This window comes from Phaenicophaeus curvirostris, chromosome 1 (genome assembly GCF_032191515.1).
Source record: "Phaenicophaeus curvirostris isolate KB17595 chromosome 1, BPBGC_Pcur_1.0, whole genome shotgun sequence".
In the NCBI taxonomy this organism is placed as follows: domain Eukaryota; kingdom Metazoa; phylum Chordata; class Aves; order Cuculiformes; family Cuculidae; genus Phaenicophaeus; species Phaenicophaeus curvirostris.
This window is the reverse complement of record NC_091392.1, coordinates 32,906,339-32,978,427: the sequence shown is the minus strand read 5'-3', so window position 1 is coordinate 32,978,427 and position 72,089 is coordinate 32,906,339.

The following is a 72,089-nucleotide window of genomic DNA, read 5'->3' as shown; positions in this document are numbered from 1 at the left end:
TATTTCAAACGAATCACGGAAACTTTAAGCAGGACAAGAAGCCGTCTATGTTAGAGAGTGCTTTGATACCCTCAAGCTGGATTATGGTGATGACGGGATTGAGCGCCTGTGGGTTAAAATCAGAGAAGCCCACAAGAAGGCAGATATTGTGATGGGAATCTGTGAAAGACAACACAAAAATCTTTCTATAAATACATTAACAATAAAAGGAGGACCAGGGACAATATTCAGTCCCTATTGGGTGCAAATGGAACAACTGTGACAAAGCAAGCAAGTTTGTGGACGACACTAAGCTGGGTGGAAGTGTCGATCTGCTGGAGGGTAGAGAAGCTCTGCAAAGGGATCTGAACAGGCTGAACCACTGGGCTGAGTCCAGTGGGATGAGGTTTAACAAGGCCAAATGCCGGGTCCTGCACTTGGGGCACAACAACCCTATGCAGTGCTACAGACTAGGAGAAGTCTGTCTAGAAAGCTGCCTGGAGGAGAGGGACCTGGGGGTGTTGGTTGACAGCCGACTGAATATGAGCCAGCAGTGTGCCCAGGTGGCCAAGAAGGCCAATGGCATCTTGGCTTGTATCAGAAACGGCGTGACCAGCAGGTCCAGGGAGGTTATTCTCCCTCTGTACTCGGCACTGGTGAGACCGCTCCTCGAATCCTGTGTTCAGTTCTGGGCCCCTCACCACAAGAAGGATGTTGAGGCTCTGGAGTGAGTCCAGAGAAGAGCAACGAAGCTGGTGAAGGGGCTGGAGAACAGGTCTTATGAGGAACGGCTGATGGACCTGGGGTTGTTTAGCCTGGAGAAGAGGAGGCTGAGGGGAGACCTTATTGCTCACTAAAACTACCTGAAAGCAGGTTGTGGAGAGGAGGGTGCTGGCCTCTTCTCCCAAGTGCCAGGGGACAGGAAGAGAGGGAATGGCCTCAAGCTCCACCAGGGGAGGATTCAGGCTGGACATCAGAAAAAAAAAATGGTCATTGGGCACTGGAACAGGCAGCCCAGGGATGTGGTTGAGTCACGATCCTTGGAGGCGTTTAAAAGATGGGTGGGTGAGGTGCTGAGGGGCATGGATTGATAGGAACGATTGGACTCAATGACCCTCGGGGTCTTTTCCAATCTAGTAATTCTGTGATTCATTAGCCCCTCTGTTAGACTGATATAGAAGTCATAGCTAAAGGTACTGTAAGCATAAGATTTCCATCACTGCATCCCATGAATTTTTTAAACACAGTCAAATTCACAGGAGTTTCTACACACTCTTCCAAACCGGAATATAAAAGGGTCTTGAATCTCCATACCGAACCTGAATAGTTGAGAATTATGATGGTTTTCCCTGTGGCCTGCCTCATTTCACAACAACAAATAAGCCTGTCCTGCAACTAACTCATTATTTCCAAATCTGATTTTCCAAAACCAAGTTTTCCTTATAAAATGGAGGTTTGGTATTGATCTGATCTGGAAGGGTCTACTAGTGTCTAGCAAAAAATAGATTAAAATAGATTATGTATATTTAATTGCAGAGATTTATAGGGATTTTGTGGTGAGATATTGTCAGTCCTTATCACATCTACCTGATTCAGCACATTGAAGGCTAATCAGTATGCCTTTTATTATTATTTCTTTCCTCCTGTTTTAAAGGTACAACAAAGTTGCACCTAGAGGTGTGTCTGCAGTCTGGTAGGCAGAAGATAATGCCTCTTTCTTATTGAGCTTTCTTTTGTCTGAAATAGAGAGCAGTACATGGATTGAACAACCACTAGTCAAAAACTAAAAACATTAGTCATGAGAACATCCACCATGGAGATCACTGGCCACATCACTGAAAACAGTGATCCCCTCCCTTTCTATGCTGCAAAAATCTTTGAACCAATATTGACAAATTACCCACAACTACATTAAGGAGATTATTAAAAACTGATGAAAAGGCAGTTAAATAGAACTCTCACATAAAAGAAAAGTCTAAAAAACCCTATTTTTTCAACAGTGGAAATTGGAATATTTTAAATATTTATGGTGTTTATTCATTCATTCATTCTTGCCTATATTCTGTGGTGAAGATTTTGTTGCAATAGCCTATGTCTTTTAACCACAGAGGATTGCAAACGGCACTATTCATTTTCAGACAAGGAAGAAAATATAAATATTTCATAGAATCATAGATTTCTTAAATGGAAACACAGTTCTGCTCTTTCTTGATGGATTTATACATTTAAAAATTTCATTTCACCAGGTGAACCATGAATCCTTGTTTCATTAAATTTATTCCATTCAAACATGAAGATATTTTGATGGATAAGTGCTTGACATGTCAGTGCAAGAAGATGATTAAGACTCAACTTACAAGAATGCCTATAGAAGAATAAATTCATTATCTACACAAATAAATGCCAGTTAGAGAGTTCAATAAAGATTTTTTAAAAAATTCACTTTAAATATAAATTTTAGCACCTTAAAAAAAACCAAACCACAAAAAAACCCAACAACAAACAACCTTAGGCATACTGACATTTGCATGTGTCTTTCTGAGAGAGTTTAAAATGCTTTTGGTTGTCCCTTGACATAACTATCTCAATAGCTGGGAAAACTAGCATGCAATGCTAATACTTCTCGGGAATTAAATGAAGGACTTCAAAAACAAGAAATAAAGAAAGCAAAAGTATTCACAAACCAAGACCTGTGTCATGAAAAATTTAGAAGCAAAAGTGACAGAATAATGAAAGGAACATAATTATAACATTATCAGTCACAGAAATTAGGATCAAACCTCACAGTAAGAACATCTAGACTGAACACTTGTGTCCATTGTCTGTGACTTCTTGGGAGTGCGAATTTTCATTTGCGCTTTTTGAAACATAATGCTATTAGACTGCAACTGTGACAGTACTTACCCTCTTCTAAGACCTCACCATGCCTCATCTCATATTTTGCACATTCAGAATAAAAAATTTTCCACAGCACTTACAAGAGTCCCTGTGGGGTTCTTGTTTATTTTTTTCATTAGCGGAGCACTCCTGTTTGCTCTTTGTGAAGATTACTACAGTGGCTTGAAAGATAATCAATTTCTTTCAGAAACTTTTGAATTTAGCACTTTTCTGATGCAATTTACCCATGACTTTTTCATGCCTAAAGGACTTCTGCCTTCATTCAGTAGCTCACCATAGTTTCTGACTATTTTTTTTCTGATTGTTAAGATTGAAATCACAGGCTGCCCTTTTTCCTCTACCTATTTGTAACCTCAGAGAGAGACTGGCCACAATGGAACTGCCATTATTCCTACTTGGATAGAGGTAATTTGGCAACAGTGAAAGTAGGTGCCACTTTTGTTCTCTACCTGTGAACACAGACAAGAAATTGATGGCATGAAAAAAACTCTCACCAGAATGGATTATGAATTGAAAAGCACACAGAAAACAGGAAGAAGTAAGGTGGAGGCTTGGAAAGCTGGAAGCAATGATAAATGAATGTGAAAAGCTGAAGAAAATGGCAAAGACTGAAGAATCAAGAAGCAATAGCAAGGAGAATAGCAGATTTCATAGGAACTTCTTTCCCTTAAGAACTACCAGCAGCCATTTCAAGACACAGTGCGAATAATAGCTACTCCAGTTCTTGGTTTTGATCACAAAGCTCTTTCAATGTTAACTCCCAGGATCATCTGCCAACATTAAAAAAGTGATGGCATTACATGAAAAGTTTTTTCAACACAAAGCAACATTTGATAGTATAGGAATTTACTGAGAACATCCAATTATTTTTCCTTGTCTACTGAGAAAAGAATCAGAGATGATTAGCAGTTCAGGTGTTTGTTCGCTTTTCTAGAATATGTCCTGTTTACTTTTCATTAGTTTTGGAACGAAAAGGCCATTTTTTCCCTTAAAAACAGAATGTCCTCACAGAGGGTTGTTGGTTTTTTTTATTATTATGCTTTTATCAAACAGAAAAATCTGTTTTATGAGGTATTCATGAGGTAGTGCTTGTCTAGATGTACAAGCACTTTAGATTACTCAATGATCAGTACTAGTCTTTTATTTTAATAGTGCTACAGACTACCTGAAGAATCCAAAGTGCCCTGATGCAAAGCCTTTGATTGGAGATACACGGTTAAAGTGCTGTAATCTGCATTAATGAGGCACATTGTTACTTGTGCACATAATGCCAATGTTATTCTTCAGAGTATAGATAACCCGTTTACCAAAATCTCCTACTGGGAATGGAGTAAATAGAAAGCTTCCCTCCTTTAAGTTATAAGTTTATTGACAGACAGGAAAGCTGATAGAAGAATATGGTTAAAACTAGGCAATTGGAAACTTGTAATGGATTTTTTGCAGTGGGAAGATGCTGTTTTGCCTAAATAACAATATTTTTAAGAAATACATTGGTTTTTCCTGGTTTGTTTTCTAATGGGGAAAAGGCTCAAGACAAATCAAATGCTCTCTGCCTAGTTGAACTCATATCCTCCACTTGTTATAGTTGATGCTTTGTATACAGAACTTTGACTTCATAGAAGTGGGGGGCATATTGTGTCCTTACTCTACACAGGGCACTACTCAGGAGAGTCTCCGGGAAAGAGAAGAATGTAGCGGATACGTGGGCAGGACAAGGACAGATGCTACCATACCACATTGAAACTGGGAGCAGGCAGTTATGGATCACAAGAGGAAGACTGTGAGAGCAACTCTTAATATTACAGCTGATAGTGAGGATAGTCATTAGCATGAGAATGGTTGAAGCGGTCTTCGAAATAAAGAGGATACAGGGATAAATGAGAGCAAGAACTGAAAAAAGAAGGAAATTTCTTGTGTTTGCAGGAGTCTTAGTTCTTATGGTTTAGTACTTTACCACTTCCTGTGGTTTAGTAACAGCTGGGAAGCACCTGAAACTTAATATATTCCACATTTCAAAGTAAGAAACACAAAAAATAAACCCAAATAAAATAACACATATTCTTGATCCTAATGTGGTTCAGAATCGTATTCCTGCTCCATGTAATTTATGGACCTTACTCTCATTCTCATGCACAACTTCCATGAAGGCTCATACACAGCAATGTATCATGTCAGTCGGTCATTTAATTGGAAGGATGAAATCTATATTGTATGGAAACGGGAAAATCTCAAAGAAAAAATTTACTTTATGCCAAGAAAGGCCCTAATTTCTATTCCTCTCTTGTCAACTAAGACATGGATACATCTTAGTAATTAGTGTCCATAAGTGCATACATAAAAGCAGTCAAAGCTAAAGGCTGGTGAGTAAAATTACTTCTGCCATTTACTTTTGAAGTCTTAACTTTTTTTAGCTGTATGTCAAATGCTTGTTTTTCTATTCTAATGCAGTCACAGCAATTAATTTTGTGATGGACCCTACAAGCAAGTTGACTTAGCAGAATAATCATCAGAGCAAGTTTCAGATGTGACACATAATATTCTTCCTTTCCCCAGCACTGGCACTTGCCCTAGTGTGCATGTTCCTCGTATTAAATAACCTTGTGGCATTAGACACCAATGCATACAGCGCTTATGTACCTGGGCAGCTCAGAATGTTGAATAGCACTTCAGGAAAAAGGTACTTACACACATGCTGACAGTTCATTTTCAGGTAGGAGCTTCTCAGCTGATCTGTACACAGCAGCCTCAATCTCCAGTCTTCCCACTGTGAAATTTTAGACAGTTCATCTGTTGATCCCTTACCAGAACCATTAATATTTATACATTCCCTACACATTCCAGTCAGAGCATATACGGTAAAGATCTCTCTGATTTAGAAGCTATTAAGATTCATGACCCCTTTTGCTATTTAATCTATAGTCTTGAAGCTTTTGCAATCAGCTTACACTTGAAGAAAAAAGGACAAATCATTACTGCTCAAATATTGTCCTGCATTGTGTCCATTTGTAGTCCATCAAAGAATAGTTAAGGGCTTCAATGCATTCATTTATCACAGAGACACAGGTTATTATAGGAGGCATTCTTTCCTTGGAAGAAGAGAGAATAGGAATGTTATTTACTCAGTTGCATTTAATTTTGGATTAATGATTTTTTTTCCTGTAGCTACTTCTCTGCATAAGAAACAAAATCTAATTCATTTTTTCTGTTCTCATATCTGGTCATTGATTTGGGTACCTCGTGCAAGGGTACCTTGATGCATTGCCAAGGACACCCATGAAGAATAAGCACAGTCTGTCTTCTGGAATGCAGTGGTGATTCCACCTAAAGAGAGGTTCAGCATCCTTCCCTTCTTAAGGTTTATATACGTCTTCTTAGAATGGTATGACTTCTTATCCAGGATCCGTGAGAAACCTCAAAAGTAATTTTTTCTTAAATTCATATTAGTTTTTCTTCTGCGACATATGGTTCATGAGTGACTTCAAGTGCCCACAGCTCTCAGTGAGTGCAATGGATGGTGGGAATCCAGCATCTCTCAAGACTTAGGTCTGAAGTCTGTAAAGGAATTCATCTTAGTCTGCAGCAGAAAGCAAAGGGGCTAAAATAAAGGCAAAATAAAGTAAGTCGGCGAAATCTTGAGATACTCAGATTTTACAAAACAACTTGTAATTGTGATCTTAAGAGCTTCTGTTCTTTGCATCCCTCCTTTGCACTGGTTTTTTTTTTCACCTTGGGATGTAAATGATTATCATCCAAAAATTAGTATCACCAGCAGATTGCTACAATTTTGTGATACTTTATTGGAAATAGCACATATTATACACTAATAATGTCTGAAAAAAGTAATCACATTTTTCAGAAATTTCAGGGGAAGTTTTGGGGAGATTTTTGCTTGAAAAAAATGGAAAATGTTGAAATGTTTTACTGGCATTCTTGTGCAGAAAAAAAGTATGATTTCTCTCAAAGCTGTTGTCAATTATAGGTTTTTATTTTGCCTTGTTTTGTTTTAGGTTTAGAAAGGTAATTCTGTTGATTAAACCTGGACTGTGCTAACAGAAAACAGTGTTTCCACATCTTGTATATAAAGATTGGAAAATATAACGATGCTTGAAATTTTGAAATGGCATTAAAGTTCATAGTTAGAGATTCTTTCCCGAGGAACCTGAGTATATACTGCAGGAAAATTCATGGAAATCTTCAACATTGACTTCAACAGGAAGAAGATACACAGTGTTTACTGCATGTACAGTCCATTACATATATTTTACACTGTTTCGTGTAACTTTTTATCTTTAGAAACACTCAAGTTAAAAGACAATCTTTCCTTTAAATTATTTGCTCTCTGCTGTTGCCATCCTACAGGAAGCCATAAAGTTTCTGTCTGCAATATTATTGTTTTCTGTGTGTTGAAATGGTGTGTTTGGTAGTGATTTATGTCATAGTTTATCTAAAAGTTCAATTTACAAGCCATTTGTAAAAAGTTTAGGCTTACCAATGTGCTTTTGTAGTATACATTAAACAACTGTTGGCCTGTTAGTGTGAGACAGGCCAATTTTTTGCTCAGATCTTGCAGTACACAACCTGATGACTTTAGAGCACACACATCTTCAGTACTCTCACAATATCTCACATCAGTTTACCCTTTAGACAAAGTGTAAAGAGACACACTAGTTTACAAACTGTGACAGAAATATTTCTTGAGGGGCTGACACACTTGAAAATCTATTGTCAACAGTGGTAAGGTCAGTTTCATAATGGAGATGCCCTGAAAACATAACATCCATTTTGCTGGAAATTTTGAAATTGTGAATTATTTCCATCTTGCCTTTGTCAGAATGGCCAGGGCTGAAAAAATAGTTTTCAGAAGAAAGTGAATTTGAGACAGGCAGTTTAGCTGCTGAGCAAATATCTGGCAAAAGTTGGGTTTAGAAAAGGCAGGACCTGCTTCACTCACCTGATCACCATCTATGATAAGGTGACCTGATTAGTAGATGAGGGAAAGCCTGAGTACGTTAGGCAGGTGTTGGTCTCTTCTCCCAAGTAACAAGTGATAGGATAAAGGGAAATGACCTCGAGTTGTACCAAGGGAGGTTTAAACTAGATATTAGGAAATACTACTTCACCGAAAGGAAATAGTATTAGTAGCATTATGAAATACTACTGGTAGCATTAGGAAATACTACTTCAAGCACTGGAACAGGTTTCCCAGGGAAGTAGTTCAGTTCCCACCCTCCCTCCTTATGCCCGTATGTTAAGGGGGAAAAAAAAACATTTTTTCAAATTCCTACAGACTATAAAGGTAACCATAAAAGCCTGGAAATTAAAATGAAATTGCCTGGAAATTAAAATGAAATTAAGTGTCTGAAGAGGATTATACTGAGTCCAGGGACAGGGTAAGACATGGTCTTAACTCTAGGACTGGATTGGAAATCAGTGGTGTCCAGGTTTTTTTGAGACTCCCACTGTTTTCATGGCAGCAGTGCAGAACCTTCTAGATGAAACTTGAGACAGCTGTCAACAGGCTTATCTTAGTTGATGACTTTTCACTTCAGCTGCAGAAGTAGTCCTCTAAAATCTCAGGAACCTGTGGCTCTCCTTTTCAAAAGCACTACTGGAAGAAACTCTGTCTCTCAGGGACTAATAGGTGTTTCTAATTTTAATTTCTTTTTTGTGTAAAGCAGTTTACCTCTTTGGATAGGAGCAAGTAAATTTTGTGGCAAAGAATTTAGCCTTTTATCAGCATTGGCAAAGCCATGTCCTGAGAACTGAGGGAAGAGATGACAAGCCATCTACTGTATGTACACTATAGTAGTGTGAATTTTTTTAACATTTGAAGTATAGTCATTAAATGAAAATAATTCATTACTGCATGGAATATTCTGATTACCAGTCTTAATGTGTAGCAAACACATTTTCTGGTGTCTTTTGAGCAGATGTCAGATAAATATAAATTTGCTCTCTGTAACAGACGGATTTGATGCTTTTACTGCTGATGAGAATTACGCATCCCTGGCAAAGTGAAAAATCCTTCCATCCAGGACTAGGCTGGCACCCTAGTGCTTTCGAGCCACTGTGCAGTGGGCAGCTGCCAGCTGTGAACCTTCCTGTGATTATGCACAAGACACGCTACTATCTGGAACTAATTTATACTGTAAAATGGGGGAACATAAAAGAACGTCCTCTGGAGATCTAAAGGGCACAAAATAAGGAGCTTAATCGATGGAAGGCTGTGACATCTGACCCACCCTCTTTCAACCTCCTTGTGGTGCAATGTATAATTCACACACAGAAAAGCACAGGTGCAGATGTGCCCAGTATCAAAAATGCACAAAATGACTCGATGAGGATATCTGCAAGAGTCTGATTCATGCTGTCTCTTTTAAATGTCAATTCCACAGTCCCTTCTTTCATTTTCTTTACCTCCCACTATACCCCTGACAGCACGGTGTTCTGTTGCAACCAAACATTTTCTTTGGTAACAAGCCTGAGTAGTACCTCAAGGAGGGCTTGCAGAATGTCATTAACTATTTTGGTTGGATGACATAGCAGGTCAGCATTGTAATTAGGTTAATTTGCTGTAATTGTTGCCATAATTAGTGTGTTTCATTTTAAAGTCTAAATAAGCTCCAAATATATTCGGAAATGCTAAGGAGGAAGGGGAAAGAGTGAAAGTAATATACACACACAGTGCTGTGCTGTTGTCTTTGAAAAACTCTTATTTCATGGTAATTCACATGATAATTGAGCTAGAAAATGTTTATGAAGATATGCAGCTGATATTCAACAAGTGGTAATAAGACGAATTTATATTACTGCAGCACAAACTGCAAATGTAATTCTCTGGGTGTCTCAAGGACATATTCTATGAGACAAACATCTATATATTTTTGCAAAAGGTGCCAATAGAGAGGTTTTTTTCTGCTAGTCATCTTAAGAAATATTTGTATTTGGAACAGATCCATTTAATTTTAAAACACCCCATATGCCTATTTTGTGTTTTAAGGCCCCCAAGCACAAACCCCTATATAAGATAAGCCATCTGGAGATGTATCATTAGGAAATCATTACTGGAAGCTGTCCCTGATCCAGTTCACAGGTGTATAACTCAGTTAATTTCAGTGGCATTTTAAACAGTGGCAGGTTTGATACTTAACTCACTCTTTATAATAGGAACATTTGTCTTGATAACAGGAATATGGTGTTGCCATTTTCTCTAAGTCACAGGAATGTAGCAATTTGAGTATTTGCATGATACAAAACTAATTTTTGCTTAAAACTTTTCAGTCGACAAGTTGTATTTCTAGCAGATATATTTGTGTGAGCAAGTTACTGAAGACACTGTTCTTGTAAGTACATAACTAAGAAGTATGTTTAGATTTTCTGACACGGTTAGTGATTGTCATGGCTTCAGCTGGGATAGGGTTAATTTTCTTCCCAGCAGCTACTGTGTTTTGGATTTAATGTGCGAATAATGTTGAGAACACATAAGGTTTCAATTGTTGCTGGGTAATGTTTATGCTCAGATGGGATAAAAGAATTAGTTTTCTTCCCAGTAGATGCTGGTTTTCAGCGTTGGTTTGGGAAGAATGTGAAAAAAACACTGATGCGGTCATTTTAGCTGTTGCTAAGAAATCAAGGATTCTTTCAGTTTTCCATGTTTTTTTATTATACAGGTGCAGAACTCAGACAGTTAACCCAAACTGGTCAATGCAGGGACCCATACTATAACATCATGCTCAGTATAAAACTGGGAATTTGGCCAGGGATGGCAATCTGGGCTTAATATTTGATGTTTGATAGTAAAACTGTCACTTTAGAATCAGTCTGCTAGTAGATACAAGTGAGAGTAAGCTGGTGCCTGGACATAGTAAGTACTGGACCACAACTAGTATCAAGTTTACTGAACAAGACAGATGGATCTTCTTCCTGCCCTGTTGTGCAGTCACTATAGGACGCGCCATAGTCATTCTCCTTCTGCTGAATGGTGTTCATCTGAACTTCAGGCTGATGGCAATTTCTGGGCAAATCCCTGATTGTGTCAGCAACAAAATCCTAGTGCTTAGGGAGTGCAGAAGATATATGGCTAAAATATTAAGGAGCTATTTTAAATCTGATTATAATCATCCTGAAATTTAGATTATTTTAGGAGTCATATTGTTTCCTATTGTGAGAGGTGCTGGTGTGCACTCTTTGCTCTCTCTCTTCCAGCCCATAGGACTGCACGGGGCAGTGGGCATATGGATGATGGCAGGAGGTGGCATGTTATCCTCAGCGCTGTCTCTTCTTCCCTTACCCCCTTTTCCCCTTCTCTACACAAACATGAGCCTAGAGGAGCAGAAAACCCAGATGCAGTACCGATTAATCACTCAGACTACACAGCTGAGAAAGTGTTTTGCTCATGGCTGATAACTCAGCCTCTGGGATTGTCTATTCCCCTCCTATGCTACACAGCATGACAGAAATCGAAACTTGTATTATCACAATTTAAAATTTCATTTAGAACCTTAATCAATTCAATTTACTTAGTGAACAGGATAACCAGATATAAAGCAAAATAAAGGTGACCTACCTGTGCAGCAGGAACTGAATTGCCCTTAAACATGTCCATCTGTAAATCTTAGAATGAGTTATCCAGATCAGGTATTCAAAGCAATCTGATATCCATGTTAATTATTATGATTTAATTATGGTGTCTTACTCCTTGAAGGCATATTTATGAATTATCTTTTGCATGGTCCCAGGGAACATTATTAATACACATCGAAGGACACAGTTTAACTATGAATACTAATGACCCATGCAAATAAAGTTATGCATGAAATTCCATGAAGCAATAGGTTTCATTTATTAATTCCAGTTAGTGCATCATTATAGTTATGTTGTCATTAGTTAACAAATACTTTATTGTGTACAGGAGTGTTGCTCTTCCTGATTCATGATAACAATTTTTGACAGTTAATATCACTGTCAGATGTGCTATGTAGCAATTATGCATTACATTAAAAAAAAGTGTAGACAGCATATTTAGAAGTGAGTTGCTTTATATCCCTTGTAGGTTGCTATTCAACATAGTAAGAAAGAATCTGGAATTTTCAGCAGCAGTAAGATGAAATTCAGTGAATGTTTTCCAGAATGCTGAAGAAATTGCTAAAATGTTAATTAACTCTTTAATAGGAAATTTTCATTAATTATATGTGCTTTACCCAATTTCTAACTCAGTATTTTTAGGATAATTAAAAATTTTGAAGCAGTTGTCTCACAGATGTTCTCATTTGGTTGGCACATCTGCTTGCCTTTTTGTTTGCAATCAAAACCAAACCAAAAATGGAATCCTTTCTAGTTCTTTTCAATGTCATACTCAACTTAGTATCAGTGGATCAATCCAGACAAATAAACATACACACTGAATGTCATTTTGGACACCACAGAGATATCCCACCTGGCCTGTAGGTGCTACTGCAAGAAGGGAGCCCCTGTCTTACAGGTTCATTCTTGCCAGCTATGTCAGCATCTCAGACTGTTTAGGAAGTCTGCAATGGTGCTAGATGTCTACATTTAGTTTCACAAACGGCTTGCTAGCCACCTAAAAGCTAGTAAGTTATTTGTCCAGGCTTCCTGTGTGATTAAGGGGAAGACATGAGCCCCTCTCCTACAGGGCAATTTGTCTTCTCCTACTATAGAAATCTAAGATAAGATAGATTCCATCAATTATTTTTGACTGTAGATACAGTGTGGATGATCATCTTTTACTTTAATATGTAGGGTATGCTTTAATATGTAGGAAGTATGCATTGTTACTGAAGATGCCCCAGCTACCACAAACATGGCATGAAAACATCCATGCCCTCGAGAACTGACAGGCGAGACCAGGATATCCTATAGGGAGTTTTAAATAATATTAGGCATCTGTGATTACACAGCTAAACTCAACATTTAAAATGACATTCAGGATGATATTCAGACACCTTAATGTTGATGTCTGTATTGTCTTCATTTGACTTAGTTACAGCATACTCCATGGAGACAGAGGGCATGACTTGTCTCCTGGGCGTAGAAGCTTAGGGCCACATAAGACACCTGAGAATATTTGAGACATGCTTGTACATAGACTTACCAGAGGGCCATGCTCCTGTGAAATGACAACTGGAGGCCGGGTTTCATGTCTCAGGGTATCCTAAATATCTCTTGGCACAGATGTGTATGACTGGACCTAAACCACTGAAAATGCACGGTGGAGTCTAGAGAGGTTTTCCCATGGCCAGCTGTGAATATCTTCTCTTTAGTGAAGCAAACTACTTAGATTTAGAAAACAGAATTACACCTATCTTTTTCACTTTATGATGAGATGGGTAGTACTGAAGTGTATGCTTCCTGTACTAAACATGATGGGACTCCAGAGACTATCACGGGATCTGTGACACCCTATATACCTATGTACAACTGCATTGCAGAGGTGTAAGTTTAGCTACAAAGTCCCACCCCTACAAGACACTGAAAGGAAACTTGAAGTGAATTTCAGCTATTAGAAACTAAAATCTCATTCTGGGTCTTTTTAAAATACACTTGTTAATTCTATCACACTTCAGCCTCCATCGAAATTTAGTCTGGTGTGAAAACCTTTGTGTGTAAATGTGTGTGTGTGTGTTTACACATGATGTTAACAACTCAACAAGCCGTTGCAGAGACAAAGTGGTATCAGCTCTTACTCATTTATGGATGACTTCTAAAACAAGTCAGTGTTGTCAAACATTTGTGGGATGTTCCTCTTACTCAAGTGATCTGACTAAAAATTAGTCCTGCATGTTTGGAAGTAATCTCTGACTTAATCCAGCTACCACTGAGCTGCTGTTCATTGACAGAAGGCACCGATGTAGACAGGTAAGCTTCTGTAGCTTGTACTTTTCTTGAATTTATTAAGAGAAATCTCATAATTATTGTGAATCCTATTATATTCTGATAGAAAGAGAGAAGTAGAGTTGCAACTGAACGATTTAAATCCTGTACATGCTCAAGTTTCCTGGAAAAATTGAAAGAGCTTGAAATAAAAAAGCGGTTGCTAAAAAGTGAGTTTTAGCAGGAATCTTTAAATGATAAAGACTACATCCTTCCCTTTGATGCACATGAGAATCTTGCACTGAAGTCAACTGGAACAGTATTTATACTTTCAGAAGCAGGATTTGTTCATAATCCTCTGAATTTTAAGTTCTTATTCTGTAAGGGAGAGGGGATTAGTTGGCAGTATCTCAGAGCTTTAATTTTTTATGGGATTTGTATATCTAATAGTAAAGTAAATGAAAAATTGTGAATGCATTACTCATGAAGATGTGCATTTTAAGATGTGTCATTTACAAACCTTGATTTTTGCATTAGGAATCTTCTCACTGCCTTAATACTACTCATTATTGTTAATGTGTGGATAGAAAAAATTAGTTTGGGATTTCCAGCAAAGAACATCACTTTCCCTTGGATTGAAGATATGCAGAGAGAGTTAAAAAAACCCCTACCTGCTTAAGTTTTTCTGTTAACTGTATGCAGAGCCGAGTCAATCTGTTCTGAACTGTAATTTGCTTGAATTTTACTAATCTGTTCTTTGATGAGCACCATGATAGTTGTAATATTTTATTGTTTATCAATACCGGTTGGTTTAAATGCAGGCTTTTTAAAACTATCAGATATATAAGAGATGATAGCACACTGCTGAAGAACTTAGCATAGTGGTCTGCTAGGTCATTATCCTACAGTAACTACCATCAAAAATTTAAATGTGCTGATAGGCTCACACAGACATCTAGTTCAAGTAAAATTTTCATTACTAGTCAATTAATGTGTTTTAAATTTATTTTGGAAGTATCTATTGATTCAGAAGCGTTTATCATGGGCATCGGATATGAGAATTCAAAATTTTTAGTTTCTCAGTGCAAGGGTAACTGGATTGACAGAACATAGAATCCATTAGGCTACCTGGTTACAGACTATTATTTTCTGTATCTGTGTAAAAGAAATAACAGAAAAGAAAGAAAGGGAAAGATACTTAGGTACACAGACACACAGACAGGTGATACTGGAGACACTAGCAAAGACCAGAGCTCTTTCTTTGCTGCCTGATGGACCATTGAAGGATCTGCTCAAACACAGGATCAACTCTGTCTCTGGAAGTAAGGGGTCAAGCTACTAATTATGAGTATGATGGGATATCAGGAGGAACTTGTGAGGTTATGTAAACCTTTTTATGAGATGTTTAGGGGAAGAACCAAAGGCAGGGAAAGGAAAAGATCAGGCCAGATCTTGGAGGAGCAAATATAGGAAAATGGAGGAGAGGGGAGAATAAAAAGGGTCAGACAGCTGTAAGATGGCCTGTGAGTTTGTCTGACTGAGCCCTGCATTTAATCATAGAATCATAGAATCACCAGGTTGGAAGAGACCCACTGGATCATCGAGTCCAACCATTCCTATCAAACACTAAACCATGCCCCTCAGTACCGCATCCACCCGCACCTTAAACACCTCCAGGGAAGGCGAGTCAACCACCTCCCTGGGCAGACCATTCCATTGCCTAATGACCCTTTCAGTGAAGAATTTTTTCCTTATGACGTGCCTGAACCTCCCCTGGCGGAGCTTGAGGCCATTCCCTCTTGTCCAGTCCCCTGTCACTTGGGAGAAGTGTTCTATCTTGCTACTAAATCTGGTTGTTAATTATTTCTTTCTGTGTAATTCAGTCTCTATTCTATGTGTGATTGTTGCAGTGTAAGGACCAACAACTGGAGAAAATGTCACAGGGTGTATAGACTACATGCCAACAACCAGAAGGACCAGCATGCAAGACAAGACTGGTTGCCAGGAACCAGAGACAAGTGGGTCTGTTTGAATTTCCCTAGTGACTTGCGCATGAAAACCTGCATTCAGTGGTATTTGTTGAGGTTTGCATGTGTAATTCGCTAACTCTGAGCTGGACTAGCTCCTAAGTAGGAGGAGACCTGCATCTGGAAAGACTCAAGGTGTGAATAAGCGGTAGCATGGAAGCCCAAGGCCTGGGACTTTAGGCAGTCTTAGAGCAAGGGTCTCTGATGGTGGGACTGCGTGTAAGATGAATGTGTGAGCACATGCATGTTTTATGTGACTTTTCATAGTGTTACATGTGCCTGCTGCTAAAGACAGTGACAGTCTGCATGGTCAGCTGCATTAGTGTGCTCATTGTCTGTGTGTGTGTGTACATGAGCCTCTCTGGGATATTTGCTCAGCCCCACTACTGGCTGGACCTGTACCTGGGCACAGCAACAGCAGCTGATTCCTGGGGCTGGGATGGAGAAACCCTTGGGCACTGAGATCCTGCCTGGCTGGGCTGCAGCAACCAGGAGTAAACAACTCACATATCCTGGACTCTGCTGAATTCGGCTGCTCCTTTCCCAACATTAACACTCAGCATCTTCACCAACTGTTGTCAGTTCTGCCTTGTATATCATGTTCAAGTTTATTACAACTGGCTTTAAAAAAAATTATTTTGATTGTTACAAATGGAATTAAAATGTCTGATGCCAGCAAAGCTTGCATTTTTCAGTTTGGGGGAATTTATTTTTCATTTTAGAGTTTCAAGTTTTAGATGGATGCATGTCTTCTATCATGCCATCTGATAGAAAAATCAAGAAAGAAAAGAGAAAGCAAGCCAAAGCAGTGGTTTGACCTCTTACCAACATAAAAACCCTCAGAAAGCGATGATAGTTCCCATCTATCAAAATTTAGATAACAATGAAGAAAAATGGGTGAATTCATAGATTAAGCTAAAAGAAAACTATTATTTTGTAAAAATTCCTTTGAGGAAAAAGCATCTAACCAGATTAAATCACAAACAATAAAAGATAAACCCTCGCAGAATTTAGTAGTTCTGATTTGCAGGTGTTGAAAGAAATATCTATCCATGGAAGTGTCCTTTTCTGCTTGTAATGATCTTTTGCTTTTTCACTAAGCATCTGCTGCCAGCAGACATCATAAATGGGATACAGACTTAGATGAATGCTTTTTCTGCTCTTACATGAAATAACTTGTATCTAGCCTTGAAGCACTTGAAGCATTGAATTCTCATTAGAAGTTTGACACCAAGGTGTTTGGATTGAAACCAGAACATGATGCCATTGGTACAGGAACACTTCTTCCTTACCATGCGAGTTTGTAAAATGCTTTCTGGGCTTTTAACAACATCTTAAATGGCTAGCAAAAATCCAGGGGAAAAAAAAAAATCCAATATAAATTACTGAGCATTGCTGAGTTTCCTATCAAAACTCATAGCAGCCAGGTCCAGATCAAATAAAGCCTTTAAACCCCTAGAACTTATTTAGTTCTTTAATTACCCTTTTAAACAGTTAGGAACCTAAATATGGATTAGCACAATAAATTAACAACCGGATTTGAGACTCACTTCTGTGCTCTAATACAGACTTATCATCATTAAAGGCCAAAATAGTTTTGCATTGAAACTGTGGGTAATTAGGATGCTACCAGTTGTCTAGGCAGTCGCAGCTGCCCTGAAACCAGTCTTGGAAATAATTAAAATTGATGGCCTTATGCCTCCCAATGGTCTTTACAGCGAGGGATTACCAGCTCTTATAGTCCACTCGAAGGTGACTCTATATGAATCTATATTTCGTGACTCTCATCACAAAAGGTTCCTAATAAAAGTCAAGGAGTTGTCTTTATTAGTTGCTCAATGTAATTAGCAAAGTGTTTCATATTAGCAGTTTTGAATTCACTAAAGTAACAGTGCTTCTTCCATGGTACAGCCCCCAGCAAAACTGAATTTGAAGTCTTTACATGATAACAATATAAACCTAAGGGGCTGTCAGTGTAGACAGAGAGGACTGCACACGCTCCAAATTACTTACTGTTTACCCATGGAGTGAGTGTGTATAAAGACAGTGCCCTGCTATTGCTCTTAGGCCAGGTTTGTCTAAGCTTCCATAAAAGTTGACAAACTGGTAGAGGAGCAAGAAACTGGAAGAAATTTCAACCTTAACTTCTCATGTTGGTTTAGCAGAGTGTCAGATCACATACTGACAGCAACACTCTTGCCCAGAAAAGCAGTGCCACTGTGTTTTCAGATTTCAAAATTGCTTGCAGCTTTTCACTGAGACATTTTTACAAGACTTATTTTCTCCCTTTACATTTTTTTTTCCTTTTTTTCTCCAAGTCAGATTGCTGCTGCACTTTGTGCTGGAGGGATGAAAGCGTAGTGTGAAAGCTGGATGGGGAGAAACGAAGCTGTAGCACAGCCCACAGAGTCCCTGCCACCACTTCCTAACTCTTGTCATCAAGGAGAGTGGATCAGATTTAGTGAGATGATACACATAGGCCAGACTCTGCCCTTTTACACCACGATTAATCTACAGCAAGTTCACTGCCACTGATTAGATTTACACCTATGGAAATCAAATACTCTCTGTCTCATCCCTCTGAGGTTTTCTGCTTCTCCTAGCCTCAGGGCACTCTATTGAACAACCTCCAGGCACCCTCAGCAATGTTCCTGCCATCGTGTCACTTCCACAGATGTTAGGTAGTGGAAAAGAAGCCTTCTGGATATGTCTTTTCTACAAACCTTGAAACAAACTACAGTCAACTGTGTTGAAAAAATAAGTTCAGCAAGTAGGAAAATACTTGTGAGCACCAAATGCCGTAGGATTTTCCAGCCAACATTTACAGTTGAAAGAAGATTGCAACAGGTACTTTGATACTTTGAATGCCACCTGACAACTTTTCTTTAATATGATGCTTTTCTGCTTATAAGATGTGACATGCATTGGTGTTATGAATAAATTGTGATAATTTCTGCTGCAATGTTACCAGCAAATCCAAGGGAACTGTAGCACTTCAAGATACTGTTTGGGAAACAGGGAGACTTTACAATATTTTCCAATGAAAAATTCCCATAAATACTATGGAGAACTTTAGTAAGTGGGCATTATTCTGCTTAAGTGTGGGAAAGAGACTGCACAATCCAGAACTAGTTACCAATCATTTAGACAGCATAAATACTGATCAAGTTGTCTACTTGATTGCAGTCACAAAAGGACTATTTTTACAATACAAAATCAGCAACAGATATTTTTTACATGTGGTCCTCAACTGTGAAATCATCAGAAATTTTTCTTTACAGTACAACCAGTAACTTTGTGGTTAAAAAATAAAATCTATGTACTCTAAATGCATCCAAAAGTGGCATTACACCTTTGTGGTGTTTGGAGTGGTTAGTTTCGGTGTATTAGAAGATGATTATTTGTGACTGTGGGGGTTTTTTTTCTATCTTTTTTTGTCAAAGGACAATTTGATGGGTTAGGCTTTATATACCCTCTATTCTTTCTGAAAAGAAACAGGAAACATAGCATTTAGTTTTGAAAGCAACTAAAATAGAAGTATTTTGTGGCAGATGGGATTTTTATGAGCTGTTTGTCACTATATACCAGTCTTGTTAAGGAGCAATCGTTTTCTGCTTCATTAAACTAAGATAGCTCTGTTTAGAGTTCCACTCAGCTGTGAAATGACTTTAAAATTTCTATAAGGAATAGAGATAGGATTTTTATAAAAAAAGATTGCTAACATAGTATAAGGAATAGAAATAAAGTGGTGAAACACACTGTTTTTTGGAAGTAGAGGGAAATATAGAAAAGTTGCATTGCATACTTACACCTAATCTGCTGGTTTAAGATGAAAAAAGGCTCCAGAGTACTATTATTTCCTACACCTAAAAAAAGTAATGTTCGAGTTAGTCTGTATATAAAGACTAAGAAGACATTATTTATGCAAAAAAAACCCAGTATTGGTTTCTTTATGGTGCTATGGAGCAGATCAACTACAAACAAAAGAAATAGACTCTCGCGGATATCAGTACAAAAATAGTGGGCCAGATCCTCATCTCCCATGCTTCAGTGGACCTAGGCAGTTTTATAGTCTTATTACACCTTAATTGAGTGTAAGCTCTGAATCTTTAAACCTTTGCCTCTTGCCCTGGGCAATTAAAATTCAACATAGTCCCCTGAGAACTCCAAGAGGCTCCGAGAACGGTGGATGCTGGTACAGTGCTTATTCCAAGCTTTCCTGGGCCACGATCCTGAGCAGCACCCATGACATTATCTACCTGACCAAGTCAATCATTGATCCAAACATCAGTCAAAGTCTTTGCATGTTTAGCTGTTCACATTTAAGCGTTTAACATTCACGGGACTTACTGATGCAAATTCACCCATAGCATTTTAAGTATTTCTATGTTAGGCATTCATGTCACCTTTTCCCCTAAGGTGCCAAGACTCTGTTTTTTAATTCAGATGCCCAGTCTTTCTGAGTACCATGTTCTTTATTAATTCATGTTTGATTCATTTATATATTTGATTTTGGAAAATGTTAGCTTTCAAGGATATATGTTAAATATTTCCTTAAATAAAAGTTGTCTCTTCTGTCCTGAAATGTCTTCTATCTAACTGCTGAAATCAATTTCAACAGTGTTGCCCAACTTCCCAGCAACAAAGAAACAGCTGGTACTGCTATATATCTGATACACCTTCCTTGTGAGTCTGTGCACTTCTTCATTATTCCCAGTGGACAAGGTCTCCTTCTGGCTGAGCAGCATTCCTGTTCACAGCTATGAATGTAAAATCACAGAGCTATAACACATAATTTAAAACACTGCAAGTATTGATCCCAACATCCATATGATCAAACTTCTCTGCATCTTACATTTTAATTTCATTCCATCATACACACTTTTGTTCTCTTCTACACCCAATCAGATTTCAGTGTGCTACTTTTGAAGCATCTCTTTGTGTTACTTCTTCCCCATGACTATATTTCAGTCCATTTTTCCATGCCATTTCTCTTTGTCTCTTGAATATCACATCAAGGTTTTATTCTTTCATATGGACTCCACAATATCTGCAATGAAGAATCTTTATTCTAAGTATGTCTCATGACTTTGCGGACAGTCCATCAGGAAAGAAACTTGCCCCAAGGTAAAGCTGTGCTGCATGGACATGGTCAACTTGTCTAAAGGCAGCGGTTAAAAACCATCTAGTGGCTAGCCCTTCTTTGTCCTGCCCTGCTTCTACTGGTGCGGATACAAAACCTTGCTGTGTATTCAGGTAGAAATGGGTGATTCTTGTCAGGCCTTCACTTTTTGTGTATGTTTTAAAAGTTAATAAATCCAGCTGTGCAACCTTAACCCAGTATCCACAACCCTTGGGTGTGCTGGTGGGAACAGTCTATTATTTCAGTAACAAACACCTGCAGTTGGAGGCTTTCCCTTAATGTGACAGACCATTGTCAAACTCCCTCTTGCTAATTCTATATAGGGTATTTGGAAAGATTTGTTTTCTAACTTTCCCATTCTTTCTGTCAATAGGCAAGAAGAACATGAGTTTACATCTGCTGTGTAATAAAAACTGGTGCACTCCACAGTATCCTGGGAATGGCTGCACCTGGAGAGTGCCATGTGGTCTGCCTCATCACTGCCTTTCACCCCTAACCTCCTGCTTCAACTGAGATAATAATCACCAGTATAGTATTTCCCTTGAGACTGAACAAAGGGAGAGCTTCTAAACTTTCTTGTTCAGGCACGTTCCCTTCTACTTTGCCAAATTCCACAGAGCACTTCCTTAACTTTGGAAAAGTTCAACAGGACACTGTATTGAGGTAATCACACTTCACTCCTTTATAACTAATGGATAACAGTAGGCACTTAAGACACTATTTATCTTTTGAGATGTGCTGAAATATGAAGGTCATATTATGACAGATGATGCCCTTATGAAAAAACCTGTCTGCTTACCAACCTTGTGTGTTATTAGTTCTCAGATCAAGCTGTATAGTTCAGAATGGCTTTTGCTTGTTACCATTTAGATACCTTCTATAGCATCTTAGGGTAAACCAGTATTCTTTATTTTAGGCTCATACCCAAGAGGAGAAGAGTGGCTTTGAGTTCGAACAATGGTTGTAAGCCACTATTTAACACCAGGAAAGAGCGTTCAATAATAAATAAATGGGGAAAAAACTCACTCCAAACCCCAAAACACCAAACGTTTATTTACATAATGTGAAAGAGACAAACAACAACATTGTAAAGTTAACAATACCAGGTGAACTGGAATGAAAAGTAAAGAGTATATTTCTGCCATCAGCATTTTTAAGTCCAAAACATTCATTTTATTTGTATGATTACTTGTATAAGCATGCAGACAATTCAAAGTTTGCCTAGATGATGACTGAGTGTACATTGCATCTTTAGATTGAAATTGAAGGAGGAAGTCTAAATACAGACATCCCTAGGTTATTCCTCAGATTATTCTCTGTTACACAAATAAATTATTTCTCTCTCTCTGTTTTCATATATCCAATGTGCGCTCATACACACTTTTTCTAATTTTTGGCTTATTTTGCCATAATTTTGTTGAGCCTTAACATGCATATAATGTGTAGCATAGATTGACACACAATAATTGTATAGAATCTTGTGCTTCAGAATTGTGTTTTGCATTCTTTTTCACTGCTTAGAGTAGTTCCCAGTTTTCATACAAACACATACAGCTCTTACTGGTGAAAGCTTTGTAGTTTTAGTCTCAGTGAATGTTTTAGTGAGTAAAGTAGCAACATCTCCCAAACAACCAGAATATCTGGATGTTTGTGACACTTGACATGAAATGAAGATTTGCCTTTTACTTGCTAGGCATTGTTTCAAAATGTCAGATATATTCTGTGCACTTAAACTCACTTGATGAAGATATTTACTCCATGAAGGGACAGTCGGTAATGGCCCAACACTTGCTGGCTAATGACAGAACAGAATCTTCACAGAACTTTGCATCTCCTTCTTTTACTTAAATAAGTAAATTTACTTGAATAAGTAAATGAGATCTTCTGAAAGCATAAAAGGAGAGTGAATTTCTGTTAACTATCCATCTCAACTGTGGGGTCAGTCAGAGACAAAAAAAGAAATTCAAGGCATAGTTTCAAAACTTTCTACATTAGTGTAACTTAGACTGCCACACCTAAAATTATCCTGGCATAACTGTTTTCTCCACCAATGAATCATCAAAGAAGTTGATATAGTAACAATGTAGTCATGTTTCCAAAACATAAAGGATTTATCTGAAAAATTATTTTCCCAAATATGTGATATTATTTTACAGATTACATTGACCTAATTGCAGAAGCAATGGAGAGGTGGGGATTAGTAGCTGAGTATGAAGAGTTATCTATTTTAAGACTAAAGAGGGGAGGCAAGCAACACTAATGGAGGTCAGATCCAATGGTTTGGCACATTTGTCCTCTCAAAGGACGTTTGCAGACGTCACCCTTTGCATCTGCAGCCACTATCCAGGCTGAGTGTCTGTCTCAGAGACGCCTCTGCACACATGCACACACCACACATACACTTGAACGTATACAGGTAGCCACCCTTGCCAAGACAGGCAGAGACCCATCCCTTTGCCAGCATCACATAGACACAAGCAGCCCTCACATAAGCACGAGCACAGGCAGCCTGGTTTTGTGTCTTCTTTCTGGTTGACCAGATCCAGAGCTCGCCATTGAGACATGTACACCTCTCACTCTCTCCATCCACAAGCACACAAAATAGAAAGTGAAGTTATGGACAAATCTTAACAACAAAAGTGCCAGACTGTGGTGAAAAGGTGCAGGGCTCTGTCAGACAGGTATGTTGCTGACTGGATTACATGTCATTGGCCCCTTTCCCCCCATTGTCTCCATTTTTCCCATGTTTGTTCATCCTTTGAGTCTCTCCCTTCTCTGCCCTTGGTTATTCACCTTAAAACATCCTGTAATCAGTTTGCTCTTTCCCAAAGGTCTTGTATCTCTTGTTCCTCCTCAGTTACACAGCTATGGCTGAAACTTCCAAAAGCTTTGAACAGTTCCTCTAATGGCCCATCAGATACTGACCTGAGCCTTTGGTGCTGTCTCCATTTTCTCCTCTTTGTGTATCTGATGTAAAATATACTGCTTTCCTACCTCTTTCCCCCACTCCTTTTCCTACTTTTTTTTAACGGTAACTATCCCATATACCCCTACAAACCAGATTTACTCACATACCTGGTATCTACATGTCTTCCCCCTGCCTTGTATCCTTGCAGATAAAGGCAGCTGGAGGAAATAAGGTCTGTCAGCATCCATCATTTGGGTAGATTTCAGTCCCTTTTCTGTTTTTCTACATGTAGGACTTGGTCAGTTGTTTTGTGAGGCTATGTTTTAACCACAGTAACTAGGAAGAGTAGCACAAAATGTTTGTGAGGCTTGTCTGGGACATAGAGTGTAAGACAAAAGAGTGGGCTTAACCCAGGTTTCCCATGTACTGAATGAGTGATCCATAATCAGAAAAAGAGGGGAGTATGTCCTCTCCAAGGACATGATCTGAGCAGTACTCAATCTGTTAGGCAGGCTCTGATGACTCAGAGGCATTACCTGATGAATACTGATGAGCATGTACTATCCCAGGTTTTATAGAGCTCAGGATAAAATAAGAGTTTAGTCTGGACAAGAACATATAAATAGGGCCAAGTTGTGCTTGAGAAATTTCTGTGTTGAAAACCTGGATGCATATTGTCTTTCTGCATGTGCACTTATAAAAGTGGCAAACAGATTAGCAGAAAACACTAGAATCATAGAATCATAGAATCAGAGAATCAGAGAATCATAGAATCAGAGAATCAGAGAATAGTTTGGGTTGGAAGGGATCAACCCCCTGCCATGGGCAGGGTCATCACACTAGGTCACGCTGCCCAAAGAATTAATAACCTCTAGTCTTTTGAGGGCTCTTGGCTTTTATGTTTATTTAAATATGCTTCTTCCAATTAAATTGTTTTATCTCCTGATCATGTTTTTCATGAGCACTGATTATTTTAAAATGCATTAATTATATGTTAAATTTGAAACTTAATTTCACCTGAATTATGTGTGAGTATTTTAGAGTCAGATGTTATGCTTTATGAAATATAGGATATTTTTGTTATTACTGAAATTACATTCTTACTTCAGATGACTAGTATCATCTGTTGCACTTTTTCTTGCCTGTTTCATCTTGTCTGTCTTAATTTTCTTAATTTCTAACTAATCCAAATTTACCAATAATAGGAAATTATTGTACCCCTACCTTAAAGCTATTTTAACATCTGACTCACATTCAGTAATTTTATACAGCTTCTATTAGTAATATTATAGAAGCAAGGTACAAGTGAAATTAATTTACATACAGATCATTATTACCTTATTCTTCCCAATGAACTGTGCAGTGAATTACTCCACAGTCATGTTGTAACTTTGAATTAGCTTTCTGAAGTTGTATTAGCATAGAGATTTGATACCTCTAGAAGCACTGATATCTACACAGCTTTTTGAGGACTTCTGTGATTGCTCAGCTGTTCACACCTAGGGACTGAAACACAACTATTAAGAAGTTTTTTAGTCTTTCTCTCCATGTTACTCTTATGATATACATTTTACTGACAGGTTTTTAAAGAGCTGCAAATCCTTAGTATAGACTGAAAAAAAGCATTTTAATCATAATCGAAAACTTCTCTGATCTCTGGTACAGCAGATCAAGAATTATTGCATTTGGGAATGACTGGTAAAATCCAGGTCATACCATGAGTAATACACAGGTATGTCCAGACCTGTGAGAGTTAATATTAACACTCTTCAAATAGAAAGGCAGGATCACAGTAACTGTATATCTAATCATCAAGGAGGAAGTATGGGGATGCTGAGGAACTTTCTCCAGCATCTGCTGATTGCATATCTGGTGTTTGCCTTGCAATGAGAGATTTATTTCCCACAGCTCTTCAGTGATCATGGGAGAAGAAGTGAACATACTAAAATGCTTTCTCCTGCATGACTACTGTGTGTAATGCTCATGATATCAGTGTTCCAGGCTTTAATTCACTCTTTAACTCTAGAGACCTTCTATATCTCTGAGTTATAAGTGCCAAGATAGTGGATAGTACTTGATCTAATGTGCAAGTTCAGTCATTCAGTTCTTTAGAAAAATATGATCAATCACACGGAACAAGTTAATCTTATTTTAGACATGGTTAATAATCAGATTGTAGATCTGATTTTTAAAAAAGTAACTAGGTTAAAAAGTTATGATAGTCCAACCTAAAGATCGTAGGCAACTGCGAGAATGAATAGAAAGAAGAGATATTCAAATCGGTGGCCTGAGTTACAATTTGGAAAAATTTTGTGTAGAAAACACAGTGTTGTCATTCAATTTAGATGACAATACAAGCTACCAAATATATGGAAATTGCTATAAGCTCTGTGAATAAAAACTACATGACCTTTTATGTGAGAGAAGAGAGATCATTTTAGAATTTGATTTAGTTTGTGATTTGTTCAAGGATGAGTTCAGGGGCTTGCACTGGTGCATGTCATGCTATAGAGAGAAACAATGTTCAGAAAGGTGTAGGGAATCTGATAGCGGGATCTTGAAGAAGCAGTTTTCAGCTTCATGAATATTGGAAAAACAGGTGGTAAGGAGTCTAGACACCTCAACCATAGATATTTATATGCAAATTCACTGCATAACAATCTTAAAAAAAGGTGTATGGATTTGTATTAGTCATACCTTGAATAATGCGAAGCAGCAGGTATTTAGACTTCATTTTTTGTATTAACAGGTATTCATTATACAACTGCTTTGTGTAAGTGCTGCTATGTCTTTTTATTAGAGGCTCCATTTCCCTATGGCAGGATAAAAGAATCATAGCAAAGCACTGGAAAGAGGTTTTGAGGCTACCTTTTTATTTTTGCAAGTACTGAAATTGTTTTGTGTCCTACCATTCATTACTGACATGTTACATCAGACAGATGCTCTGGATTATTCCTTCCCTTGGGGACCATTCCTGAATTTTTGTCACCTCTGTAGTAAAGTGATGTGTTTGCTTGAGTAACTCCTAGTGCATCTGAGGGTCACTGTTTCTTCTAGTTATGTGGTTAGTTATGTTTTACCATCTTGTACAAGCATAGGAAATGCGTAGAACCAAGATGTTTACTAATACAGTTACACTTACAAGCACGGTCATTTTGTCCCGACATGTGAGAAGAAAAATGAACTTAATAAGTACAGATTTTTTTTCTTCAAATGGACTAAAATTGGAAAACGTAAAATAAGTAGTATAAAAGGAAATTTTATTTTTAAGTACTTCTTGAGCTATTGAAATCATAACAGTTCCTAGCTTGGACACATTTAACATGCTAACTTGAGAGTCTTTACTGATGGAAAAAGATATAACTCAGTGACAGCCAAAGGCAGTTTACCTCAGCTGAGTGTCTGGTTTGCAATATTTTTCTCAATGTCCCTAAACTATTAACATGACTGAAAAAAAATAATCAGAGTCTGTCCTTTTGCCAGTGACCATGACCTGATGTGTAGCATGCTAACTAAAGCCATATTTCAAACTGAGTGTACTTACAAACAGTGAAAAGGCATGAGAATCCAATTAAGGAAACTTTAAATGACTAAAACAGCAGTCCGCAAGTAAAGAAGCAATTGGTTTGCTTGCCCACAGAGAATATGCAGGCAGATTTTATTTTGAAAAAGCTCAAGTCCCCCAGGCTTGGTGACAGCTGAATCCTACAATATGCTCCGTTTGGCAGTAACTCTTAGAAGAGACATATACGTCTCCTTTTTCTGTTAAATATAGGTGTTACCTCTTCAGTATTACTGGTGCTGGGTATAAAAATTTCCATCATAAAGATGAAGAACCAGACAGTTACTCTCAGGTGGCTCTATCTTGGTTTTTATGATCTACCTATACTTTAGAATGTCAGACATTATATCAAAAAATGTGGAAGGACAAAACTTACAAGAAAGGAAATTAGATTCAGAGAAAACAAATAAGCCTTTCAGCCAATCAGTTTTCCTTTCTACTCTGTATCATTTCACCTGTTTCTTTTCTTCCTTATTTTATTATGCTCCAAACTTCTTAAAGCTTTTCTATGTTTTTCTTTATGGTGAATAACTGAGTTTTCAGCAAAATGATGGATTTTTGAGTAGGGTTTTTATAGTTGTATAGTTTCATAGCTAAAAACCAGACAGCTTCCTAGGACTTGAAGGGTTATTATTTTCTTCCACAAGAAGAGCCAGAGTTATAGTGTATGAGCCATAGAGAGACCAAAGAATGATGTTGGGAATTGGTAATTTCTGGGAAGGCATGTTCATTTCCAGCTATATTTTTTCATGACACATTAGAACAGAATTCCACAAGGAGTTTATTAATTATTTTGAAGGTAAGAAGACCTTGAACATTAATTGGCTGTTGTTAGCAAGTGCTAGACTGAATTTAACTGAAGATTTTGCCCAAGTCCTGACACTCAAGTGTGGGAACAGGGTCCACACTGTTAAATGACACAAAAATGCCAGTCAGAGAGCAGTTCTCAAAGAAGTCTCAGGTGTCTGAAGGCTTTTCAAGTGCAAAGGACTTGATATCCAAATGTCTTCTAAGTTTCCATTCTATAATCTCCTTGTTAGTGTGCACACACATGGACTTTTTCGCTGAAGATTTCTAACTATGTTTTTGCACTTGCCTATCATTACCCCAGGCAAACTCTTTGGTGTCTCAATTTGACAGAAGTGCATAAATTAAGTTAGGTAATGACTAAATCCTGTGAAGAATCCAGTCCAGTATGCATATACTGAGTTTTAACTCACCATAAATAGCATCCTTGGCACAGGCCTTCAAGCTTAGGGAAAAGCAAGCACCTATTCAAACTCAAAGAACTCAGCTTGTTTTCCTAAATGTAGAACTCTAGTGCCATGGTTACCCCAAACCCTGTGTCATCTCTAGCTGGTACATATCTTTTTATACCACAAGGAGTCTAACCTCATTTAACACTTACATTTGGACAACCAAATCCTGCCCTAAATTAACAACTTTACTATTGATTTTTTTTTTAAAGACATTTCTTTCATTTTATATTGCCTCTCTGGAATGATTTAGTGATGTCTCATTTTACTCCTCTTTCAATCTCCACATATTGAGATATGCATTATGTATTTTATGTCCAGAGATGGTGTGTTCCTTAAAATCATGGACACCATAGACCTTTGCAGGAAGCTCCTGACACAGCTCAGTGTCTGATCAGCCAACAACGCACTCAGACAACATCTCCTCTAAAGTGTTTAGATGGGAGAAAGAAGAAACAACACACAAAGTAGAGTTTAAGGAGGTAGCTGCTTTGTGTTGTAGGAGATAGCTGGGCAGGTAATTATGACTTCCGAATTTTTTTGAGAAAGGTTAAATGGTTATCAAAATTGATTTGATATAAGCAAATGCAATGTTTGTCTACACAACGAAAACTCCAGGTCTCAGCCTGCACTGCAGAGTGAGCAGCTTGGGATCCAAGTAAACAGTATTTTTCTGTGAGGTAAAATGAGTAAATAACACAGCATTCACTGTAGGATACTGCAAACCCATCATCTCCACCTTTTCTGCAGGTCTTATTGTTTGCTGTCCCGCTCTGGCTGTCCTGCAGCAACAGCAATATTACTGTTAACATTTTTCTCCTTGATGGGTACAGACAGCATCAGAGGCACTCATGACAGCTTGCTCTTCTCAGCCACAAGCCAGTAACTGTTGCTGTCTTCTGCACACCAGATAAACAAGCCCAGACTCAAGTATGCATAAGGGAAAATATTTTTAAGCATGCATAGTAAAGGGGTTTAGAGTGAAATAATTGACTGTTTTTCAAGCATTAGCTGCAAGTGCTGGGGAATGGTGTTAAAGAGTATTTATTTTTTCCCCCCATTTTTGTTAAGGCTTCTGTTGTTACTATTTCTTACTTAATTAGACAATAAAACATTGCCTTGTTTCCAAATTGTGGGGGCATTAACCACTTTTAGAGTGAAATCTGTTGTAGTGTGAAAGGAAATCTAAACCAATGTATGGTTCAAAGGGTTTATTTTACCCTAAAGACTTAACTTATACAAAACAGATTATTGGAATGCAGTAAAATTCCCATTAAATCATGAGAGTCATCAATTTTGAGTTAAGTGAAGCATAGCCAAAATTATAAGTATTTAATAAAAGTAATGATTACAGAGTTGGGGTTGAAAGTTGATTCATGTTCTGAAGTTTATTTTCTTTTTCTGCTTCCTTTTCTGTATTTCTGATTAGATTCCCTATATATTTCCCCCAAAATCTTTCTCTTATGTGAGTATCTGGGTCACTCTATGACTGTGATTTTTTTCCCCAGGAGCTGGTTGAATTTTGAAGATAATAGAATGAAATATTTTAGAGACACAGAGCATGATTCTGGCCAGTGTGATAGCTCACACTTGGCATTTCAGCACCCATGATCTCCTTAAGGATTGGACTACATTTTATCATGCAAGTCTGTCTTAAAAACATCTCCTGCCTAAAGATTTCCCTGCTGCAAATCATGCTGCCACCAGCCTCCTTCCCTCCTCCAGCTGTTTCTTGTCTGTGGGTTGACTGGCAGCAATACTGCGGCTTCTCAGTACAAATATTACATCTCATCACATTTTTTTCCTTCTTCCTATAGCTTAGCACCCTTGTTCCTCTACCTCTGGCTCTGCCCGCCTTGACTGTGGTAGAAGTGCTGGAGTGCCTGCCCTCTGTCCAGCCTTGTGCAGCCAGTGGAACCCTCAGAGAATGTTGCCTTGACCTCACCTTGTCCATACAGAGGACAGGGGAAAGAGCTCAGCCATCAGTCACAGATCAGCCTGCTGGACTCAGAGGCAGCAGGGAGCTGGACTCTCGAACTGGATTCAGGAGCATATGGATTTGGGAATAGGAGCAAAAAGACAGACTGGATGCCAACCACCAAAGAAAGGGGCTTGGCTCTAGTAATTCCTCTCTTTTATACCTAGTATGTCATCCAACAGCTGGGGAGACCAGTGGATTCATAGACCAGTTACTGGGCAGACTAGGCGTTTAGACTCAGCCCATATATACATATGTATGTACTTGCATGTACATATTTCTCCCTAATTGGCTTTCATCCTGCTCAGGGGTCAGGATGATGCCAATAACACTGTTCATGTGAGTGCTGAGTGTACTGCTTTGTGTTGATCCGTGTAGCTGGTTGTGGTGTTAGGTATATATGCCCTGCATGCACATTTGTGCACACATGTACTAGGAATACACCCTCAGCCTTGCTACCTGTTGGAGCTGGTGACAAGAAGCTGGAGCAACCTCACCTCTGCAGGGCAGCCCCATCCTGTAACCCCCGCACTGCCTGTGTATGGGTCCCATAGGTAGGGAGGTGGCAGCATCCAGGCTACGCACCCAATACTTCATCTAGCAGCCAATGAAAGAAGGCAGCAATTTCATATTGTTACATGGTTCTCTTTCTCCCATAGATGTTTCCAAAAACAAAGTTTAAATCTTGGGGCAGCTGAACATAAGATTATGTTTAACCCAGTCTGCATCACAACAGTTTGGGGGAAGTGTGTGCCCTATAGTTTAATATGGCAGGAAACCAGGGGCTCCGTCTACGTTAAGAAACCAATAAGCGGGATGAGAGCATAGCTGTGAGCACTTCCCTGTCGCTGCCCAGGCTGTATCAGGGTTAGCCGGCATCTGGTGTTGCTCTGGGCAGTGTCAACTGGGACCATCCCCTGTCCACCTGTCATGACAAGGGGATATCTCAGCCTCTGTAGAATTTTACTGTCTTGACTGGTGATAAACTCTTAAGATGTGTTAAAAATTAGAGTTATTGTGTAGAAACCAATTAGATTCATTGTGTTTTCACAGCATGACTATAGAAGTTTGTAGAAGCTGTTACTGAATGGTTTGCTCATAGCGATGTTAAATATAGAATTTTCCTTTTAAATTTACACTATTTTTTTAAATTACACCTGACATAGCTGTCTGGGCCTAATTTTCCCTCATCTTTAGGAACATAAACATTTAATCCCATTGTCCTACAAAGTGCAAGGCAAAGGAAAAAGCTTAATTTTGAATTGTTTTGCCATGCTTCCTAGAAAATATATGTGCCTTTTTCATATATTATTTATCTTTCATTTAGTCTTTACTACCTTTGATAGTTTTTACTATCAAAACCCAAATCATGCAGCGTTCTTTGGGAGACAAATGTTGGGTCTGAACTCGTATGTATCAGGATTCTCTAATATGCCACACCAAAAATTAAGTTAGAAGGATATCTTTCAGCTCAAAGCTGCCTTCTGCATCGACAAAGTGGTCAAACTGAACTGCACATACAGTTTTAAAAGATTAATTTCAATCAGTATTTATATACTGAAAATCATATGCAAAGCTCTTAATTTCTATATCTGAAGCTCAAAATTTTTTCTTTGAACTTTGGATTTTTTAATTCTTCAGAGATTTTCTAAAACCTCTTGCATGTTATATAAGCCAAAGTTCCTAGAAGATTCCTGGCTACCTATATGCTGAGCTTCTTCTGAAATCTAGTTCCAGATCTACATCCAGAGCATAAGACAAGGAAGAATTTTTCAGCTCAGCTGCTCAGGAAAGCCTCTGAACTGTGCTTCTTGTACCTGCCTTGAAACTTGGATCTCACCTTAATTCCTCTTCCAGGAATATGAAAGTCTTACTGGTGCAGTTTCTAACCATTCCAGACAGGGTCTCTTAATTTATTTTGGTGAAAATATTTAGATTTATTTTAGTATTGATGTGAAAGGAGAGGAGGAAAAATAAATGCCAGTTTCTCTATGGAGTGTAGAAACACATTCATTGTCCACAACTCATGCCTAATTATTGTGAAAATTTTAATGGCTAAAATGCATTCTGTTAAATAAGTGTGTGAAATTCCTTCTGTACTCTCCAAAGAAATAGTTTACTCTGAAAAGGAACTGTCTGCTCTTTGTTAGAATTCTAAGAGTGTTTTATCCTGATCTCCTATGGAAATTTACTGGGTTTGTTCCCTTCATTCCTTTGTATCTGTAGGGAGATTGAACTGAGTTCCTTCATGCTGGTAGTTGACTGGAGAAAGAGCAGCCTAAATAAATGCTACAAGGAATTAAAATGAGTTAAACCATTGTTTCCTGTTTCAAAAGACAGCAACAAACTGGTCAGTTAGCATGACCCGGCTACAAAACTCTCCATGCTACATCACACAAATTAAGGCCATGAGAGAAATGGATAAACTAAAGACAAGCCCAGTAGGAGCATAAATAGGGAATAAAGTACATTCTAGTACAGATACCACAGGTGTGAGAGAAAACAGAATTTCTCTCTGGAGGAGGACTGTCAGATGAAAATCTAAAACAAATCAAGTTTCATTAGATTTGCTGCTCATGAGATAATTAAGTCTGATTTCTTCCTTTTTCAAAACAATATGTGCTCCTATTTTCTTCTTAGCTCCATGATATTATAATGGCTCTACAAGAGAAATACATGACAGTACAGTATCTAGTGATACTTGAACTAGTCACCGAACAGAAATGAGAGTGGGCTCACATCCCTTTTCCTCATTACCCTGCAGACACCAAGTGCCCATCTTCACGCAAAAGGTAACAATTCAGTTTTATAGATACTAGGTCAACTGCTCTGTTAGCTACAGTGGGATTCTTTGCTTTAAGAAACACACACAGGCCAATGAAATTTGAGAAGACAGCATGAGCTCAATGAGATCACTGTAGCCAGTTGGGTGAACTGGGGTGAGGATTTGCCTTTCTGTGAGTGTGTTGCCTTTGATCCAGCTTTCTTTTTGCAGAAAGGAGAAAGAAAAATTCTTGTCAATTATTAATTTTTCTTTTATTCCATCAGCTGTGTGCCTGTAAGTGTGATATTGACCTTTAATTTTGTTGTTCTGTGGGTTGCTAGTTGATTAGTTTTCTCTAATCCATCTGATATTTACCATGTACCTATTAATAAAAAATCCTTACACATGTGGGGAGGGATTTAAATAGATTGTACTTTCGCATTTGGTGTTAAGCTGACACATTTAAAGGAAGTTTGTCAGACACCATATTGGAGTAGGTAGAATGATGAAATCTGTGGCTTACTTCCTCAGAGCAGAGAATAAAGTCAGATAGAATCCCTCAGTCACCACATTTACACATACTTAACTTTTTTATGTAAGTGCTGGTCTTTTGCAGACTAACATTAGGCTAGACACGTCTCTGTATAGTCCATTGCCTAATTGCCTGACCCCTTCTGTCACCTTCTTTTCCAACATGTGACACTACAGCTCAAACCTGATTTTAATTAGTAGAAATAGCTAATCTTTCATTCCCATTCTACATCTACAAACATTAGAGACCAGATGTTAAAAGGAAAGGTGGCTTCTGAACTGTCCATCAGTTGCACAGAAAAGGATATTAAAAAACTCTTGGTGTTCTACTTCTAAGTATTCAAGTAAACACTAAGCTGATCACCCCAGTAATGTTAAAATCTTCAAGTGACTGAGGCAGATAATCAGCCTGTGCATTTTGCTAAGCCAGACTACTCTGAAAGAAAATCATAGAACACAGAAACATACAATCACTAGCTTGGAACAGACCTTTAAGATCATTGAGTCCAACCATACTTATCCACTAATAAATCATACCCCTGAGCACTTAATCTACCCATCTTTTAAATGCCTCCAAGGATGGGGACTCAACCACTTCCCAGGGCAGTCTGTTCCAGTAACTGGTAATCCTTTTGGTGAAGAAGATTTTCCTAATGTCCAACCTGAACCTCCCCTGGCACAGCTTGAGGCCATTTCATCTCATCCAATCACCTCTCACTTGGGAGAAGAGGCCAACATCCACCTTGCTATAACCTCCATTCAGGTAGATGTAGACAGTTATAAGAACTCCCCCCTTAGTCTGTACCTTTCTGGAAAAATCAAGCTTAACTAAAGACAACATACTTTCAACTGATTTTTTTAATTAATTATAACTGTAATACTCACTTTTATTTTTCAGGTATTGTTATGATCATTCTCCAGTGTTTTCATTCTTACAAGACTGTTGAATATGAGTGTTGACTACACTCATAAAATATAACACTCACCTGTTTACTTTCTCACAGTTACATCTTAGAACTTGTTTCTGTGCATTATCTATGCCTACATGCAAGACTGTTGTATCTCTTTCATTGGATTTTTATAATTTGCTGTTCCAAGAAACTATCATTGTCTCTAATCTCTTCTTCTTGATCAACCAAAACCGTGTTATATATTTTTGGAATGCTTGAGCTGTACAGGCATCAACTAAAGAAAACCTTTAAAATCCATCCAAGCTCTTTGATATGTGTTTATAAAAATTTGGCCATACATTGTATGTAAAAACATCGCTTTTGCAAGTAACTGAGTCCATGCCTACTTACAGTATCCAGTTTATGCTTTCTGATGCTGCTCTGTTAGCTCTCAATGCTACTCTGTAAGCACAAGCTGTTTGTCTCAGCTGCATTTTTAAGGACATTAATGCTTTGCTTGAAATCAATATATTCTGTTAATGTCTTTTGAGCTTTTTGCTGAGATATTTGCAATCATTAATGATATTTGTCTTTAAATAAGCTAAAACCTTATTAACTCCAATGTGATGTTCATAATATTCTAGCCATTGTAACTAATTTTGTTATAGCAAAGCATGCAGTTGAATGTGGAGTGATTATTTTAATTTGAAATAAGAATTAGTGAAATTTAGAATACTTTTTCTTTGACTAAAAAATACAGTTTAACATAGCTTTAAGACACATGACACTCTATACAAATTCACTTTGCGTGTATTTAATTCTCTTGTATTTTCATTAAATATTGTCTGGGTATGATTCTTATGGGTATGGGTCTTATATGCTTTTCAGGATGAAACTCAAGACCTTACACTATGTGTTAAGAAAATGTAACCAACCTCAAGCAGAATTCTGCCTTTAAAACTACCTATCATATGCTGTGCAGGTAACATACCTCTGGATGTTTAGTCTCTTTAAACATATTCTTCAATGGCTAGATAGATTCTATTGAAGCCCCAAATTTTACAAGATAATTAGAAAATATTCTGTTACAGCCGTGATGAAAAACGGTTTTCTTACTTTCCTATCCCATATTTCTCAGCTTGAGCAAGGTGTCGTTCACTGGTTCTATATGGGTCTGATTTTGACTTTTCTTTTTCTTTCTGTAATAAGTATGTCATTTGCAGCAAGAAGCATCCTAAAAGGGTATATTTCTAGCAAAAGTATTGAACTACGGAAGACTGTTGTAGTAAGAATTGGTAAAAATTAACCTAGTGGTGCATGTAGACTCCTAGATGTGCAAGCTCAAAAAAAAAAAAAGAAAAAAAAAGAATCAGAATCCTTTAGCTGCTATAGACAGCAGGAAGGACTGCTAAGACAGTCAGAAAGAAAGAGCCTATTTTGCCAAGAGAGACCAGACAGGTAGACCTGGTTTTAATTTTCATAAAATAAGCAAAGGAGGGATATGAATGTACTCTACAGATACTAGGTATGTTATATATTAGGGAAGGAGAGCAATTGAATGTGAAGAATGGAACTGATGTAAGACTTACAGGCATAAAAAGAAAAAACAGCCAGAAATACAGTTTTGTTAGTAAAAGATTTTTAAGTACAAGAGAAGCAGAGTCTAAAGAACTTTTAAGGAGCAGCCTCTTGCTTTTAATTTATAGCTTGGTAAATTTGTAGGAAGGATTATCTGATATGAAACATACCACTTCCTCCATTCATATTCATTCCTGTAATCTTTTACTTCTGTTTCCCAGCAGATTATGAACTGGCTTAATATCAACATCATATTTTTATTTATAATGCATAGTCCTTCTTTAATATTTAGTAGCTCTTTAGAAGAGAAATATTGCTGGGAGTATTTTATCTATCCCCAGAGTGATCCTACGTCTTCCATCATTCTTGTTCAAAATACCTACTTCCTTTTCATGAAGCTGATTCTTAAAAGTGTTTATTATTTATCATCTTTAGTGGGCAGATATCCTACTTTCACATGCTTTTAACTGGTTTATTCATGAAATGGATCATCTGATGTTTAACTAGTGGCAGTTACTTGGAAGTCTCATCTCACTGTTATTCTACTGCAGTCTTCTAATCAAAAATTCCTTTTAGATTATTCAAAATTACAAAATTCTTTGGTTTGACAAAATGTTCAGAGGTGGGCTATAAGTACATAGGGTAAGAAAGGATATTCTGACAATGAATTTTTTGTGTCCCTTAAGCCTACTTGATGTTTCTGTCAAAATTTTAAGTGATTTTATGAACTCATTTGATTGTACATGATAAAAACCAGATGTCATGTATATCCATCTATGGTACTATGACACATAACTGAAAAAAAAAAATTATTTATTTATACCACTTGAAATAATCTGTAATACACACTGAACCAACAAGAAATTTACTGGCATTTCAGTGTGTGAATGTGCTAAGTACATGTCTTTCAGCTGCATTCCCACTATTTGCACAAAAGCAGAGAGGATTAGCATTTACATACAGAACAGAAGATATTCATTATTTGCCTGCAGTACTTTGAGGATACTGTTCTCCTCTATAAATGTTCTGTCTCTACTGAGGAAAGTTTTTGAATGCTTAGAATCTGTAAGTCCAATTTTTCACCTTTATTATACTTGACACGTTTGATGGTGTTCAACACTTTCAGAATTTCACTGATTCTCTTTACTGAGTGTCTCAATAAATTTGTTTGATCCACATACCATCTCCAACTGCAGCAGTAAGACATGTTATTGGCTGAAGTAATGTGCCTTCTACAAATAGCAGATATTTTTCTTTTCCTCCTACACTGTCCAAACCCTTCTTTTATTACCTGCCACAGCACAGTTTCTCATTGCCAAAATTACAATTTTTTTTTTTTGACTGAGTAGATAACATTGGCACTTTTCTAATCAAAAAAATAAACTTAATTAGTATTTCATTCTGCATGTTGAACAAGGAGAACACCTCTGAAACCTTGCTGTGCCTTTGCCAGAAATGTAAAAATTAGCTTTATGCAATAAACTCTGGCTTTTGAGTATTTTTCCCAAACAAATCTACTTAGAAACTCTCAAATACAACTTTGTTTTTCTCAGGTTATTTGTATATTTGTCAGAGGAATAAGCTCAGAGATCAGAAACAGTTTCAACTAGACACTTCAGAAAAGTTTATTTTCTACTTTTAAAGTATTCCAACTCTGAAGACTCTGATTTGTTAGGGTGATTTTTATACAACCAGAACTACAAAAAATGAACCTGACAAAGATAAGATTGTAAAATAGCCCTAGTAATTAAAGGATCATAAAACTAAACAGAGACTGTCTGTATACATGTTTCAGAGAGTGTATGGAGAAGACTTCACAACCTCTTCCATATTATCTTAGTTTTGGAGATACCTATATTAAAGTGCACTGGTGGTATTTCCTCTCTCTCCATATATATATCTAAATTAATTTGTTTTCCTCACAGGCAGTTATCTGCATTACTATATTTAATAGGATAATCAAATCTAGAGTCATGTATTAATGTGTGTTTTATGCCTTCTGTATTATTATTGTTTCATACAACTACAAGGATAAATAGTGGATAGTGCAAGATCTTTAGCTTAGATTCATAGAATCATTAGGTTGGAAAAGACCTTTGAGATCATCATCTCCAACCATAAGTCAGTCTGGATAGAAAGCTTCTTAAAAATACCTACAAGTGATTTACTATATTAATGAGACAACAGTACGGAATGAGTTTGAACTACTTAAAGAACAGTATAGTTGCTGGGACTCTATTGTAAAATCTAAAATATTAAGAAAATATTTTTAAATTTCGTAGCTGAATTCCATGAAAAAAAGGACTAGGAAATTCAGTTGACTAGGAAGAGATTTTTATTTATACAATTTCCTACAAAAATCCACATGCACTTTGTTGTAAGTAACAGTAAAAAGCATTCACTGCATTCACCATAAAGTACATAAAGCTTTACTTTTTGCAGTTTTCCTTTGCTGTTATATCTCACAGTCTGAACAGCTCTGCAAGAACAGTGTAGTGGCAATGTGAAAGCTAGTACTGAATGTCTTTTCCTTCCCAGTTCCCTCAGTCAGTACTGCAGTAGTTCAAATATTTGTATTGAAATATTTCACAACTACTCTCAGGCAAGAAGAGTTATTTTTGGTATATCTGAACATTGTCTGCTCAAGTTATTTTTTTATAAGTGTGGGAAAAAATGCTTTAATTAAGTAAAAGTTCCAATTTATTTTTGCATTTCAATCTCAGGAATTTTTGTATAGATTTAAAATTGTCAATATTTGACATATTAAATGCATACTAAGAAGAGGGTGAGGGCTCTGTATCACAAAATGCGAGCATATCTCTAAAGGTCAGATAAAGAAATATTTTTTTCTGATAGTCTCCTTTTTGCAAATTCTAATCCCAGGAGAGATGTTGAGCAGCAACAGCAGGCTAAATGTGGATGAGTGAAAGAATATATTTGCTGGACACTCATAGCACTGATCAGGTAGAAACTTTTAACCCGTACAATGCATATTTTCAAGCTTATCGTATTTCCCAGTTTGGTCTGAAGGTAGTGGTGTGTGGCAACTAAGAGCACAGACAAGTCTTCATTGTCAGTGTATTGCGCAGGAACGCAGAAGTGAGAAAACTCGTGTAGTAAGGGAGCATTACAAATACCAAACCTTAAAATTCCCTAATATGAGCCTGTCTGTTTATCCAAAAGACTTCAATTGTAACACTTTTAAAATTAAATTTTCTCATTTCTAAAGATTCAGTCACTATTTTTAAGCTGCTCCATACAGAAAAAAAAAGCTTATCCTCCTGTTTTTAGATAATATATGATCTTCTGAAATGAAACAACAAAAAGACTTCTCATTAGTAGTTCTATGGGTGTCATGAGCTGATGGACAGGAAAGAGATCTTCTTCATGGGCAGTAACAGAAGACAAAGCTCCTTTTGCTCCTCTTTGCAGCTCTGATCATAGTTACAAGTATAGTAAGTCTTTAAACCCTTAAAAACTTCTTTATGTTCTGTTTCATAAATGTACTGCTTCCATCATGAACAAGATGAAATTCTGTAAGGTACAAGTATGACGTGGTAAACGGCAGTAGTGACAGCATCTGACTATATCCTGCTTCCATGCGATAGCTTTGGAGTTATTGAGGGAAGCTATTGACAAAACCAAATATTGTATTGTTAGTGCAAGATGGCAAAATGCTTCCAGAGGCTAATTTTCTTTTCTGGGGACCAACTGCCAGCCAATTCCAGCACTTCTTTTTGGTAAATCATCTCTGTCACTGATTGCTTTTGTTCATGTAAAAGCAGCTGTAGAGAGGTGTTAATGGAGAGAAAGTTAGACAGCAGAAGGAAAGAAGAAAGTCAAGCTTTAAGTGCACCCCTGTGTTCAAAGAAATGCTCTCATGGGGGTGCCAGGTGAGCTCTTTTATCTTGGAGTTTTCAGTGGATCAGTGTGTAAATGGTGGTAACTGTGAATATCCCTATCTAGAGCATTTTGGGGTTGGTCGTTGGGTAGAAATAAGTTGCACTGCAATGAAAGTAAGTAAAGTTCAGTCACCAGGACTATGTTTATAAAAATGAATTAATGAGGAACCTGATTGTCTATACTGCGAATTGTTGAAATAGTGCGTGGCATGTTTTTTTTCTGGATCAACTAGCATTCTCCCAAATAATTCCTGTGTGTATATAAATGAGTAGGCAGACACAAGAGACTATTTTCAACAGTCAGTTTGCACGCAGCCACTCAGGTGTAGAAAGCAAGAATATTTATTTATATGCATGCAGACTGCTCTGTGCTAACTGGTCTCAAAGCCAGATAATACTTACAAGCACTTTAAATTTATTATATAGGTTTATTCTAAATGAAACAGACAGCTCTGTGATTGCTATACACTTCGTAGTTTCTGAACACATTACAAAAATACTTCAGGAAGAGGAACGGAGATTTTTAGATAGAAGCTCCATCAGAATGAGAACTCCCTGAAAACAAATGGAGGAAGTTCAAACTAAACTTCATTCCATATTTCTAAGCCATAAGTGACAGTAAAAAGGAAAATAACCAGAAAACAGCTTTCTTTCTGGCAATAGTTGGTTCTTTAACACTTGATAGTTAACCTTCTAAAGTTTCATTTAACTAATGTAGAAAATATTAACTCTCAAACTGCATTACTTCAAACTTGAGGAGAACCGAACATTTTGAAAAGAAAAGAAATTTAGTCTGACTCTAGCAGAGTTCTCCAACTCACTAAGTGCTTCTTTAGGTTTTGACTTAAATACTGAACTGTTAGAGCTCTACAGAGTTATTTCTAAATGCCATCCATGCCTAGAATTTTGCAAAAGTTCCCATAGATTTCTCACAGTCCAGCATATGAATGAGCAATGTACTGGTGCTGTCTTGAAGTCAATACTCTTTTGGGAGCAGGAAAGCAGAGAAAGAGATTTTCCTGAACAAATAACAAGTTCATCAAATAATGAAGGTTTGGAATATCTGAAATTATTAAAAAAAATCAAGTCAAATGTACTGTTTCAGATAAAGAACACCATAGGAGGAAAATACTAAAATTTATCAAAACTCTGAATGTTTTTCCTTCTGCTTTTTAAATTTTTCTATATCTGAAGGTCAAAGGAGTGAGCACCCATGCAAGCCTTAGGATTTTCTCTCTCTCTCTCTTATGAGGCAAGGATGACCTACATCCAAGGAGAGTTTTGCAGAAATAATGCCCTGTTTTGACGAGCTTAGCCCATCATATATGATCTGTGTGGCTAGAGGGGACTATATACATTTAGCAAACTGATCAACCTCCAGGGAGTCCTAAGGATACTAAATCAGGTGTCAGAAAAGCTCAAATTATCAATCAAATATGCCTGAGTAGATACAGTCAGCGAAAGTATTTCCTGTGATTTCCATTTAATTGCAGAAAAACTTTCATATCATATTCTGAGAACTGAATCACTCAACTCATATATTGAAAGACATATATATAATAGATATAAAAATAAAACTGTAATATAGCATACCACTGTCAGTACAAAGGAAATTGATAATTTCAAGTACTCATTCAGCATACAATTTAATAGGGTATTGTGCAATGTCTTTCTTCATTAGAAAAGAGGAGGGAAAGCAAGTACAGCAAGCAAAAAATGTGACTTTCATTTGCAACAGAGGCTCAAGTAATTATGTTTATGGTATGAATTTTAAAATTTTCTTGTTATTCAAAACTTTAGTCTACTTTTAATTAAGACTTGCATGGTTGTTGAAAAACTATAATACATTTGCATAGAAATAACCCTAGCAAGTTGAAATCTTAATTGTAAGCCATTTTAATCACTTTCCAGGACTGATAATTACTTTTAGGTGATACATTTGAAGTAATTCCTTGCAGCAGTCTAATGTATTCATATCGATTGAAATTTTCCCTGGTACTGAGAGATCGTATACACATGATATCTCAGAGAATGGGTAAATTGTATTTTTTATCACGGCCTAATAATTAACAGGAATTCTTAGTCCATGTTGTTTGAGCTCCAACAAAATAAGCTTATAAATGCTTGTAGCTCTAGATAAGGTAAATATTTGATGTAATAGTGGTGAATCAGTTTTAGTGATATACAAGCGTGCTCATGATATCTGTCCTTAGCCTTTAATAGCACTATAGATATTAATAACAAAGACAAGGTCAATTCTATTGCATCTGCTGTTGTTTCTTCATGCTACAGGCAGACAACCTGGAAGACAGAACCAGCGGATTATCTAGCTAATGAACTCCCTTGAGACCAATGCTTTTCATAGACTGAAAAACAGGAGATTGCTGTTAGCAAACTCTGTACTGAAAAACAGTTAAAAATATTTTTTTACTGCTAAAAAGTGTTTAAAAGTTGATAAAAATAACATTCTTCAGTGCACAGAATCTGTAACAGGTTCTGATTTAAACTTCTAATTCTTTTGCAAGCTGAATACATGAAACAGTAATTGGATTTATTAAGACTCCTTGTGAGTTTTGCTTTATATTTCTTTTCTCTTGAAATTTTCTCAGAAACACAAAAGGGCTTATTCTAAATTACAGGAAAAAATGTTTGTAACTGATGTGAAAGAACAAAAACTTGGTTCAGGAAATTCACTGCTTCTTAACTGACATTGACTTTTTGGGGTCATGTGGAATAACTGTCTAGCACACTGTACTAGAGTTATTTAAAGAAGTTTTATTTTTTATTCTTAGAAATGTAGTTTAGTGAACAAACTTCACTAACAGATGGAACATCTAAAGAATAATTTAGCTAAGTGCATTGCATTTGGAAATATTATATCAGCTGTTTTGGAGTGCTCTGAAAACGTTTCAGAGTATGCTTGATATGGGACTGATGGAATTCAGAGACACAGAGGAACTCAAAAGGCATATTTAAGCCTGTAAACTCTGCAAGGTTATATAAGTAGCAGTGTTTGTATCCCACTGCAATTCCCTCTCTTTAGTTTAATCTTGCAGTTAGCTAAGCATTTGGTAGGATTGCTTCACATATCATTATAATGGTTGGACTCAATGATCCAGTGGTCCTTTCCAACCTGGTGATTCTATGATTCTGTGATTTTGCAGCTTTACAAGAAGTTCAGATGACAGGCATGAAAGAACAAAGATTTAGGAAGAAACTCATATTAACTTGAGCACTTAAACAGGGAAGGCAAGAAGAGGAAAGTATGCCATAATGAAATATCTTGTACGCTCATGAATATCTTCCAATTTACTTTTATAATTGTGAGGACGGAGCTTTTTATAATTGTGAGGATAGAGCTGAAATGTATCAAACTAAAATGATGAATGAAGTAAAGATGTTGCTGAAATATTATTGGAAGTATTTATAGTAAGTTGGGAAACAAACTTTAAAAGAGTTTTTACTGCAGAAGAAGTAGGAAATATTTGTGAATGATCAGATTTATCCCCCAAGTGTGAATGCTAGCCTGGAGAATATCCCCCGGTGGTATTTCATTCTGCTCATCTCATTTACTCATGTAGAAGAAACATTTAACTTTGAAGAAATTAATATTAATTTCACCAGAAGCTGAGGAAGAATAACTCAAAAAGTATGAGCAGTTTCTAGCAGCCATAGGAGGCTGAAAACCTTGGTGGAGAAACAGAGATGAAGGCAGTACAGAAGGCAGAGGTTTAACAATGAAGAAAAGGAGATAGCCATGAGTTCACATTTCATGGTTCTTAAAAATAACTAATTTTGCACGGGGATAACAGTCCTGTACAGGATTGTGACTGCGTACAATTGTTAATGTCTGTATTGCCAAATGCATGAGAATAAGGACACTGGTGAATGTTGTTGGCAGTATTTCATTATTTACTCTCCTAATTATAGCAACTATGGTTAGATTTCTTTTAGCATACACAACAGGGCTAAACTCAGTTTTGCCCTGATGAAAAAAAGACTTCTTTTATTTTCCTCTACCTTTTATTTCCCCTTGTTTTCTTCTTATTTTCTTTTTTTAAAAATCACATATCAAAGAAATCTGGAGGAAAAAGAAGACTAATATTTTGGGGCCATGAACAAAGTAAGCAACAACTGTGTGTGGATAACACACAAGTTGTGATAGCAGGTAGGGAGACAATAGTAACCTGAAGTCTCACATCTGCTCCTATAACCTCCAGTTTGTTTTGGATGGACCAAAAGGAGAAGGTTCATGGAAAAAGCAAGGCTAGACCCTAGAGACTCCGTAGTTCCCCAAAGCCATGGCTGGGACAGAATTCACTCTGAATCTTCTTATGTTGGCTCATCTTAAGCATATAGCTCAAGAGGCTTTTTCTGATCCAGTCTGCCTGCTAGAACAATGCCAAGATTCCTCCTCTATAATCCAAATAAGAGAATAGAATGGAAGAACATTAAAAAAAGATTTATATATATTTTCTAATTTTCTAAACATTTTTAGTACATGATAACATAGAATTGCTCAATGCTGGAGTGCTTGACATGGGATGTTACTTCTGAGGACTGATTCTGCATTCTGTACAGCAAGAATCACAACTGTTAAGCTTCAGCACAACTGCAACTTAAAACAAATACAGTAAGAGTAATTATCATGCTATAACCTGCATTCCTGTTTCAAGGTATTTATGAAAAATGTACAGAAGGGAAAATATTAGGTAACAGGTCTGTGTGTCTTCATGTTTAAAATGTGTGGAAACTCAAAATGGAGGCATTTGGACACAAATCTCTTCACTAGCTTCACTGAATCAGAAGGGCAGAATTTATTTAGGATGTGCAACATCTTTCAGTAAATACAGACCTCAGTCCTAAAGATTAATTGAACCCCTGCATTATTCCTTTTCTCCATGTGGAGTCAAGACACTTAAGAAATGGTCTAGAAAGCTTACATTTTAACTGAAAAACTGGCTTTACCTAGTTGTTTTGAATAGGAACAGATAATTAAAAACGCTAATTGCTGTACATTACTTCTTTGTCATGAATAAAATACTATCAAGGCAGTTACATTCCTCTGCACTTTCCATGACATTCTACATACTACTTTTCATATGCTTTTCCATTAGATATGAGATTATTTGAGAGAGAAGAAAGAAAATATATATAAGGAGTAATAATGTTCTCACAAGTTATAAGAAAACTTGAAAAGTTTGATTTGTGATAAAAATGATCCCTCATTTCAGTTTTTGATTGTTAGCAAATACAATATAACTAATACCATAATTCTAAACAGCATTTTAATTTCAATCTGTCATCGGTTCAAAACTGAAGTGATTGTAAATTAAATTGAATCTTATGAAAGTGGTACATATAAAATAACAGTAATGAAAATAATAACTTAAAAGTTATAATATTGCCATAGATCTTTGTTACGTATAAATGAAATAAGGAGCTGAAGTATTAAATGCAGCTCTTAAACAAGCGTATCTTCATTTTTAATTCTAGAGACTTACATGATATGTAAAATGTGATAAAATGTGCACTTGCTAGCAGCCTTCTTAATCATCATAGTAGTTACCATTGTCCAGACAAGTACTTATGAAGTATGGCATTGCTGTCGGCAAACCTATTTATCTGTATGACACTATATGTCACTTTTGAACTTCGACTTGACATCCATAAAATTACATTTTCTTCAAACTGAAAGATCAAGCTTTCTGGGCTGAATCACTTGGGTCAACATTTTGCAAATGACTGGATTTACCACTTGAACCATAAACCCTTTGTGCATAATTTTGTGCATTGATGTTTGATAGCCTAGGGCACAGATCATAATTTCTGAGCTAAAGAAGAGGTGTCAAAGCAAAATGAATTTCTTTTCTGCATACCAGATTACTTATTCCAACGTGCTCTCTCATACAGTAGTTATTAAATGTCTTACAAACTGTTAAATTAGTTTAATTCCCAGGCACTATAAACAACATAATTCTCCTAAGGCTTATTTTTAGTACCTGTATAAGTAGTTCAAAAGGTCAACTGCCCCAGTAGACCAAAAGTTTTTAATTGATAATAGATTCATTTTTCTATTGGGAAGCCTTCAGCTTGATTTCCAGGTACTGTCTACAAACTCAGCAGAGATATGAATTTAAGATGAGTGTGCAAAATAGAAAAGCTGCTGTTTGTTTCAATTGACTGGAGTGATTAGCAGGGTTTCATCTGTCTCTGTACCTGCACCTTAGAGATGGATGAGATGTAACACACAGCTGGATAGCTGATCTTGAAAGAGTGATAGCCCATCGTGCCCTACATGCCTTGGTTACATATCTGAAATGCTGGCTGGAAGTTTGTAGAAAACTTTTATATTAAGAAGTCGTATCTAAGCAACTGCAGGTTTTATCCTTTTTGGATGTCAAGACTTTTTCAGCAGAACAGTTTCACTGAAAAATGTCGGTTGCTCAGGCCTTCTGAAATGTCTCACTCAAACCAAAATTGGTTACACAAGCATTACGACAGCCCAAGGGAGGATATCAGGCAGCTGACTAGTATACCTTTAAATTCCACACCTTGGATGTTGGTAGGATTTGCAGGATTCCTTGGGATCTAGTTAAGTCCAGGACTTCTCCATCCCCATCAGGTAAAATTGTCCTGTCATTGCCTGCAGATACCCTGTGAAACCAATATTCTATGACCACTTCCATGAATATCTTTTAGGAGAAATTCAAGTGCTTTTGTAACTGGCTCCTGCAGGCAGTGTTTGATCCAAGAACCAGCAATGACATGCACTACTATCTTGTCTAGATCTCTCTACTGCAGAACAGTTGTGAGTGCCATTCTAACTGTTAGCCCATTTCTCTGGAATGCTATTTTTTATAATGTGATTTCTACATAAGCATGCCTAGCTAATCATAGAATCATAGAAATATAGAATCATAGAATGGTTTGATTTGGAAGGGACCTTAAATATCATTTTATTCCAACTTCCCTGCCATGGGCAGGGACACCTCCCACTAGATCAGGCTGCCCAAGGCCCCATCCAACCTGGTCTTCCAGGGATGGGGCATCCACAACTTCCCTGGGCAACCTGTGCCAGTGCTTCACCACACTCATGGTGAAGAATTTCCTCTTTATGTCTAGCCTAAATCTTCCCCTCTCCAATTTATAGCCATTCCCCCTAGCCCTATCACTACATGCCTTTGTAAAAATCTTAAGCTCAGCTTCGAATTTCATACTTGCACTGTCTCTATGTGTACCCCATAGTTCTTCCATCCTTATAGTACTATGCTTTTTATCTGTATCTGGAGTGGTATTGATAGCACATCGATGTTTTAGCTGTTGCTGAGCAGTAGTCACAGAGCATTAAGGATGCCTCTCCAGCCCCCATCCCCAAAGGCCAGTTGGCTGGGTTTGTGCAAGATGTTTGGAGCAGATGCTACTAGGACAGCTGACACAAACTGACTGAAGGAATATTCCATACCATACAACATCATGCTTAGCAACAAAGCTAAGAGAAAGGAGGAGAGGTGGGGAAACAGCCTTTGACTTTCAAAACAACCACTACACCTACAGAAGCCTTATTTCCCATGGAGTGGCTGGACATCACCTGCTAGTGAGAAATAGAGAATAAATCTTTTTGTTTTGCTTTGCTTCCATTCATGGCCTCTTCTTTTCTTTACTAAACTACCTTTATCTAAACCCATAAGTTTTTAACTTTATTTTCTCCCCCTGTCCAGCTGAGAAGCAGGAGCTAGAGTAGCTTGGTGGGTACCTAGCAACCAGCCAAGGTCAACCCACCATAGTTACATGTAAGATCATGTTTATATCTTATTCTTGAAGATCACTGGCAATACATTTGAAAACATGCTATGTCTTCACCAGGAATTTTAGGCACTTTATGAAGGCATAAAACTCCCATTTCATAGAATCACAGAATCACAGAATCACAGAATAACCAGGTTGGAAGAGACCCACCGGATCACCGAGTCCAACCATTCCTGCCAAACACTAAACCATATCCCTCAGCACCTCGTCCACCTGTGCCTTAAACACCTCCAGGGAAGGTGACTCAACCACCTCCCTGGGCAGCCTGTTCCAGTGCCCAATGACCCTTTCTGTAAAGAATTGTTCTTTTCATGTGCCAGTGCAATGAAAATGAAAAATGAGCTGCCAGGTTCACCCATGAAGAAACATTCTGGAGTTCAGTAAACATAAGTTTACATTTTGTACAGGTGAATGAAGCAAAAATATTTTTCCACAGATGTAAAGCTGGGGAAAAGTTGAGCGAAAATAAACCAAGAGACCTCTTGAAATTGGATCAGAGTTGGGAATGTATTTGCTTTATAAGACCAGGCATGATAAGCAAGGAGGAAAACTGATGAAATAGATTGTTTCCACAAATTTATCTTCTGTGACTTACATAAGGGCAGATGATTTGGAGACACTGTTACTCAGGACTCGGGCTCTGGCTCCCTTTGTTCTTCTCTGCACTCCCAGAGGTCAGAACTCAAGTTCTGTAATCCAAGGTTTCAATCAGTGATGGACTTTTGCTATGCATGAATGTAAGACACGCTACAGCTGTTCACAGAGCTCAAAATGGGGTCAAGTTACTCTTGCAGAACCCTTTTCTCACCTAGTTATAAAGCAAACACAAATGCTTTCCTCAGCAAAAGTGGTTTATAGGCCTATCAGTCTGATTAGTTTTATGACACGATTTCTTCATCTCTGAGATTTCTGTACCTACACTCCCTAACACACTTCTGTTGGCAAAAGTGTAGCCAGCCGGTTGAGCAATGTGAGTCTTTCTGTCACTTGGAACACTATTGGGAATACTTTGTGCAGTTTCGGGTATTTGTTGGTTAATACTAATCACAATTATATTGTATTATTAATATAATTTTAACCTGTAGGCACTTCATTTTGCTATTCTTTCTGAAAGAGGATTAGCATATGTTATTTGCATTTTTACAATTTCCCATCTAATCGTATTTCTGGAATCTCCCTTTTCATTACTAATGGTTATGTTAGCATGGTGGGATCATAGAATCATAGAATCATTAAGGCTGAAAAAGACCTCTAAGTCCAACCGTCAACCCAACACCACCATGCCCACTAAACCACCTCCCAAAGTGCCACACCCATAAGGTTTTTAACACCTCCAGGGATGATGACTCCTCCACTTCCCTGGGAAGCCTGTTCTAGTGCTTCACCACTCTTTCAGTAAAGAAAGTTTTCCCCCTATCTAATCTAAACCTCCCCTGGTACAAACTGAGGCCATTTCCTCCTCACTTGTTACTTGGGAGAAGAGACCAACACAAACCTTACTTCACAATCTATTTCCAGGTAGTTGTAGAGGGTGATAAGAGGGCCGGATGCCAGGTGCTGTATCATTTCCCTCCTCAGCTGGACAAGGGAGAGAAAAATATAACAAAAAGCTCATGGATCAAGATAAGGTCAGGTAGAGATCACCCACCAAAACTGGGCAAAACAGACTTGATTTAGGGAAATTATTTTAGTTTATTACCAATCAAATCAGAGTACGATAATGAGAAATAAACCCAACTCTTAGAAACACCTTCCCCCAACCCATCTCTTCATCCTGGGTTCAACTTCAGTCACGATTTTCTGTAGCTCCTCCTTGCCAGCAGCACAGGCCACAGGTCCTGCAAGGAACCTTCTCCAGCATGGGTTTCCTACAGGGTAACAGACTCCTTCAGGCATCTATCTACAGCAGTGTGGGGTCCTCCATGGGTTGCAGGTGGATATTGGCTCCATTATTAACCTCCATGGGCTGCAGGGGGACAGCCTGCTTCACCATGGTCTTCACCAGAGGCTGCAGGGTAATCTCTGTTCCAGTATCTGGAGCACCTCTTCCCCTCCTTCTTCACTGACCTTGGTGGCTGCAGAGTTATTTCTCTCACATATTCACACCCCTCTCTTTAGCTGCAGCTGGTGTTTCACAGTAACTTTTCCACCTTCTCAAATATGTTATCACAGAGGCTCTACCATCATCACTGATTGGATCAGCCTTGGCCAGTAGTGGGTCCATCTTGAAGCTGGCTGGACTGACCCTGTTGGACATAGGGGAAGCTTCTAGCATCTTCTCCCAGAAGCCATGCCTGTAGCTCCCTCCCTGGTACTAAAACCTTACCACACAAACCAAATACAGTTAGGAATACCAGAACTCATACTGTGCTGGTAAAAGGTTTTCCCCCCCACTTAATAGGAAATTGAGTTTTAACACTCAGGTTGTCTGCCTGGTCAATTAAATATTTTACATTCTTAGCAAACTCTGTGCTGTAGTCTACAGTTTGAGCCAAACTCATCATTTATTTGCTGTGGTTTCTGCACTGATTTTCACTTCCTTCTTCCCCCAGGTTGCTGCAGCTTCTTAAAAGATTGATCTTCAAGCCAGCTATCTTTGCATGAAAGATGGTATCTCATGATGAAACAACACAGGCACTGTTAACTGCTGTGCCTGATTGAAGCTAATCTGTTGTCTAGGTTATGACATATATTATCTGTACATATTTTATATATGTGGTCTAAGTTATATGAGGATGATTGTTCCATCTGCTATTACCAATAGCACTCATCATCATTAAAATAATAGAGTCAATTCAGTCTGTCAGCGGTAGTCTTTAAATTACTTTGTTTTGCAAATAAAGTACACTCAAGTCTCATAATATATTGTGTAAGAGTTCTGTAAATTAACAATTTGATTTATTTATTTCAGATACATCCTTAGAAATGTGTAATCACCAGTTGCTTTGGGAGTAAGTTATTCTGTAAGATGCCACAACATCAATTATTCTTTTCTCTAGGTACCTAATAAGGACTATGAAATCATCAAACTGAGAGTGAGTTTTACCTCCTATTGATGGCACAAAATTGCAGCTTTTTGCTCACTGGTTACATTAATAACTGTTACATACTGTTGTAGGTGGAAAACCCTGTCCATTACTGAGGTAGCAAAGATTTATTTTTACTTGTAGTATTCAGTCTGGAGCTTGTGGATTCACGCATTTTCCCTAGTATTTCTAAATTAAAATCTCATCACAGTTGTTGCTTTCTTCTCCCCTGCAGTAAATAAGATATGACGAAATCACATCTTGTCAGTGGGATTTAAGAAACTACAGAAATCTTCACAGTGGTAAGCCGGGGTGTGATTGTGAAGTGCACTTGCTATTGTGCTTTATGGAGCCACACAGCACTGCTCCTTGTACCTACTAATGACAGTCATTATTGCATTGTAAATTCACTCTCAAGATTACTGTGTCCTAATTTCCCCTTTTTCTAAGTATCCACATTTACTAATTGAAGCTGTTATGCCTTCCATGGCTATGTATTTGCAACCTTGACTGAAAAAAATGATTCTTTTTGTTAGATAAAAAATATTGTAATATGCATGGGGGGGGAAATCATTTGGATTTACAACATTAAAAATGTGGGCAGATATTTCTGCCACTTTGTTACACAGCAAACAAACAGGGATTTTGGCTATTTATTTTATTTTTAGTGTTCAAGGAGTGTTTCTGTCTTCTCATAAGTGTGAATGATCAAATCCCCCAGTCTGAAACTGCCAGAATTTGCCTTGCCAGGGTCACTGCCTCTGCTCAGGCCAGACAGACACCTGCATCCACCTAGGGGTGACAGGTCAGTGAGGAGGAAGTAGGGACCTCTGGGATGTGTGTGTGACTTGGGAGATGCATTGACACTGTTTACAGATGGCTGAGAGCATTGGGGCGCACTCAGACCCACTTCATCCCCAGGAGGGGTGTGCAAGGAGGAAATCCATACTCCTGGAAGGGGATGTGCATCTGACATGCATTTCTTTGTGGGATAACTGACTATTTATTTGCACTAGAACATCCTAGGATGCACTATCGAAGGGTATTTAGAAATTCACAGATGCATATTAACCATTTAAAGCACCTAATATTGTGTTTTACCTCTTGTATTGTGGTTTATCTGTTGCATTGCAAATATTGCTCTTGCGTATATGGTTCATTGATTGCTGGTTAATTACATGTTGTTAATAAATCAATGAACCACTTTGATTCTGATTTGGTTTAAACTACATGGCCTGAGACAGCCATCTGGTGTTTGTGACTAGCAGGCCACTTGCATTCTGTTTCTTACTTATTTTAAATATTCAAAGGATTCCAAGCTGGGGCAGGAGCTGGACTCTCCAATACAGCTTTCTGCACAGGTCTCATTTAAAGTCTTCATTATAGCAAAAGTTTGTAAAACTGCTGACTCATTAGTAACCACTGTGAATTCATTGTTGCTCTTCTATACCCAGAGGAGAAATGCGTTAAGCACAAATGCAGCTTATGAAGCTGAATAAACGTAATTTCGGGATCATTACGTGCTATTGCACAGAGGAAAACAGTTTCAGAAAAGTAATGAGGTCACATCAGGTCGTATCCTGATAGCTTGTCTAATATATGTGTATTTAACTTCAAGATAATATTTCTGTGTGAATTCAGACAGATTTGTCCCCTTTACAGTGTATTTGGCTGTTATCCATTTTTTTTTTCTGATATGTATTTTATACATATGCATACAATTCTAGGCTGTATTGTAGTCTGCTGAATGTCACAAATGATAGTGTTTTCTGTTAGACTGAAACAAAGCAGTACTTAATAAGCATGGACCTTTAACAGATCTTTGATATTTTCAACAGAGTGACTTCTCAGGTAGCCAGGTGAGTCTTTTTTCTGATCTTCTGTCCAGATCATCCTGAATTTAACAAAACAAAATGAGGGCAAGCCAAGTGGCCGTGTATTCATTCTTTTGAGTTTCCTTTCTGAATGGCGGTCATAATCAAATTAATACAGTTTAGTATAATCAAATGAAAAACCAAATTTCACCTGTCATTTCACTTGACATTTTAAGGGCTCCCAGGCATCATGAAAGCCTTTCGTTTGTTCATAACTTTCAGAAGAGTGCTTGCTGAGAGAAGCCAGGTCAGGTCAAGGTCCCAAACCTGCAGCTCTGCTGTTATAGTTGCAAGTCCCTGCTGGGTGCCCAGGCAGTGTGGATCATGAAACTGCCTGGCTGACAGAAGAGAGGGACGATAAGAGAGACAGGAGGGACTGGAGAGAGGATTAGAAGAGGGAAGGAAATGGGATCAAGGGCTGGAATGGGAACTGAGCAGACAGGAGGAACAGGAGACTGGAACAGGGCTTTTTTAAGAAGACAGGAACTGGGAACTGAAAGTGGGACAAAAATGAAAAAAAGGAGCACAAAGGAAATGGGGAACGAGAGTGGCTAGGTAGCTGAAGCTCTGATGGAGCAGAAAGTTATGAGCGTTAGTTGCATGAAAATGATGATATTTATCTTAAACCTGAAACCCAGAAAATAAAGAAAATTAACAGCGTATTTAATCTGATCCTTAAGTCATATGCTTCATATCATATAGGAACCCTTTAGCTGCTGGTTGTCCTCTGTCTGGCTGGGTAAGGATTAATTTCCTGGTGTCAATGGGGAAAGAGTTAATTTTCACAATAAGGTGGAAAGAGATGCAGATGGGGCAACTGACTCAAATTAGCCAAAGGAATATTCAATATCCTGATGTCACACTATATATATAAGAGGTATAATTAACCAGGGAGGAGGGAGCTGGTGATGTGGCTCACAGCATGATTGATAACACAGTTCATGGCACAGTTGGTGACATCGTAATCACAGTTCAGTTCCACAGCTGGTTTTCACAGTGCAGTTCAGGAGCGTGACTGTGAAATATAACAAAAGATTCCAGATTGGGAGCAAGCCAGGTGTTAGTTTTGAGGTGGTTTCAGCCATTTGCATTGTGTGTTACTTGTTTTGTATACTCTTTTGTTGCTGTTATGGTTGTTGTATTTTCTCTCTCTTTACTGCCCTGTTAAGCAGTTCTTAACTCAGCCCATGAGTTTTCCTTTTCTTTTTCGATTCTCCTCCCCAGCCCATCTGAGAGAGAAGTGGGGAATGAGATGCCACGTGGACCTTTGTTGCTGATACTGGTGGAAAAACATCCAGGTCTGCAAGAAAGCGCTCATCTGCCTTCCTCTGGCTACTCTCCAAAACTCTAGCTTTATTGTGTTTAAGTCTTCCAAGTTTTGCTAAAGATGAAACAAGAATATTTTAGAGAACAACTACCTAGTCCTCAGAGTACCAGCCATGCAGTGCATTAGCTAAAAGTGCAACTGTGCCAAAAGAAAATATGTGATCGCGTACTAAAAGGCTGCATCCTGATATATGTAATCTGCTGAGAAAACGAAGCTAGCTGAGGAGTTTCATACCTTTTCAATCCTTCGCTTTGCAACCTTAATAATTTATTTGCTTTTTGGGAAGTTTCTTGTTTGAAGTTAAATATATGTGTTACCCCAGAAACCCCAAAGTGTTTACAACATAAAAGGACAACTGCTGGTACAAGGATGTAGTCATGTACTATCTCACAGAACTAGAAGTCGAGCATATGCTGATAATGCTTTCTTCCCCACTTTTAAAGTAGTGGCCAGATGTCAGCTGTCAGGGCAGCTTTACAGGGCAGTGGACGTCTTACCGCGGTTACTGCTGACAATGCAAAAAGGAAGTAGCAGATGATGCCTCAGAGGCACAACTAACTACATTTGGAGGGGCAAGGCAAGCAAACCAGGTTATCAAAAAAAAATAAAAGGAACAAAATCTTTAAAGAGTTGAGGTGGGCCTTGAAATTGTGGAGAAGGACATTGACCTTGACACACTGGAACAGGAAAAACAAGCGCTTAATCACCCATACAGCCTCTTAAGAAGCTGTTCTGGTCTTCATGCAGACATTCATACAGACTGACGATTAGGTTAGAATTACAAGTAATAAAACATTTTATGGAAAACCAGTTGTCCCTCCAAGTTCTCATCTTTTATGTAGGCTTTAATTAATTATTAAACACTGGCAGCCTTGCTTGGACTATGCATGCTGAAAAAATAATTTCTGAAATGAATCAGTAAAACATATCTTCACAAAATAATCCCTATCAGATAGAAGCATGGGAAGTGTCTGCTACTTCAACACATTGCTAACATCTTGGTGTTTGAATTTTCATTTTTTGAAGGTACTATTTTTCCTAGGTTATGGGCACCTTTCCTTAAGCTTTCCTTCAAAAATTTCTTGTGACATAAAAGAAGAAAATTTTCTTAAAGTTATCCAACCATACTATTTCCTAGAATTGGAAAGAGTTCTTTATCCACTGGTGGTACAGTGCTGCTGTGTAGAAAATAAGCACAATGACAAGTCTCTTTCTCATCTTTCAGATAGGGAGACGAGTGCAGTAGGCTTCCTACTAATCTCTAAAAATCTTCCACTCAGACTCTACCTACACCAACAGGGGCACAAAGGCTGAATGCTTGTGATCAGCCAAAATGAGTGCTCACAAATATACCCAATGCAACAGTATCTGCCCCCTGGCCACTGGTATGCCAAGGAGTAGTAGATTGCCATTTGCTCCCCAGGGTACTTCATGCTGTGAAACAAACCTAAAGGTTTGTTGAACAGAAAACTCACAAAGACGGATAGCAGATACAGGGCCTAATACAGCTCTGAACCTTTAATGGTCAAGCAATTATACCAACATTGTGTTTCAGTAGTCTACTAGATTCTGACATTTTTATATCAATATTTGATAAAATATTTATAAACAGCAACATTGCACAGTTCTACTTCTTACAGCTAAATTCAGAACTTCAGGGAACATAACTACCATGTCATGGAAGCCTGCATGTCAGATAATTGCCATTATCGACAGCTGAGACCTTGCACACCTCCAAGACATGACTTCCAGTTGTTACTGGATAGAAAACATCACCAACACCTGTATAAACTGAATACGTGCTTTTCTGTACATAGGCATTTAATTCTAAACTGCATTTTTCTATTGAAGAAATTAATTGGAAGAGCCTAATGTTACTTCTGGCAAGGTTAGAGGTGCCCAATAATGATGAATCATGCAGCTGGCATTACTCTAAGGGTCTCCTGGCACACAGCAGCACATAAAATGTGCCAGTCCCCTGGCACATGTACAATGACTTATTTTCATTGGACACATAAAGCAATATGCTGAGCTTGCAATGTGAGTAGAGCTTGTGGATGAGAGAGGATTTGTATGAGCCTTTGCAAATTAATTGCTGTGTATCCATACGTGTACTGAAATAAATAAACACCTAGGCTAGGAAGAAATAGGGATCTTGGGAACAGATCTCTGAGGATAAAATAAAAAGTGCTCATGGTACAAATGTTTTCCTCTGATCTGCAGTCCTCTGATCTGTGGCAATCTCTCATTTTACATTTGATTTAATTTCAAATGTATAAGCATTGTTGTCCAACAATGAAGCTTCAAGGCAGAAAATATGTTCAGAAAACACAATGTCAAAAAAAAATCTGAGTATTCAATTTTTTTTCTAATTACAATTGTACGGAAAACACTTTCTGAAGTTTAAGCCAATATTTCATTAAATATATTCGTCGTTTTTTTTCCAGTGTTTCTTAATTCACAGGTTGCTTTTGTGCCTAGAATATTTAAGTGCATTATAACTGATGTTGAATGGAAGTATGGTACAATATCTCTTTAAACATTTCATTGCTTCAATTCAGGTTCTATATTTCTCAATAAACACATTCTAATCAGAACCAACACATATGTGAGAAATCTTTCTCTTCAAAAATATTCATCTCCTGATTTTTCTAGTGATTGTTATAAAAAAAAAAAATCCAAGAAATATCCAAAGCTACACTATTCAAATGTTGTTTCAGGCTTCACTTATAAGAAATACCTATAATATTGCAATAAAATATATGAGTTTGGAATTAAAGGCTCTTTAACAGGTTCAGAAAAAACACATCATTACTCTGAGAATGAAAAATTAATCAAAAAGAGTGCAGAATACCACCATCTTTGATGCTAAACTAGTAGTAGAATGGGTTGAGGAAATAAGGAACAGTAACAGAGTTTTAATATTTTTGTACACTGTCATCTCATTTAGCAAGTATATATAAGCATCTTGCATCTTCATTATTGTAAACGATCCAGCTTTTACAGTGATTCTGTTATGGTCATCAACATTTGATTCCTCTCTGCCACAAAAATTCAGAGTATGCTTTATTTCTTTTATAAATATTAACAGGCACAATATAACTTTTCAAGAAATAATCCGATCACATTTGTTAGCTGTAAATCACAGTAATAATCTCAGGGGTACATTTTCTTCGCAACAAACACACAGAAATTCAAGAAAAGCTTATTCTTTTGTACAATGTATTGAGAAAAACTTTCCTTCCTGTTCAATAAAAATTATGCATACTGATACCTTACCCTGTAATTAAATCAAAGTTACAAACTTAATTGTACAAATCTCATAAACCCACATTACTGATTTTCTCAGATGTTTTATCTTTTGTTTCTCTGTTGAGTTGTTTCCTTAATGATTAGATTTTCATTAAGTATCATTTCTCATTAATATGTTTTCTGAAATTATGTTTTGAGCACATCAGGGTTCTTGTACTTTGAAATTTTTATTACATTGCTTTCTTCCTGCATAGAGAGATTATTATTTTTACACAAAGATAACTCCAAACTCAAATGACTGCTAGAATGCATGAATAATGTTCAATATCTGTACTTATTAAAATTTGCCTTTCTTTCCTCTCATAGACTCTTTGCAGCAGGTTGCAAAATTTATGTAAATATAGGCAAAACATACTTTTATTTTAATCTGTATACACAATTTCTCTGAATGATATGTGTATATGATGTATTTGTAAATAGCATGTTAAAAATGTTACAGAACCAGGAAATTTTGATTGGTACTACCCACATGGCATATTTCTGTTATTTGATCTGATTAATTTTACTTATACATTTGGTTTTCCAATGCAAATGCATATTTTTTTTCATTTTCTAGAAATCGTTCCCACTAAACTGGAGATAAACTTTTATCAAACAGTATGTGTAAATATAATGCATTTAAGATGATTGTGTTGTAGAATATCTATGAGCAGATTACATTTCCTAAGTCTAATTCATTATTGAAAAAAATAAATTCTGATGGTTTATAAATCTATGGGTTTCTTGTAAAGTTTTCTTTGTGACTGCTTAAATAGCAAATAGAAAAATGTGTGTCTATTGACCAGCAAAGTAGATGTGCTTTCCAGCTCACCATGTAGTGCTGGAACTTATTTAAAATTTCACCTGGTTCAGCCATACAGTATCTTTTCTGCTAAAACCAAGATACAGAAGAGAAAGAACAGTATATACCTTAGCATAGGATCAGGGCTAGACCATGCATGAGAATTCAAAGTTAGAAAAGACTACAGGGTTAGAAATGATCTTTAGTGCTTAGTTGTAATTGCTTAAGGTAACACTGTTTGGGTTTGTTTTTTTCTTTTCTTGCATAAGCACACAGTATCCCCAGTGTAAGCAACCATGTTTTAAAAATGGAGTGCAACGGATATTCCCCAGTAGAGGGTAGCTTCCCAGAAATTATAAAAATCTAATACAATCCTGGGTCTGGAGAACTCTTGGATGTTAGTTCTACTTCACTCAGATAACAGGGGAATCTTCCGTTGAGGATCAAAAATACAAAGCTTAATTTCAGAATAGAATTCATATCCCCTTTTAAGAATGTTTCACTTTTGTACTAGCAAAAATGAGCAAAATCCACTTACTCCTGTCTTTTCTTTTCTTTTGCCATTTTGTTGTAATATACCACCCAAGTTCCAGCCACTATGTCTTCATCTATTTTATCTGACAAGCCATATATAAAGATTCAGTTCAATGTTTATCACAGTACAGAAGTTATAAAGCTCTGAAAAATGTGGTTTCAAATATAATAGAAATGGTGACATACCCTAACCTATTGTGGCAGTAACAACACTTCTATAATGTAAAAGGTTACCAAGACATATTGGCAGCCAAGGCTGCTTGCACTGCTATGATTGCTCTTTTTATAGGCATGGTAATGCAGCTTAGTTCCTGAGTATCATCTATTGGCACATGAGGGCATAATAGTCAAGAAATATTCTTCCTTTTTTTTTTTTTCTGTGTCTTAAAGCACTGGCAATGACAATTTCTGAGCTGAAAGGCCAAGTCTAGAAGTAGCCACTATTCCAATCAGTGTTAGTTAGATCTCTCATCTTAGAAACGAAAGTGGTGTTGAGGAGAACTGCTATAAGTTGTCTCTGCAAAGACTAAAGACAATCAAGAGTGGAGGGTGACAAGATTTGAGTAATCATAATGTCTTTTCTCCAGAAACAGAGAAGGAACTGCTAGAATACGTGATGCAGGTATATAAAGTACTGCAAACACAGAAAGAGGAAAATGATAAAGAGGATATTACAGTTAAAATGTCAGCACTGTGTTCAGTGAGAAGAGAATAAGGAATGTGTAGGTGGGAAAAAGAGAAATGTAAAAATCAGTTCTCATATCTCTTGCTAGTGAAATATAATTTTAAAAGAATGCTTACACCTAAAGACTACCTAAGGCTACATAAAGAGGCATGTGACAACTGAAATTAAAATAACAATAATAAAACAATGTAATCACCCAGGTGCTGGAGGGAAAGAGTGAAGATGAGAAAGAAATCTACCAAAAAGTTTAGCATTTCAATTATCATTTTAGCAGAGAAATATGTAAAGCCCCTAAGACTACCTGCCCACTGCTAAATAAAAGAGGTGCCAGGTAGCCCAGAAACCTAGAGTCACACTGTCTACATTGTTGGCTCCTGGGTCCCAACTGAATCTATGCTAGAGCCTCCTGCTTCTGAATCATGGTTCTCATTCCTGCTATTTTCTTATTTGTAAAGGTGAAAATACTGTAAGGGTTACATTACAACCTCTCAGAGCGGTGTTCTAGCAATGTGAAACTGATGGACCTAGCTTTTCTGGTGTAGCGTGGTTTACCTCTACTAAATTATGAATTATGAGAATACAGATGTGCCTGAGAAAGTGCTGGAACAGTTTTGGAGACCTCTCCTGACAGGGAGGATAGTGAAACCTCATTCAGGTGCATGCATATTTATTTTGGAAATGGTCCCTGATGCATAAAACCCCCCCAACCCTTGCCCAGCTATTGCTCAAAAAGTGCTAATTACCTGGGGTCATTATCATGCTAGTTGAATGCTAGCTATTTGACATCATGCATAATCACAGTCCAGCACTCTAGCTCATTCATTCTCCTTTTTTAGCAATAGAGATGTAGATTAAAAACCTAAAGACGTGACTATGTTTCAAAGAATCCTGTTATATATAATTAAATATTATTAAATAAGGTATTTCTAAGTTATTAAATAAGTTATTGAATAAGTTATTAAATGAGTTATTTATAATTAAATAACTAGTGCATAAATAATTATTCAATTATTTTTCTCTGAATCTCTAGAACTTCATTATTTTTTCTGTGAAGTTTCTATCTGGTTTTATATGGCATCTTGCCTCCTGGAAAGACCAAGAAAATATCACATCCTAGGGTTCTATCCTGTCATTATCTCCCCTTTGAGCTACCGCTATCTTTCGAGGTACTGATCATCACTGTCTTTCAAGACCCTAATGAATATTCATCAGTATTAGAGAGCTACATTAGCTTTTACATGCTAGTCACTGAGAGGACTACCACCAAGGGTGATATTATGTCCTCTAGCAAACACAAAAGTAGTCAAGAGCAGGAGGTTCTGAGTGGCAGGATTTCAGCTGCATCATTCCTGTTATCACAGATGGGTCTGAGACTTTGTTAATTTTGATGCTTCTTCAGGCAAGAAATAGTCACTATTTCCAAGGTGAGGACACATTAGCAGGATATACAGACTAGGAGGGGGTGGAGTGGTAATCATTTGGTGAGTAATTTTGTCATCTGACACACAATAAACGGGGTGAAGAATGAATCTAACTCCACAACGTAATGCAGCAGAGTGGCAGCACTTACAAGCATTTAATATGGGGACATTAGTCCTCCTTCCAGCTTTTCATAGAATCATAGAATCATAGAATAACCAGGTTGGAAGAGACCCACCGGATCATCGAGTCCAACCATTCCTATCAAAAAAATCTTTTGCCAAGATGCTACTGAAACAAACCTGTGGAGCAAAAGGTATTCCTCATTTTACAGCTTTAAAGCTCTGTCAGTGCGTACCAAAAATGGTGCTAGTTCATTTTTTCTATTATAAACACCTGTGAATTCATGAACTTGTGGTAATGAATTGCAAACTGGAAGTCAGGCAGTATGATACTGGCAGTGCAAGAGATGTCTAACATTATTTTCAGCGTCTCATATGTTCTTTTTCTCTCTGTTTCCTCCTTAAGGACAAGGCAATAAATCACGAGTTTTTCTGCAAGACAAAACTATTCAGGGTTTTTCGCAAGCCATCTAAGCAAAAGTAGGCACAGCCACATAGGGTGACTAGTGAAAAGAGATTTTGAATGGGAGTTTTACAGACTGTTGCTAATTGCCCTCACGAGGCTTTTATGTCCTCATCCATCTTTCAGAGAAAGCAGCAAGAAAGCAGAAACCTGTATTATGTGACAGCTGAAGACAAAAAAAGTAATGGACAAGGGTTGGCTGGAAACGAAAATAAACTTGGCAAAGAGCAGGACTGGAAAAAACCATTTTGGCCATACAATATAGAAAAAGTCAGGGACTGGTAGAAGGAGAGTGAACAGCAAGAAGGGCAATATTTGAGTTGTCAAACAACAGAAAAAATACCAGTTCACTGGAGTTTTCTACACTTTTACACACAAAGCACATTGTCCAAAATTTCTTGTGTGTATGGAAGAAAGGAATAGATTGTGAAATCTTTGAAGAACAGGCAGCTGCTGATGACATCAGTCTTCTCCTCATTTCAGAGCTGGGCAGAATGAGGAGTCACTGAATCCTCAATACAGAAAGGGCATGGATCTGTCAGAGTGAGTCCAGAGGAGGGTGATGATCAGAAGGCTGAAGCACCTTGCATACAAGGACAGGCTGAGAGAGCTGGAGTTGTTCAACCTAGAGAAGAGAAGGGTCCAGGGAGACCATATAGCAACCTTCCAGAACTTAAAGGGGGCCTATAGGGAAGCTGAGGAGGGTCTTTTTATCAGGGGATGTAGTGATAGGATGAAGGGGAACGGTTTCAAGCTGAAAGAATGTAGATTTAGATTAGATATTAGGAAGACCTTCCAATACCTGAAGATCAACCTTTCAATACATGAAGGGGTCCTACAAGAAAGCTTGGAAGGCTTTACAAAGATTTGTAGCAATAGGACTAGGGGCAACAGGTATAAACTGGAGAGGGGCAGATTTAGGCTAGACATAAGGAAGAATTACTTCTCTATGAGAGTGGTGAGGAGCTGGAACAGGTCGTCCAGGGAAGCTGTGGCTGCCCCATCCCTGGAGGTGTTCAAGGCCAGGTTGGATGGGGCCTTGGGCAGCCTGATCTAGTGGGAGGTATCCCTGCCCATAGCAGCAGCAGATGGAACTGAATGATCTTTAAGGTCCCTTCCAACCCAAACTATTCTGTGCTTCTATGATTATAAGAAAACTTTTTGTATGAGGGTGGTGAGGCACCAGAACAAGTTGTCTAGAGAAACAGTGGATGCCCCATCCCTGGAGGTGTTCAAGGTCAGGTTGGATGAGGCTTCATGAAACCTGATCAGGGAAGGTGGGCTTGCCCGTGGCAGGAGAGTTGGAGCTAGATGATTTCCAACCCAAATCATTCTATGATTCTGTGATTCTATGATTTACTTTCTTTTTCTATTATGTGTATGTACTGAGTTACTCAAAATAGGGTTTTTTTTCTCACTTTCAACATTTACATCTTTTTTGAGCTTTCTTCTCTTTGCATGTTTTTCATTTGCAATTAGCACCAATGTAGTCTTCAGAATTAATTTTTCTCCAGAACTGATTTGTCTTAGCAATGTAATTAAATAGCATGTGCTTAAAATGTAATTAACTACTGTTAATACTTATGATGGAGTCCTCTGACCATTTCTGTTTAATACTGGTACCAATGAAGCCAAAAGACCTTTAACGAAAGCAAATAGATCCTGTTATGTCCTGTTACAGATTTAAATCAAGTAGCTCTTTTGAAATGAAGGAATTATATCAGTATAAAATCAATAAAAGAATCAAAATTCAGGCCTATAATATGTAGATGCTGTCCAAAATTGACACGAGTTATTTAACTCCATTGATTTCTTGGTAGACAGTCTGTGTGGTGTGGAGGGGAAACTTTTTTCTACAGTTAGTCTTGAAATGCTTCCTTCTTTTCTCAGCTTTCTGGATTTTTTTACTTTGGCAGCAGGTGAAACAAAACTAATGTTGAGCTCAGCATTGTGAACTATGGCCAGACTAGCACAAATCAGACCATTAGCTCACCTCATTATCCAACTAAAACTTTAGTCTAAAAAGATACTCAGCACTCTCAGATTACTTGCCTGCTTGTCAGGTGAACGAGCCAACTGAAGTAAAATTATATCAGTGAAGCTGCTGTACTGCATATGTTTTAAAGCTTCCACCAATGCCTGAGCCATTGCAATTGTTTCGTGTTGACTTATGGACATATTTTTGGCTGTATTTAGAAAGGTATTGGATTAGATTTTTTAACAACCTCATCTTACTGTGTAGCACTGTGAATGCAAGTCAGGCAACATCTTTTTGAATTGGTTGAGCCAGATGTGCAACTATTTTCTCCTTCACAGTGATGCACTGCAGAATAGAGACTCTGGCATATTATAAACATGTGTTATATATGACAGTTCTGAGTGGATCGGATCCATCTTTAGACACTCAATAACTGCCTTTAAGGTTTTTACGAGTTAGGAAAGAATAACAAACATTTCAGGCTTTATTTGGTTGCCCACACACAGGTCTGTAATGCCACTCTAGATGCCTTAGGCTATCCCACATGTATAGCCAGAAGTACCAGTAACTTTGGGGCTGGAGCTATATCTGCCATCCTTGTATGATGCCTTTCATATACAACAGGGTAACTGCTTCAAAAGGTACTAAATCCTTATTTTAAAATTACTGGATCAGATCTGCCCACAGGGGAATTCATGCCATGTCTTTCTCTACCTGTAATAGAATAAGTAAATCATTCGTCAGAGGCGACTGTTTCTTGTTATTCACTGCAGCTGTTTTTTGTTCTCTAGGTGACATTCAGGCAGCTTAGAAAGATAAGGTGATTCCTCTCAATGTTTCTAGGATGAGGTTTGTGAAAACCTGGTGGGTTTTTTCCAAATATTTATAAGTCATCTTGCTTTTAGATTATGCACTTGGAACTTAGGAGAAAAGATCATAAGCTCTTAAACCAGTGGGAACATGACCTTAGAATGCAAAAAGAATGCTGATGCAGTCCATCTTCCTCGCTCTTTCTCAATTTCTCCACTAACAGTTTCTCTGCTTGTAAAATGAGGAACCAACACAGCCTTTTAAGAGTTATGACTAGAACAGACATGTAGGAGATAAGTATTAGTACCAGTACAGACTTGCGCCGACTTGTAGTAAGTAGACTTAACTCAATAAACCACACTAAAACAATGTGCAAACATCTATCTCCTTACAAAGTGTATGACCTGGATTAAATATTTTCGCATAATTCCTTGGGCATCACTGCCCTCCATGCCTTTTATTCTAAAATAGGGTAACTTCATGCAGCAGGTCCTCTTGGCAGGTTTAAATCAAAGGGAAGTGGGGAGGAGCAAAGGAACTCCTGCATTGGCATTGACTGGTTAAGTGCATATTTCTGAATCATTTGGCATGACTCCAGGCGAGTATCTATATAGTTCTGTCCTCCATCATTCAGATAATTCCTCCAGAGGCAAAAAATTACAGGATGAAATCCTCAAAACATTGATTCAAAACGCTGCATAGAGAATTTTTTCATGGGGAAACAAATGAGTTCTGAATCTAATTAAGACTTTTCATTAAAAAATAATCATTCAAATGAGAGGTAATTCCAAGTTAATAGCGCAGAGGTGCCCTGACTAACACCATCTTCTGGTAATGAACTTTCCCAGGGAAAACAAATGACACAGTTTCTAATTGTTCTGAGTGGAATACACAAGCTCCTATACTTCCCAGCAGCTAGGTCTGTTGAGATCTATGTATTCCATTATATGTTTCTGGCTGCCTTGAGGAATAACACTGAGCATGAATTTAGGAAGAGAGAAAGCAATGAAAAATATATAAACCCATTCTTTAAAAAAGAAGCTAATCTCCGCTGGAAGGATGGTTCATATGCAGACATAATATGAAAGTATGAGGATCTTCTTACAGTATTAAATCCCATCTCCTTCTATCATAGGTTAATCATCTCATAAGACCTGATACATAAATCCATCAATCGCCGTCTTAAATGTAAGCAGGAAAAACCTACCTAAGAATTAACACACTAAAGCTTCTACAGGATGAGTGACATATATTTACTTTATGAATGAACTTTCTATATGACATTTGCAGAAGCATAAGGGAAAAAACCCATTGTTCGAGTACTTTAACAAGTGTCATTTGTTTATCAGTCATGGAGCTGTAGACACTGGTATGAAGTTATAGACTTACAATAGAGCTTTCCATAATTCGGTGTTGATAGAAACTCAGTGCTGCAATAGGTAGCCATAGAATACTATTCTTTTATAAACTGCATAAGCAAGTAAAGTTGAAGGAAGCTTTTGCTTCATTACCTCAGCAGTTGTGATCTGACCTTTTGGCTGCAGTTTGTAAAAATTCCTTTGTTCTCCTTCACATACTAGGAATTAACATTTTTCTAAACCCCATGAACTCAAGCTATGTGAATGCTTAGTAGTTTGCAAATAGTTTTTCAATGTCACATTTCTGTAACGGTGATACAGAACAAAACTAATTGCTGTCTGTAGTGGATGCAATTCTATTCACAGCAAGATAAATTGGATTTCTAAACTGCGATTTCCATTGTGTTACCTCTATGTATCATAGAGTTATCCTGATGTGCACAGCAGTAGGCCTACTTACTTATACACTGAACTACAGCTTTATGCAGAATGCATCATCTTGTTTTGCTCTTGAAAAGACAGGAAATCCCAAAGCATAAATGTAGACTGCCATCTTTTGGAAGGGTTTAATGAGAACATTCACCTCTAATCAGGCCCTACCCAGAGGAGTAGAAAGCATGACTTCTTCTCATGGAATTCCCCAGAGAGATTGTGAAATCTGCATTCATGAAGATATTCAAAATCCCATCGGACACATCCCTGAGCGATCTGCTCTAGCTACCCCAGCTTTGGGCAGGGATTTGGAGGGGGATATCCAGAGGTCCCTTCCAACCTCAGCAATTCTGCCATCCTGTAAAAATGGTTAGACTGCAAACCTGTATGGTTGCAGCTCTTTCTTTAGGAGCAAATGTTATTTTGAAAGATTAAGATCATGATTCTACAATTCTATGAACAGATGATGAGTTCAACACTGAATGGAAAAATGCAACAACTGATTATGTGTAGCAAGAGACGTCTCAGGTATTTAATTCAATCCTGTTCTAAAAAATGTATGGGAACAGTATAATTCGTACTATGATTTATAGTCAATTTACAATAGACAGTGAGATTATATTTCAATTTAAAGCAAAATATTGTCATGTGTAATGCAGAAATATTATTTTGAGCCATTGTATTAAGAAATATATTGTTGGATGATCAGATGGCTCAAAGGATTATCCACAAGGAGAAAGACTCCTGATTGTCCTGGATGACACTAAACAAATTTCCTTATAATTTCATATCTAAGTGTTAAAAGTAGAAAACAGCTTGAAACTCTCACTTTGTGCAGACACCGGCCAATATCTTAAAACCACTCTAGAGTTGAATGCGTTGAATGTGTGAGCTCATTCAACACAAGCTATGTAGGCAGAACTGATTTTCCCTGTATCTAGTAAAATATATGCCATAATATTATATTTCTTTAAAGCTAGTGTCAACACATTTTAAGTTTGTAACAGTGAAAAGCCAATCCAAAAGAAGAGACATAGGGAGATTTGGGGAGCTGTGGGGAACTGACAATGTTTCAAGGAACAAGGATAATTGACTAGGAGCAGTTAGACTGCTAGAGCAGAGTCAGCAAGTAATTACAGATTCTCAGAAAGGCAACTGCTGGGAGATACTTTGCTGATCCTGGTACTAGCACAAGGCTCAAAGACCAAGAACAGGCAAACGTCTATGATGCAAGTAGCTAAGTTTCATCCTGTTGAGATCCCCTCTGGATGCCTCTATCACCCTCTCCACTCCATCTCCACAACACAAGATTTGCTTGGCAGTGTTAAGTTAGCAGCTGGACTTGATGATCTTAAAGGTCTTTTCCAACCTTCACTATTCTGTTTCTATGCTTTTCCACTCAAGCATCCCTCAGAAGCTCACCAAGCCAGCTGAGCTACTAGTTGTTCCCATCTGCAGCAGTGTCCTCCACTTTGTCAGCCCTGAAAGCAGCCAGGGAAAAGTGAGGGAACAGAAAGAAGTTGAGCATCTTTCAAATCCCATTCATCTCCAGCAGATCCAGAGAGGACTGAACAGAGGTGATTTCCTTTTCTTTCTGGCTGGAGGAAAGTCATAAGTGAAATAAGAGCAAAAGGACCTCTGAAAATCAAATACAAGCAGCAATTCATGGCCATCCCATGCAGACAACTGCCATCAGAAACTACTCATTTTTTCTACTCTGAAGACCAGTTCTTTTACATGTTTTTCTTATTGAATATATAGTATTTACATTTTTTTCCTGAAAGGGAAGTAGTATCAGTGCATTTGACGACAACTGTTCTTCCAGCACCTGAAGGTTATTAACAGTCAGAGAAAATTGACAGCTATGCAAACAGTCCACAGCCGTTTTCTTTGTTTGTTTTTTTGCAGTATTCAAACACTTCAGGAAGACATTTCTTTATCTAATATCACAGTTTGTGAAAATCATATGACATAGGTACATGTTTATTTAGGAGATGAAAAAATTTTAGTAATTTTTTGAGTGAAATTAAGTTGAATCCTCTCTCTAACAGATTGAACACTGCAGTTAATATCCTACAAACTTTGAATCTTGAATTAAGTCCTGCAAAGCTGTATATGTGACTGTTCCTTGCAGATATAACTGTATGTATATGGACTCCTCCAGGGTGTGAAGACGCAGGTAGTGAATCCCTTCATGACATGAAAAAGCAAGAATATAAGACTTTTTGCTTTTGCAAAAGAAGTGCTTTAACCTCTTCTGCTGTATTTTGACCTATTAAAAATTATAACAGAAAATAACTTCACTCACAGAGAAAAAGCTTTTCTAAGGGCTCTGAAGACTCAGCCACCCAACCACACTTCAGAAAAGTTCTTGTGTGTATAGACATAAGGTTCATAGTAGAGTTATGTGGAAATTCAACCTGGTCTTGCCCTTGAAGTTAAAATCTCTTTTGTATAGAACAAAACTCTTCACCTGTGATAAGGCCTGATACTGGACTCACTGCACTCAATAATTGTACCACTTTTAGCTCAGTCAAAGCAAAGTTGGTTCACCTAAAGCCAACTAAAATATAAATTCACAGTGGAAGTAGATCTCCTCAGTTACTTCCTGCACAGTTATCTGTGGCATTTTACATCACAATTTGCTTACTTGTGCCAGTTCTGTGATGAAATTCCTTTCTTCTGGTCTGCTTTTCTTACACAAATTGTTCATAACTCATTGGGATTGCTGCAATAAAATCTGGCCTTAATAATTCACAGCTGGAAGGGCACAGGCTTCCACAGGGTTCATCCAGATCTTCACCTATATTTACCTTCCCTGATTCATAAGGGGAAAACACACACCTCACTGATGTTCCTCATCACCATTTAGACATGCTGCTGTGTCATCTGTGTCAGGCAAATTGAGTGGCTAAACTCTTTTCTAACACATATCTCTTCAAAAGTTATACCAAAGGAATTACAAATGTAATTCACCTTAAAACTGAATCCAATTTAAAAAATAAATTCATTCTGAGGTAGAATTCTTGTTGGAATCAGGAGTTACCATGAGAAAGACTGTTTGTGCTTGACAAAGAAGGGTCCGAACAAGTGTGATGTCACAAGATATTCTAGTTAATTGCTTCGTTAATCTGCTTTAGTTTTTTGCACTTTCAGTTCTTTTATTAGGCATATGATTGTCATCTTCTAAGGAGCTGCGACTGCAGTATTTACAGGAGAGCTTGCTAATACTACTGAGTTTTGTTGTTCTTTGAACATATTTAACTCTCTGATAAACCAAGAATTAATGAGCTATCATTTATATAAGTCACATCAAAGCCCAAATCTTGCACCCAAATTCACATGGAGAAATCCAACTGAAGTAAAAGCAAGCCACACATATAATTAATTAAAGTCTGCTGCAGAGCAGTTATAAATGATTTTTTTTTTCTCCTCTGATATCCCTGAAAGGAACCCCTGGAAACTCAGACCTTTACGTTGCCCACAGGACAAGGCAAGAAGGAATGACAGTATCTCCTAACAAAACAACAACATACGTAGACTGCTGTGAAGGTCGTGATCTCGGTCTGTTTTGAACACAGAATGAGGGGCTGTAGATTAGGTTAGACTTCTTGGAGAGTCTGCTGACAACCTTATTTTTTCTTAAGATGAGGCTATAAGTTTAAGCATGTTCAGTGACAACACTTATTGCATGACAGAGGTGATCTACCACAAAGAAATAGGTTCCAGAAGACTTAAGGCAAGTCTAACACAGCACATCAGAAGCCAGCAAACTCAGCAAAGGATTAAACCACTAGTGACGTACTTGCATTTGGAAATATGGATTACATGATAGTAATGTAAAAGTAAAGTCTGACAGGAAGCATGGAAATGGCTTAACGTTGTGTCAGGGGAGGTTTAGACTAGATATCAGGAAACATTTATTTACCAAGAGGGTGGTCAAACATTGAAACACTAGCAGATCTTTGGATGAGAAAAATAATATGCTGGTAAAATATTGTATATATGCATGTTTATGTACACACACAGATGACAAAGTAGAGAAATGTAAATACTGCTAGTTTCAGGTGGAGTACTAAATTCCACTCTGTATTGATGTCTAAAAGTAATGAGCATTAATTTACCTGTGGATTGTGACTGAAATCAGGACAAGTACATTTATGAGCGATTAGGATTAAATGAGGTGTTTTAACAAACCAAAAGACACCTCGGTTCCTCCTAAAGTGTGTTGGCAAGATGCTGTTGTTATGTTTATAATTTAATTAATACAAAGAATAAAATTAGCAAAAAAAAAAATTAGCGGTGACAAGAAAAGAGATAATTTGCTGTTTCTTTCAAAAGCTAACCACTAAAGCTGATTTTTTGGGGAGTATGTAACTGTCATGGCCACAACCTACAAAGGTTACCCAACCTATAGGCTGGTTCATGGTAACAGATGTGTCTTTGATTGTGTGAATTTATTTATTACAAACTAATTTTAGTGAGAAAAGTATACCTATGATTAGTAAAGCAAGTGTATGTGTATATATGTGTGTGTATATATACACACACATATATAAATATATATATATGCATCTACAAGTTATTACAAACTACCACTCATTAAGCAACAAGTTGCTTAATGACTTATAAGCATGCCTGTATATTTTTTTTCATTCAAAAACAATTACCACTACAATCTATTAAATCACTCCTGGGAATGGGGACAATTAATGATGGACAAAGCCTTGCTGCAGACATAATTCACATCACAGAGTATGGATTTGACCAGGCATCCCTACTGGTCTGAAGGAGTATGTAGATAAATTCATACGGGGGGGTTCTTGGAGAGCGAAGGTCATTTTGGGAAGAGAGTTAGTTAATTTTATATCTTTAGTGTGGGTATAAATGGTCGTAGGACAATTCCTGGAGCAGCTGTTGCTGCATTCTGCTTTCTTAGGATGTCAGTTTGTAGCTTATAGCAGTTTCTTTGTTCTGCAGGTTATGGCAATTTCTTTGTTTTGTGCTTATCAAGGATGCTGCAGGCTCCTAGCTGCACTTATTGAGGCCAACTTACGCTCCCACCTGTGCTTGTCAAGGGTGCCCTGGCTTCTCGGGCCATGATCCCAGGCTAGCAGTTCCCAGATTGACAGAAATTTTCTCTGTAAGTATTTTGGCAGACAACTTTTGTCAGTGTTTTCCCCCATGATAACCATATCACCTTTATGGGTATTCCGACAGAGTATTTCTTCTCTCTGATGTTAAGTTAGCAGCACATAACCCAGAAAATACTGGAAACTGAATCTATGCAGCTTTATATAATACCATCATTTTATTTTCATCTTATCATATCCATGATGGTGAACATTCCTGTTAAATCCCTAATTTACAATGCTTGAACGTTTAGAGGGCTCATATTAAGGAAACTAAAAAGCAGAAATTTACCCTTGTAAATTTACCAATTAGCAAGCCATTCACAGTCAAGTACAGGTGCCTTTCTCTAAGTGCTAAGAGGACTTTTCTATGAAATATCTAGTCAGCTTTCAGCTCCATCATACATTCAGTATTTACAAGGAAAGTGGGAAGAAAAGTTTTGTGGTATATTCACAATAAAGTATCACACAAAATCTCTTCAAATAGTTGTACTATTGAATAATGTTAGCAGTCCTACTGAGAGACAATAGCACACTAACCTTCCCAACATATGTTTTATCACATATTTTTATTTTAATATAAGTCTGAGGCTGAAATTGGTATTTGTCTCCAATAAGTCACACGCTGCACAAACAAAATACAATGCCTATAATCAAAAGCTTGCATTCTCCCCCCCCCCAAAAAAAAATGACTCAAAGCGTTCATAAACCTGCATAACATGCAATAGTACCATGATATTGACTTTTACATACGGTGTTACCTTAAGTTTCTGTTATTTAG